The sequence below is a fragment of the Somniosus microcephalus genome, chromosome 12 (genome assembly GCF_052327205.1).
Source record: "Somniosus microcephalus isolate GS21.2 chromosome 12, FLI_Smic_1.0, whole genome shotgun sequence".
NCBI classification, from domain to species: Eukaryota; Metazoa; Chordata; class Chondrichthyes; order Squaliformes; family Somniosidae; genus Somniosus; species Somniosus microcephalus.
In genome coordinates, this window is record NC_140998.1 from 150,567,412 (window position 1) to 150,639,500 (window position 72,089).

At 47.2% G+C, this 72,089-nt stretch overlaps 1 protein-coding gene across 1 annotated transcript; it reads right to left on the bottom strand.

The window, feature by feature from the left end:
- Positions 1-33,564: 33,564 nt before the first annotated feature.
- On the bottom strand, positions 33,565-38,897 carry LOC147109598 (transmembrane protein 151B). The gene is made up of 2 exons (XM_086002328.1): positions 38,808-38,897; positions 33,565-35,316 (listed from the first exon to the last, which is right to left on the bottom strand). The coding sequence occupies exons 1-2, from the start codon at positions 38,895-38,897 to the stop codon at positions 33,904-33,906; spliced, it is 1,503 nt and encodes a 500-aa protein (XP_085858454.1). The 3' UTR covers positions 33,565-33,903.
- Positions 38,898-72,089: the final 33,192 nt, after the last annotated feature.

Below are 72,089 nucleotides of genomic sequence, written 5' to 3' on the forward strand. Positions count from 1 at the left end.
GATACACTGGAGTTTATATTGATACACTGGAGTTTATATTGACACACTGGAGTTTATGTTGATACACTGGAGATTATGTTGATACACTGGAAGTTATATTGATACACTGGAGTTTATATTGATACACTGGATTTTATGTTGGTACACTGGAGTTTATATTGACATACTGGAGTTTATACTGCTACACTGGAGTTTATATTGACACACTGGAGTTTATGTTGATAAACTGGAGTTTATGTTGATATACTGGAAGTTATATTGAGCCACTGGAGGTTATACTGATACACTGGAGTTTATATTGATACACTGGAGTTTATATTGACACACTGGAGTTTATGTTGATACACTGGAGATTATGTTGATACACTGGAGTTTATATTGATACACTGGAGGTTATACTGATACACTGGAGTTTATATTGATACACTGGAGTTTATATTGATACACTGGAGTTTATATTGACACACTGGAGTTTATGTTGATACACTGGAGATTATGTTGATACACTGGAAGTTATATTGATACACTGGAGTTTATATTGATACACTGGATTTTATGTTGGTACACTGGAGTTTATATTGACATACTGGAGTTTATACTGCTACACTGGAGTTTATATTGACACACTGGCATTTATGTTGATAAACTGGAGTTTATGTTGATATACTGGAAGTTCTATTGAGCCACTGGAGTTTATATTGATACACTGGAGTTTATGTTGATTTTCTGGAGATTTTGTTGATAAAATGGAGTTTACGTTGATAAACTGGAGTTTATATTGATAAACTGGAGTTTATGTTGATACACTGGAGTTTATGTTGATACACTGGAGTTTATATTGACACACTGGAGTTTATGGTGATACACTGGAGTTTATATTGATACACTGGAGTTTATGTTGATACACTGCAGTTTATATTGATACACTGGAGTTTATACTGATACACTGGGGTTTATGTTGATACACTGGAGCTTTAGTTGATACACTGGAATTTATATTGGTACACTGGAGTTTATGTTGATTTTCTGGAGATTTTGTTGATACACTGGAGTTTATATTGATACACTGGAGTTTATGTTGATTTTCTGGAGATTTTGTTGATAAAATGGAGTTTATGTTGATAAACTGGAGTTTATATTGATACACTGGAGTTTATGTTGATACACTGGAGTTTATGTTGATACACTGGAGTTTATATTGACACACTGGAGTTTATGTTGATATACTGGAGATTATGTTGATACACTGGAGTTTATGTTGATAAACTGGAGTTTATGTTGATAAACTGGAGTTTATATTGATACACTGGAGTTTATTTTGATACACTGGAGTTTATGTTGATACACTGCAGTTTATATTAATAGACTGGAGTTTATGTTGTTACACTGGAGATAGTGATACACTGGAGCTTATTATGATACACTAGATTTTATATTGATACACTGGAGTTTATATTGATACACTGGCGTTTATTGATATACTGGAGTTTATATTGATACGCTGGAAGTTAAATTCATACACTGGAGTTTATATTGATACACTACAGTTTATATTGATACACTACAGTTTACATTGATACACTGGATGTCATATTTAAGCACTGGCATTTATATTAATACACTGGAATTTATATTGATACAATGGAAGTCATATTGATACACTGGAGTTTATATTGATACACTGGAGGTTATACTGATACACTGGAGTTTATATTGACACACTGGAGTTTATGTTGATACACTGGAGATTATGTTGATACACTGGAGTTTATGTTGATACACTGGAAGCTATATTGATACTCTGGAGTTTATGTTGATATACTGGAGATTATGTTGATACACTGGAGTTTATGTTGATAAACTGGAGTTTATATTGATACACTGGAGTTTATATTGATACACTACAGTTTATATTGATACACTACAGTTTATATTGATACACTGGATGTCATATTTAAACACTGGCATTTATATTAATACACTGGAATTTATATTGATACAATGGAAGTCATATTGATACACTGGAGTTTATATTGATACACTGGAGGTTATACTGATACACTGGAGTTTATATTGACACACTGGAGTTTATGTTGATACACTGGAGATTATGTTGATACACTGGAGTTTATGTTGATACACTGGAAGCTATATTGATACTCTGGAGTTTATGTTGATATACTGGAGATTATGTTGCTACACTGGAGTTTATGTTGATATACTGGAGTTTATATTGATACACTGGAGTTTATGTTGATACACTGGAGATTATGTTGATACACTGGAGTTTATGTTGATACACTGGAAGTTATATTGATAGACTGGAGTTTATATTCATACACTGGAAGTTATATCGATACACTGGAGTTTATGTTGATAAACTGGAGTTTATATTGATACACTGGAGTTTATTTTGATACACTGGAGTTTATATTGATATACTGGAGTTTATGTTGTTACACTGGTGATTATATTGATACACTGGAGTTTATGTTGATAAACTGGAGAATATATTGATACACTGGTGTTTATGTTGATATACTGGAATTTTTATTGATACACTGGAGTTTATGTTGTTACACTGGATATAATATTTATACACTGGAGTTTATGTTGATACACTGGAATGTATATTGGTACACTGGAGTTTATATTGATACGCTGGAGTTTATGTTGATACACTGGAGATATTGATATACTGGAGCTTATTATGATACGCTAGATTTTATATTGATACACTGGAGTTTTTATTGATACACTGCAGTTTATTGATACACTGGGGTTTATATTGATACACTGGAGTTTATGTTGTTACACTGGAGATATTGATACACTGCAGCTTATTATGATACACTAGATTTTATATTGATACACTGGAGTTTTTATTGATACACTGGAATTTATTGATACACTGGAGTTTACATTGATACACTGGAGTTTATGTTGATACACTGGAGTTTATATTGATACACTGGAGTTTATATTGATACACTGGAGCTTATATTGATACACTGGAATTTATGTTGATATACTGGAGTTTATATTGATACACTGGAGTTTATGTTGATACACTGGAGTTTATGTTGATACACTGGCGTTTATGTTGATACACTGGAGTTTATGTTGATACACTGGAGTTTATGTTGATATACTGGCGTTTATATTGATAAACTGGCATTTATATTGATACACTGGAAGTCATATTGAAACGCTGGAGTTTATATTGATACACTGGAAGTTATATTGATACACTGGCATTTATAATGACACACTGGATTTTATGTTGATACACTGGAGATAATATTTATACACTGGAGTTTATGTCGATACACTGGAGTTTATATATTGATATACTGGAGTTTATGTTGCTACACTGGAGTTTATGTTGATACCCTGGAGTTTTTATTGATAAACTGCAGTTTATTGATACACTGGGGTTTATATTGATACACTGGAGTTTATGTTGTTACACTGGAGATATTGATACACTGCAGCTTATTATGATACACTAGATTTTATATTGATACACTGGAGTTTTTATTGATACACTGGAATTTATTGATACACTGGAGTTTACATTGATACACTGGAGTTTATGTTGATACACTGGAGATTATGTTGATACACTGGAGTTTATGTTGATACACTGGAGTTTATATTGATACACTGGAGCTTATATTGATAAACTGGAGTTTATTTTGATACACTGGAGTTTATATTAATACACTGGAGTTTATGTTGATACACTGGAGTTTATGTTGATATACTGGAGTTTATATGTTGATACACTGGAGTTTATGTTGATATACTGGCATTTATATTGATAAACTGGCATTTATATTGATACACTGGAAGTCATATTGATACGCTGGAGTTTATATTGATACACTGGAAGTTATATTGATACACTGGCATTTATATTGACACATTGGATTTTATGTTGATACACTGGAGATTATGTTGATACACTGGAGTTTATGTTGATATACTGGAACTTATATTGATACACTGGAGATTATGTTGATGCACTGGAGTTTATACTGATACACTGCAGTTTATATTGATACACTGGAGCTTATATTGATAAACTGAATTTTATCTTGATACACTGGAGTTTATATTGATACACTGGAAGTTACATTGATATGCTGGTAGTTATATTGATACAATGGAGTTTATGGTGATACACTGGAGTTCATGTTGATAAACTTGAGTTTATGTTGATACACTGGAGTTTATGTTGTTACACTGGAGATAATATTGATACACTGGAGTTTATGTTGATACACTGGAGTTTATATTGCACACTGGAGTTTATATTGACACACTGGAGTTTATATTGATACACTGGAGTTTATGTTGATACTCTGGAGTTTATGTTGATAAACTGGAGTTTATATTGACACACTGGAGTTTATGTTGATACACTGGAGATTATGTTGATACACTGGAGATATTGATACACTGGAGTTTATTTAGATACACTAGATTTTATATTGATACACTGGAGTTTATGTTGATACACTGGAGTTTATATTGATACACTGGAGTTTATGTTATTACACTGGAGATATTGATACACTGGAGTTTATTTTGATACACTAGATTTTATATTGATACACTGGAGTTTTTATTGATACACTGGAGTTTATTGATACACTGGAGTTTATATTGATACACTCGTGTTTATTGATACACTGGAGTTTATGTTAATACACTGAAATTTATATTGATACACTGGAGTTTATGTTGATACACTGGAGTTTATATTGATACACTGGAGTTTATATTGATACACTGGAGTTTATGTTGATACACTGGAGTTTATATTGATACACTGGAGTTTATGTTGATACACTGGAGTTTATATTGATACACTGGAGTTTATATTGATACACTGGAGTTTATATTGATACACTGGAGTTCATATTGATACACTGGAGTTCATGTTGATATACTGGAGTTTATGTTGATGATTTAGAGTTTATATTTGTTACATTATAGTTCATATTGATATGTTGGTGTTCATATTGATGCACTAGTTGTTTTCTCCTTCGTCAGGGAGCCTATGTTTTTGGTAGCACGTAGTACAGAGTCTGTTGAATGGTCTGAGGTTGATAGGCTCAATATTGAACATGTTTGTTTGGAAACTGTAACTGTGTTCCATTGCTGTAAATTGCGGAGAAGTGTTACTGCATAAACATGGGGGAGTTCTCAGTCATTCAACAGGACGAACACAACTTGCTTTAATGCCTCTATGATTTCACTCCTGGGTTTTTCTCGCAGCAGTATCCTGGAGATTAATCTTTACTTCCTGGAGACTCCAGGCCAGTCATGGAACCTTACTTGTGCCCCTCACTCCAAAAATTCTTCATCAAACACATTTCCTGTAGGCTGAAGCAATGAAGGGGTTAATCTTTCCTTTTGCACTTCGGATTCATCCCCGCCCTCTCCTTCCCCCGTCCCCTCCCCCCACCCCCGCCCCTCTCCATTCACAGTCGCCAGTGAGGTAACACGAAATAGCTGCCTTGAGTGGCTATGGAAGGTTAGCCCCAGCGGCCCTGCTGTGTTTGGACTGTACACGTCGATGCCGTCATTCAGTCTGGCCTGGACTGGTTCCATCCAGTCCCACAGACGTCAGGGTTGACACCTGCCACCCACGAGACTAAGATGACACAGTTAAAAACAAACGGGAGGGCCCTGTTTGTCCAGTTGCCCCTCTACAATTAAGATAGCATCACACATTCCAGGGAGACGGGGAAAGCATCTCCCTTGTTTGTTTAATAGATTTTTTAAAAATCTCTTGGGGGTGGGGGGTGGAGGGGGAGGGTTTACGCAGCGCACAAGTAAACAAAGTTGAAGCTCAGAAGAAAAGGAGCTGCAGTATCTGTGATCAAAGACACAAACAAATGGCTGCACACGCTCACTCCCTCACTAGGGTTGCCAACTCTGATTGGAAGTACACCTGGAGGTTGTGTCATGTGATCTCCCGCTTCCACCCACCCCACCTGGTCAAACAGCCCTTTACCCCCATTTCTAATATTTTTACAACTAATAAATGAAAGTGTTCAAAGAAAATGAAAAACATAAAGCACACAATTAATTTTAACAATGATTTCTCTCCTGGGTTTGCTCGCAGCACTGTCCAGGCGATTAATGTTCAATTCCTGGAGGCTCCAGGACTATCCTGGAGGGTTGGCAAGCCCTATCCCTGGAACGTACAGGTTTTAAAAGTCACTCTGAAAAGCCGAGCTGTGTGGGGCTGCAAGGTCTTTTGAAATAAAAGTCAATCTAACATCTCCCTTAGTGCTTCAGGGGCTGTACAATGTGCTCAGGAGCTGCCAATCCACATGAAACAGGATAGAGCCAGGCTCAGTCCCTGGCCTGGAGTAGCTGATCTCATCAGGTGACGTGCTCGAGGGTTTGACCTCTGCTCCCCACCTACCCCGGGCTGGGGTGGATGGACCAATCTGCTGGGGTTCCGTGACCTCACTGAGTGGACATCGGGCAAGGGCAGCAGCGGGGTTGGATGTGAAGCCCACCACAGCCAAATATCTCGCCTGCAATCAAGCATCGATTTTCTGCTATGGCCATAATTTTGACCCAAATGGCTCGCAGGGTGTGGGTGGGTTGGGGCGGGGGTTGGGGGGTGATGATGGTTTCAGAGTGACTCACATGGAGGGGTGCTGTTTGTGCCCAGGAATGATTTGCATAACTTCAGATGAAGGTGGGAACGCTGGGAACAGAAGATTGTGCCTTTTTTGAAATTTTAAGGAAAAAAAGAAATTCTTACATTTCTGTGGTGCCTTTCACAACCTCAGGGCATCCTAAAACACTTTACAGCCAATTAAGTGAACTGTATTCACTGCTGTAATTTAGGACACGCGGATGTTAATTTGTGCACAGCAAGATCCCACAAACAGCATAAGAATTAGGAGCAAGAGTAGGCCAGACGGCCGCTTGAGCATGCTTTGCCATTCGGTAAGGTGGTGGCTGATTTTCGACCTCAACTCCACTTTCCTGCTTGATCCCCATATCCTATGATTCCTCGGGAGTCCAAAAATCTACCGATCTCAGCCTTGAATATACTCAGCGACTGAGCATCCACAGCTTCTTGAGGCAGAGATTCACCACCCATCTCAGTCTTAAAAGGCTAACCCCAGCAGTGTGATAATGACCAGAAAATCTGTTTTAGTGATGTTGGTTGAGAGATAAATATTGGCCAGGACACCGGGGATAACTCCCCTGCTCTTCTTCAAAAATAGTGCCGTGGGATCTTTTATGTCCACCTGAGAGGGCAGACGGGGCCTCGGTTTAGCATCTCATCTGAAAGACGGCACCTCCGACAGTGCAGCCCTCCCTTAGCACTGCACTGGAGTGTCAGCCTGGATTATGTGCTCAAGTCCCTGGAGTGGGACTTGAACCCACAACCTTCTGACTCAGAGTTGAGAGAGAGAGTGCTATCCACTGAGCCACAGCTGAAAGGAATGGCACCAATTAAAGGGGAGGGGGCGTCAATATTTGGGGACACAAATTCTGAAAGCCACTGGAAAGGCCTAGAAAGCAACTCAACCCAAGGCTTGAGGCGGAGAGGGCGAAGGGGTGAATGGAAAGAAAACCCATGGTACAGGCAGGAGGCTGTGGCCAATGAAGCACACATCTAGCACCCTGCTGGGTGCCCGTGGAAGTGGGGATGGTGCTGTATGAGGTGGTTGAAAGGTTAAATTACGAGGACAGGTTGCAAAGACTAGTCTTGTATTCCCTCGAGTATATAAAAGAATAAGGGGTGATATAATTGTGATGTGTAAGATGACTAAAGGAGTTGATTGGGTAGATAGAGAGTAACTATTTCCTCTGGTGTGGGGAGTCCGGAACAAGGGGGCATCACCTTAAAATTAGAGCTAGGCCATCCAGTGCTGATGTCAGGAAGCACTTCTTCACATAAAGGGTAGTGAAAATCTGGACTCTCTCCCCCAAAAAACTGTTGAGTCTGGAGCTCAATTGAAAATGCCAATACTGAGATTGATAGATTTTTGGTGGGCAAGGATATTAAGGGATATGGAACAAAGGTGGGTAGATGGAGTTAAGATACAGATCAGCTATGATCTAACAGAATGGTGGAACAAGCTCGAAGGGCTGAATGGCCTCCTCCTGTTCCTATGTTCCTATAGTTGTGAGGAGGGTGATGCTCTGTGCCATTCTACAGCATTATCCCAATAGGTCAGAGCACTGCAGCACAGAGATGAAGCCATGTCTCAAGCCAGGGCTGACTCTCACTGTCAATAGATGTGCCAACTAAATGCTGCATGGTAGATGCAGGTGCCCTTCATCGGATGGCACAGTTCTGGCTCCCTCCTGTTCTCCATCCTGAGAATGTAGGAACAGGAACAGGCCTTCAGCCCATTGAGCCTGTTCTGCCATTCAATTAGATCATGGCTGATCTGTATCTTAACTCTATCTACCCGCCTTGGTTTCGTATATCACACTCCAGGTATCTAATATATTCTATATAAAAATCATCTGAGCCCCTCGATTAGATTCCAGTCTGTAACTCACTCCCGGGTATCCATTATTCCATATCATAATAAACCATCTTCACAGGGCATGCACTGTCGAAGTACGTATTGCTTTTAGTCTAGGCCTTTCTAGTGTTGAGAGTTTTACTACACTACATTCCTTAAATAGCTACTGTAAAATATGGCTCCCATCATAATGTTGATTTGCAGTTTGAAGCTGGCATGATTTATTGAAAAGCTTTACCTGCCAGTTCCTGACTCAAACCTGAGGTCTTGCAGCTATGAAAACATCTCACTTGTGAGTCATCGCTGACCTTTAAACTCCTTTGATGGAAAGTGCCATCATAGTCTTGCCCTTACTGTCAATGGTTTTTAAAATGCTGCTGATTTGCTCTTCCAACCTCAATAACCTGCACTTCAAAGGCCGTGTGCCAAGCTCTGAATATTCCGAGTTTAAATAATACGCAGCTTGTGAATAATGGATTATTATACATACTGTGAAACCACAAGTGAAAGAGATGATCCCAATCCTTTCCTTTTAATGAGTTTCCCTTTAAAATCAGTGATTATTTGAATAAGAACTGTATATTTTAATGTATAGATTTAGTTTGTGTTCTATCCTCCCTCATCTTCCTCTCTCACCCTATTTCTACCACTCCTCCCCCTCAATCTGACTGTCTTTTCCTTTCTTTTACTCTATCTCTCCCATTCTCGCTCTCTACCCCTTTATCTCTTCCTCTCCCTGCCTCTCCTTTCCCTCCCTCTCTCATGCTGTCTCTCACTTTCTTTCCTCCCCCTCAATCTGTCTCTCTCTCCCTCTCTTCCTCTCTCTCTCTGTCTCTCTCTCTCTCTCTCTGTCTCTCTCTCTGTCTCCCTCTCTTACTCTCTCTCTGTCTCTCTCTCTGTCTCTCTCTCCGTCTCTTACTATCTCTCTCTGTCTCTCTCTCGCTCTCTGTCTCTCTCTCCTTCTCTTACTAATTCCAATTCAAATGCTTTATTGGCATGAAAGTTTACAGAGAACCATATTGCCAAAGCTTACATAGCAAAAAGGTACAGTTTTCCAACATTCTGTAGGTGTCAATCGATTTGACATTTGTTGGGTACATACAATATTACTTTTAAACAATATTAATTTTAAACGGTCTTTGTACTTCATTTGGTACGTTCAATATTAATTTTAAACAGTCTTAATTTTAAACAGTCCTCAGGTTGTGACATGTTGTTACATATTTGGCCCCAAGGTATGGTCTGTCTCCTTCTCCCAGGATTAATCTCAATTTTGACAGGTCATCCAATTCCTTGAAATCTGGGGTTGTTTGGCTTAGCTTGTTGAATAATATGTTTCTTGATGTGTTGAATTTTTCGCATTTTAGGAGGAAATGCATTTCTGTTTCAACCTCGCCGGCCAGACATTGATCGCATATTCTATTCTCTCTAGGCTGCCAGGATTTCTTGTATCTCTCTCTCTGTCTCTCTCTCTTTCTCGCTGTCTCTCTCTTTCTGTCTCTCTCTCCCTCTCTTACTATCTCTCTCTCTGTCTCTCTCTCTCTCTCTCTCTCGCTCTCTGTCTCTCTTTCTCTCTGTCTCTCTCTGTCTCTCTCTCCCTCTCTTACTATCTCTCTCTCTGTCTCTCTCTCGCTCTGTCTCTTTCTCGCTCTCTGTCTCTCTCTCGCTCTCTGTCTCTCTCTCTTTCTCTCTCTCTCTCTCTCTCTCTCTTGCTCTCTGTCTCTCTCTCTCGCTCTCTGTCTCTCTCTCCCTCTCTTACTATCTCTCTCTCTGTCTCTCTCTCGCTCTCTGTCTCTCTCTCTTTCTCTCTCTCTCTCGCTCTCTGTCTCTCTCGCTCTCTGTCTCTCTCTCCCTCTCTTACTATCTCTCTCTCTCTCTCTCTCGCTCTCTGTCTTTCTCTCTCTCTCTCTCTCTCTCTCCCTCTCTTACTATCTCTCTCTCGCTCTCTGTCTCTCTCTCTCCCTCTCTTACTATCTCTCTCTCTGTCTCTCTTTCTCTCTCGGTCTCTCTCCCTCTCTTACTATCTCTCTCTCTGTCTCTCTCTCGCTCTCTGTCTCTCTTTCTCTCTCTCTCTCTCCCTCCCTCTCTTACTATCTCTCTCTCTGTCTCTCTCTCTCTCCCCCTCTCTCTCTTTCTCTCTCTCTCTCCCTCTCTTACTATCTCTCTCTCTGTCTCTCTCTCTCTCAATTCAATTCAATTCAAATGCTTTATTGGCATGAAAGTTTACAGGGAACCATATTGCCAAAGCTTACATAACAAAAAGTACAGTTTTCCAACATTCTGTAGGTGTCAAACAATTTTGACCTTCGTTGGGTACATACAATATTACTTTAAACAATATTAATTTAAACAGTCGTTGTACATCGTTGGGTACATTCAGTATTAATTTTAAACAGTCCTCAGGTTGTGACATGTTGTTACATATTTGGCACCAAGGTATGGTCTGTCTCCTTCTCCCAGGACTAATCTTAATTTTGACAGGTCATCCAATTCTTTGAAATCTGGGGTTGTTTGGCTGAGCTTGTCAAATAATATGTTTCTTGTTGTGTTGAATTTTTCGCATTTTAGGAGGAAATGCATCTCTGTCTCAACCTCGCCGGCCAGACATTGATCACATATTCTATTCTCTCTAGGCTGCCAGGATTTCTTGTATCTTCCTTTTTCAATTGCCAGTTGGTGGTCGCTTAGTCTGTACCTGGTGAGGGTCTGTCTCTGTTTTGTGTCTCTGATGGTCGAGAGATAGTCTGCCAGTTTATATTCTCTTTTTAGGGCCCGGTAACATTCTAATCTGCTTTGGCTTTTGGTTATTTTGTTCCAATGTTCCAGGTAGGTTTCTTTGCATTGTTTAATGATTTGGTTCACTCGGATTGGTGTTTGGACGGCAGTGTTGGTCTGGGACTGGTCAGGGTCCGGCTGAGTAGGAGTACTTAGTTTCAGTAGCAGCTGACTCAGGGGACTCTTTTCTGGGTTTAGCTCTTGGGTCTGGAAGGCTTTAAAATGAAGGGTGTCTGGGGAGCTAGATTTGAGGTGATTTAGGAAGTTTAGTGCTCATTTTTGGATGTTTATTATCAGTGGGTATCTGCCTAGTTTGGCTCTGCATGCATTTGTTGGTGTTTTCCTTTGGGTGCGAAGAATGCTTCGGCAAAATTCTGCATGTAGGGCTTCTATTGTGTGTTTTTCCCATTTAGTGTAGCTATGGTGATTGAGCGGGCCCCATACTTCACTACCGTACAGCGCAATGGGCAGGATTATGCTATCAAATATTTTGAGCCAGATTTTGATTGGGATTTGGATGTTGTAGAATTTTCTTTTTATTGCATATAGGGCTCTTCGGGCTTTTTCTTTTAGTGCATTCACTGCTATGCTGAAGCTCCCTGATGCTGTAATGGTTAGACCAAGGTAAGTGTAGCTCATAGTGTGTCCTATGATGGTATCACTGAGAGTAAACTGGTATTTGTTTTCCTGACACCTGGGCCTTTTTTGAAAAATCATGATGTTGGTTTTCTTTAGATTTACTGTTAGGGCCCAATTTTGGCAGTATTTGTTGAGTAGGTCTAGTTGTTGCTGTAATCCCTGTTCTGTGGGAGACAGCAGAACCAGGTTGTCCGCATAGAACAGGGATTTCACTTCTCCATCCAGGAGACAGAGACCCGGTGACTCGCTTTGCTCCAGCATGTCTGCTAATTCATTTATGTATATGTTGAACAGGGTCGGGCTCAAATTGCAGCCCTGCCGGACGCCTCTTCTCTGGGTGAAGAAACCGGTGCGTTTGTCTCCAATTTTGATACCGCATTTATTTTTCAGATACATCGATTTAATAAGGTCATAGACTTTGCCCCCTATTCCACACTGAAGAAGTTTATAATAGAGCCCTTCGTGCCAGATAGAGTCAAAGGCTTTCTTGAAGTCAATGAAACAAGCGAATATTTTCCCATTTTTTGTTTGGTGTATATGTTTTTCAATGAGAGTGTGAAGGGTATAGATATGGTCGGTGGTGCGGTGTTTTGGAAGAAAGCCTATTTGATTTTTTCTAAGGATATTATGTTTGTTAAGAAAATCCAGTAATCTACTATTTAGAATACTGCAGAATAACTTCCCTAGACAACTGTTGACACAGATGCCGCGGTAGTTATTTGGGTCTGATTTGTTTCCACTTTTATATATGGGAGAGATGAGTCCTTGGCACCAGATATCGGGAAAACAGCCTGAACGTAATATGATGTTGAATAACTTGAGTACAGCACCCTGCATCTCCATATTGCTGAACTTGAGCATTTCATTTTTGATGTTGTCTGGACCACAGGCTTTCTTTAGGTGGAGAGATTTTGTTTTTGTGGCCAGTTCTTTCCATGTGATTGGGGAGTCTAGAGGGTTTTGGTTGTCTTTAATTGTTGCTTCTAATGTGTGGAGTTTTTCTGTGACATGATGTTGACTTGGGTTTGTTTCGTTTATTGGGATGTCTTTGTAGAGGTTTTCAAAATGTGTTCTCCAGATGTCGCCATCTTGGATTGGTAATGCTTGCAATTGTGTTGTACTCAGGTTATTCCACATATCCCAGAATTGATTTGGATTAATGGAGTTTTCAATTTCTTTGAGTATTTTGTGGGTATAATTTTGTGTTTTGTTCCTAATGGTGTGTTTATATCTTTTGAGGGTCTCATTGTATCTAATACGTAGGTCTGGATTGTTTGGTTGGCGATGCTTTTGGTTTGATATTTTTCTCAGGTCTTTTCTGGCATTTTTGCATTCGTGGTCAAACCATTTCTCATTTTTATTTTGTCTTTTGTAACGTTTCCTCTTCTGTTTCACAAGGTCGGCTTTTACAGCTGCCTCATGGAAGATCATATTTATATCATCTATGGCCATGTTTACACCATCTCTGGTGATCTCATATAGATTTTCTTTAAATTTTGATATTTTACTTGTGAGATCAGGTGAATTTAGTGCTGTGATGAATTTATCTCCACTGTCTGGGGCCCATCTGTATGTCTGGTTTATTTTATGGAGCTTACTGGGTTCCTTTTTTGTGTCTGTAGTTTGGGCAGAAAGTTTAAGGTACACATTTATTTGGTTATGGTCTGAGAGGGGGGATTGCTGCCTGACAGTGAATGCGTTGATATCGCAGGGGTCCAGGTCAGTGATTGTATAATCCACCACACTAGACCCAAGAGTTGAGGAATATGTGAGTCTCCCTAAGGAGTCCCCTCTGAACCTACCGTTAACTATGTACAGGCCTAAGGCTCGGCAGAGTTGCACTACCTCCCTACCGCTTTTATTTATTTCACAATCAAGGTTGTTCCGATTTGCGATGGCTGGTGTGACATATAAAGGGGTCTGGCCAAACACATGGTTGTTGCCCTGTGGGTCTATGAAGTCAGGTTCACATCCGGTCCTTGCATTTAGGTCCCCACATAGTAGCACCTTCCCTTGGGCCTGGAAATGGCTGATTTCCATGTGGAGAGTATCAAATAACTCCTCTTCAAAATATGGCGATTCTATTGGAGGTATGTAGATCGCACATAAGTAGACATCTTTTTTTGCTATTCCTATATTTTTATCTAATTTTAGCCATACGTGTGATTTTCCCTGTTTTATCGGTGAGATGTGTTTGTCCAGTTCTCCTTTATACCACACCAAGATTCCCCCGGAGGTTCTGCCCTTGCGTGTCTTAGTGTTCTTTACTGAGGGCACAGTGATTTCATGGTACATTGGAGGACAGTGGGTGGGCACGTCCTTTTGGCACCATGTTTCTGTTAACACAATTATATCAATGTCTTTTATAGCTTTTAGGAATTCAGGGTCTGTACTCTTCATCCCAAAAGTTGAGGAGCGGAGACCCTGGATATTCCAGCAGCTTATGTGGAAAGAACGCATTTATATAGTTCAAAAAACGAAATAAAATGGACCTATTTTGTGGGATGAGTGTGAAAACACTAGTTTCTATAATGCTAAATGACGATTTAGTATAAATTTCATGAGGCATGCACATACTGCTATCTAATAATAGTAATAGTAATGATAAAATAACAATAATGATAATGATAAAATAACAATATTAATAATTTAGTGCATTCTCACTATCTCTCTCTCTCCCTCCCTCTCTCCCTCTCTCTGTCTCTCTCTCTCTCTTACTATCTCTCTCTCTGTCTCTCTCTCCCGTTCTCGCTCTATTCTTCTTTACTACTTTATCTCTTCCTTTTCCTCTCTTACTATGAGAGTAGTTTTAAATCCTCTCTGCCCAGCAGTAAGCGGATGTGGGGGTTAGTCATAATGGAGCCGGGGACTTACTCCTTTCCCACCCCGCTCTGACCCACTGCAATTTAAAATTGGTGCTGGGCTGCTCTTTAAATCTGCAGGTCAGGCTCCGATGGTGTCACTGGGGCCCGACTGCTATTTGAAGCTGAGAACTGAGTGAGGGAGCAGTGGAGCTTTCCCCTTCAGACCAAAGCTGGCACGATCCAGGATCAGGACCAGAAGAGGCCCAGGTAAGCGTCATTCAGAAGTTTTATACAGGTTTCCTTGTGGACCAGGAGTGCTCCCCTGGGCCCCACCAGGATATCTTGGGCTTCCCCCTTGCCCCCCACCCCGCCTCCCCTGACCGAGATTCCCCTTCCCAAACCCGCCGATGCCCCTACCTTGTGCCGGGGATCCCCGCCTGCAGCCTCTGAGCTGCCTGATATGAATGGCCGAGTCTCACTGACTGCCCCAGGCCGTGTTGGTCGGAAGATTGGCAGGTGCCGCGGGAGTGTCCCCTCTGCCTCTCCTGGACAGGCCGACCATTCGCTTGGCTGCACTCCCACCCAGGAAGGAAAATTGATTCCCATATGTCTCTCACTGTCTCTCTCTTTCTATCCCTCTCTGTGTCTCTCCGTCTTTCTCTCCAGCTCTCCTTCACTCCCTCTGTCTCTATCCCCTCCCTCTCCGTCTTTCTCACCTTTTCTTTCCCTCCCTTTGTCCCTCTCTTCTCTGTCTCACTTTTCCTTTCTGTGTGTCTCACTCCCTTTCTTCACTTTTTATCTTTCTCTCTGTCCCTCTCTTTCATTATGTGTCTCTGTCCCATCTTTCTCTACCTTTCTCTCTCTCTCACCCCCTTTCTCTACCTTTCTCTCTCTCTCTCTCACACCCCCTTTCTCTACCTTTCTCTCTCTCTCTCTCTCTCACCCCCTTTCTCTACCTTTCTATCTCTCACCCCTTTTCTCTACCTTTCTATCTCTCTCTCTCTCTCTCACCCTTTCTTTACCTTTCTCTCTCTCTCACCCCTTTTCTCTACCTTTCTGCCTCTCTCTCTCACCCCCTTTCTCCACCTTTCTATCTCTCTCTCTCTCACCCCCTTTCTCTACCTTTCTGCCTCTCTCTCTCACCCCCTTTCTCCACCTTTCTATCTCTCTCTCTCTCACCCCCTTTCTCTACCTTTCTATCTCTCTCTCTCTCACCCCCTTTCTCTACCTTTCTATCTCTCTCTCTCTCTCACCCCCTTTCTCTACCTTTCTATCTCTCTCTCTCTCTCACCCCCTTTCTCTACCTTTCTCTCTCTCTCTCACCCCCTTTCTCTACCTTTCTATCTCTCTCTCTCTCTCACCCCCTTTCTTTACCTTTCTATCTCTCTCTCTCACCCCCTTTCTCTACCTTTCTGCCTCTCTCTCTCACCCCCTTTCTCTACCTTTCTATCTCTCTCTCTCACACCCCCTTTCTCTACCTTTCTATCTCTCTCTCAATTCAATTCAATTCAATTGAAATCGCTTTATTGGCATGACAAGGTACATCTTATGTTGCCAAAGCATCGAAAAACATTCATGGTTGAACACAAAAATACAGATCTATCCATACAGTGTATAAACAGATATATCCCTGAGTGTATAAATATACATTCATATAATTTGTATATAATCTTTTCTTATATTTAGTGGTTGTCCCTCTGTTTATGGCAAGCTGTAACATAGTGTGCCCCTAGCAGGTATGGGAGTTTTTGGTCGTCATTCAAATTTCTGAATTCCGGGCATATTTTTGTGAATTTTTGGTAGAAATTCTCCCTTATGCCCTGATATTTTCTACAAGCTGTGAGGAAGTGCATCTCTGTCTCCACCACTCCCTGACTGCAGTGAGAGCATATCCTGTCCTCTCTTGGTAGCCGGGTCTGCCTGTGTCTGCCTTTTTCGATCGCCAGGCTATGTTCTCTCACCCCCTTTCTCCACCTTTCTATCTCTCTCTCTCTCACACCCCCTTTCTCTACCTTTCTATCTCTCTCTCTCTCACCCCCTTTTTCTACCTTTCTATCTCTCTCTCTCACCCCCTTTCTCTACCTTTCTATCTCTCTCTCTCTCACCCCCTTTCTCTACTTTTCTCTCTCTCTCTCTCTCACACCCCCTTTCTCTACCTTTCTATCTCTCTCTCACCCCCTTTCTCTACCTTTCTTTCTCTCTCTCACCCCCTTTCTCTACCTTTCTTTCTCTCTCTCTCTCACCCCCTTTCTCTACCTTTCTATCTCTCTCGCTCACCCCCTTTCTCTACCTTTCTCTCTCTCTCTCTCTCACCCCCTTTCTCTACCTTTCTATCTCTCTCTCTCACCCCCTTTCTCTACCTTTCTATCTCTCTCTCTCACACCCCCTTTCTCTCCCTTTCTATCTCTCTCACCCCCTTTCTCTACCTTTCTATCTCTCTCTCTCTCTCACCCCCTTTCTCTACCTTTCTATCTCTCTCTCTCTCTCACCCTCTTTTTCTACCTTTATCTCTCTCTCTCTCTCACCCCCTTTCTCTACCTTTCTATCTCTCTCTCTCTCTCTCACCCCCTTTCTCTACCTTTCTATCTCTCTCTCTCTCTCACCCCCTTTCTCTACCTTTCTATCTCTCTCTCTCTCTCACCCCCTTTCTCTACCTTTCTATCTCTCTCTCTCTCTCACCCCCTTTCTCTACCTTTCTATCTCTCTCTCTCACCCCCTTTCTCTACCTTTCTATCTCTCTCTCTCTCTCACCCCCTTTCTCTACCTTTCTATCTCTCTCTCTCTCACCCCCTTTCTCTACCTTTCTATCTCTCTCTCACCCCCTTTCTCTACCTTTCAATCTCTCTCTCTCTCTCACCCCCTTTCTCTACCTTTCTATCTCTCTCTCTCACCCCCTTTCTCTACCTTTCTATCTCTCTCTCTCTCTCACCCCCTTTCTCTACCTTTCTATCTCTCTCTCACCCCCTTTCTCTACCTTTCTATCTCTCTCTCTCTCACCCCCTTTCTCTACCTTTCTATCTCTCTCTCTCTCTCACCCCCTTTCTCTACCTTTCTCTCTCTCTCTCACCCCCTTTCTCTACCTTTCTATCTCTCTCTCTCACCCCCTTTCTCTACCTTTCTCTCTCTCTCTCACCCCCTTTCTCTACCTTTCTATCTCTCTCTCTCTCACCCCCTTTCTCTACCTTTCTCTCTCTCTCTCACCCCCTTTCTCTACCTTTCTATCTCTCTCTCACCCCTTTTCTCTACCTTTCTCCCTCTCTCTCTCACCCCCTTTCTCTACCTTTCTGCCTCTCTCTCACCCCCTTTCTCTACCTTTCTATCTCTCTCACCCCTTTTCTCTACCTTTCTATCTCCATCTATCTCTCCCTCACATTCTCTTCCCCCTCTCTCTCACTTTCTCTCTGTGTGCCATATTTCACTTGACGTTAAGTGGGTGACCTGTCCCCTCCCCTCCTGTCAGTGCTGTTCCAGACCAGCTATCGGGAGGTGAGTAAGAAGGGCCCAGGATACAAGCCTGTCCCCGCTTGCTGATTTAGAGTGAGACTCACTCCTTTTAACTTTAAAACTGCCACCTGTTTGGACGTATCTCATTCTGCAAAAGTAAACACGACCACATGTGGAAATTGGTTAACAGTCATTGGCTCAGATTTTGCTGTAGAAACAACGGTGAGGCTATCAGTGCTCAGCGTAATTAAAGAGCAAATCGGACAGCAACTCCCGGTGCCGCACATGTGCAGTTAAACGCAGAAATCAGGCAGTTGCTGTCCGCGTTGGCCTGCTCCTCCACAAGCTTCGCTACACCAGTACCTCGCCAAGAGACTCGGCATTGAAACACAAGGAACGGTGTGAAGTTGCGGTACTTACCCACTAGTTACCCACTAAACTAGCCAGGAAAAGTTAGAGCTTGTTCATTCCAGTAAGTAAATCTGCAATGGTGTGATAAGTTTTAATTACTGCCAAACAACCTCTGAAAATTCACTTTTACAAGTGTGGAGTCTCATTCCTTCAGATTTGAGTGACTGTTAGAAAAAAAATTTTAATTATAAAATGTAAATAACTTTTTTCTTTCTGCCTCTATTATCTCTCTCTCTATAATCGCACCTTTCTTTCCCCCTCCATTTTGCTTTCTGTACTGATTTCACATTGAATTAAATATTCTAACTTACACTTCCTGGTTCAGACTCTGCGTTGCTCATTAACGATTCTTCAATCTGATTGGTTAGGGATATGCACAGTTGCTTGCCCTGTTCACACAGGTCCCAGATTTCCTGTAGAGGACGCTGTGCCGAAATAGCTCTCTAATTACAGTAAGTAAAAGCCATCGAAAGACAGTGAGCAAGTGCAATAAACGGTGCCGCTCGTTTGCTGCTGACCAAACATCCGGCTCATTGTCATTAAAAAAAAAACTTTCATTTATATCGTGTCTTTTACGACCACCGGATGCCTCAAAGCGCTTTACAGCCAATGAAGTACTTTTGAAGTGTAGTCACTGTTGTAATGTGGGAAACGCGGCAGCCAATTTGCGTACAGCAAGCTCCCACAAACAGCAATGTGATAATGACCAGAAAATCATTTTTTGTTATGTTGATTGAGAGATAAATATTGGCCAGGATACCGGGGAGAACTCCCCTGCTCTTCTTCGAAATAGTGCCGTGGGATCTTTTACGTCCACCTGAGAGAGCAGACGAGACCTCGGTTTAATGTCTCATCCGAAAGACGGCACCTCTGACAGTGCAGCCCTCGCTCAGCACTGCACTGCACTGGAGTGCCGCCTAGATTTTTGCGCTCAAGCCCCATGTAGCCGCCAGCTTGAGTTATCTGTGACAGGTGCCACCTGCTGACGAGTGGGTTGTGCCCTGGCAGCACCCAGAATAGGCAACCCATTCTCGATAGAAGCTGCTGCCCCTGTCTAAGGGGGGGACACAAATCGCAACCGAGACCAATTCTGTTCTCAGCTGATGTCCACTTTCCAAGCAAGGTTGCTGGATTCCAGTTAGGATTAGGAGCCCTCGGGGCATGCTCCCCTCCCCAAGCCCCACATACACTGAGCTCACTGGGAGTGCCTAACTGCTGGCTCTGGCTGCTATCAACAAACCACAGACTCGAGAGTAGATACAAGACCATCTGGTCTCCGATAAAAGGTCGTGGTTCAAGTACTGAGGGGGTGCTGCCGCCTTTCGGATGGAACATTAAATCGAGGCCCTGTCTGCTCTCTCAGGTGGATGTAAAAGATCCCATGGCACTATTTTGAAAACGAGCAGTGGAGTTAATCCCGGTGTCCTGGCAAATATTTATCCCTCAACCAGCAACACTAAAACAGATTGTCTGGTCATTATCTCATGCTGTTTGTGGGAGCTTGTTGTGTGCAAATTGGCTGCCACGTTTCGTACATTACAATAGGGACTACACTCCAAAAATTACTTAATTGGCTGTAAAGTGGTTTGGGACGTGCTGAGGTCATGAAAGGCATTGTATAAACCCAAGTCTTTCTTTTATTGCTCAGTACCACATTTTGTGGTGCTGTTACCCTCAAAGGAGCTGAGGTCACTTTTCTATTGCCTCCATGTATCGATGAGATAGTCAATGCCCTATTCGCCCCAGCCAAATCCTTTCGATGATCCAGAGGCAGCGACCACCGTTCTTATCGGTTTCAATGAGTGCTTATATTTGTAATGTGGTCTCTTCTGCCACCTGGTGGCCAAGTCTCGTATCAACCGCAGTACAACAAAAACAACTTGTATTTATATAGCAGCCTTCAACATATTAAAAAAAGTCCCAAAGAAGTGCAATCAGAGCACAATGGGCGCCAAGCCAAAGAAGGAGATATTAGGGGTGACCAACAGCTTGGTCAAAAAGGTGGGTTTTATCGAGGATTTTAAATGAGGAGAGTTGGAGAGGCAGAGGGGGTTTAGGGAGGAAATTCCAGAACGCGGGGTCTAGATGGCAGAAGGCACGGATGCCAATGATGGGGTGAGGGAAGTGGGGAATGCACAAGAGCCACACTCAGTGAGTTCTCGGAGGGTCGTAGGGCTGGAGATGGGTGAGGCCATGAAAAAGAAAGACTAGCATTTATATCGCATCTTTCACAACCTCAGGATATGCCAAAGTGCTTTACATCCAATGATGTACTTTTGAAGTGGAGTCACTGTTGTAATGTAGGAAACACGGCAGCCAATTTGCGCACAGCAAGCTCCCACAAACAGCAATGAGATACTGACCAGATAATCTGTTATTTTAGTGATCTTGGTTGAGGGATAATTATATTGGGCAGGACACTGGGGGTAACTCCCCTGCTTTAGTTTGAATAGTGCCGTTGGATCTTTTTTGTCCACCTGAGAGGGCAGACGGGGCCTTGGTTTAATGTCCCGTCTGAAAAATGGCTGTATAAATGCGAGACTTTCCCTTTCTTTGTTAGAACCACCAGAAGGGGCTTCCATTCCACTGGTCTAGACTGGATTCAAGCCCAGGTTCTAGAGGTTGAAGGGGAGTGTGCTAACAACTGGGCCCCGCGGTCTCAGCGGCAGCTCCTGTCCTGTTGCCGATTCCCCCACAAACCTGTGCTCCAACTGCAGAGCTGGCAATCGTGTCCGTGCTGATGTGTCGCCCTCAAGCCTTTCGATGGGCCCCACCAGCTGGGGTACCGACCAGCAACGTTCCCAGGCATGACCAGCCAGTCCATACTGAGACACTTAATCGCAACAGGGGCCGCAGCACAAGCTTTACACTCAGTCTCAGAGCCACAGCTACAAAGACAGCCAGGGTTCCCGCTCCTCATCATTTTCAATGACCTTTGCCCCCATCCCGTGGAAAATTAACATATGCGGATATCAGCTGAGAACAGGATAGAGCTCAGTTGATAGGCCTCTTGCAGATAAACTGTTTCTAGATTAGATTCCAGCCTGTAACTCACTCCCGGGTATCCATTATTATTCTTTATATAAACCATCTGAACCCCTCAATTAGATTCCAGCCTGTAACTCACTCCCAGGTATCCATTATTCTATAATATAAACCATCTGAACCCCTCAATTAGATTCCAGCCTGTAACTCACTCCCAGGTATCCATTATTATTATATATATAAACCATCTAAACCCCTCGATTAGATTCCAGTCTGTAACTCACTCCCGTGTATCCATTATTCTATATATAAACCATCTGAACCCCTCAATTAGATTCCAGCCTGTAACTCACTCCCAGGTATCCATTATTATATATATAAACCATCTAAACCCCTCGATTAGATTGTCTGTGCTGCTGTGATACTAGCCAGGTGCAGGTGCAATAGCCTAAGCCTCCTGTTTCATGGTTTGTGCCTGGCCTCTGTAATCTCACTGTAACCACAAATGAGAGGGATTTCTGTGCTCAAACCCACCTGCTGCCATAGTCAGGCACATTTCTTATCCTCCATCTCTAAGTGCTGCTATTTATTGGATGTGAAAGATATCAGAAATGGATGCAGAGAGTCTCTCAGCCTGGCTGGAGGTTATTAAAACATCTCTTCAGTAACACTGATCCAGCTACTAATCAGCAAGGCATCTCTCAGCAGAATCAGGCTGCAAGGGGCTGCTCCACCAGTAGGGACCCTAGGAACAGGAGGAGGCCATTCAGCCTCTCGAGCCTCTTCAATCGGATCATGGCTGATTCCATTCCACCTCCGCTCCATTTTCTCACCTTTGCTCCATATCCCTTGACACCCTTACCGTACAAAAATCTATCAACACAAAATCAAAATACTGTGGATGCTGGAAATCTGAAATAAAAACAGAAAATGCTGGAAACACTCAGCAGGTCAGGCAGTATCCGTGGAGAGAGAAACAGTTAATGTTTCAGGTCTGTGACCCTTCGTCAGAACTGGGAAAAGTTGGAGATGTAACAGTTTCTAAGCAAGTGCAGCGTTAGGGAAAGGGGGGAGGGGAGGAAAGAACAAAAGGGAAGATCTGTGATCGGGTGGAAGACAGGAGAGATTAAATGACAAAAGGGATGATGGTGCGAGGCAAAAAGGGGTGGTAATGAGACAAGTAAAGAAACAAAAGCTGGGTCTAGAGGAGGAGTAAATGGCAATAGTAAATTAAGGGCAGAGGTTATGGTCTGAGATTGTTGAACTCGATGTTGAGTCCGGCAGGCTGTAAAGTGCCTAATCGAAACATGAGCTGCTGTTCCTCGAGCTTACGTTGAGCTTCATTGGAACAGTGTAAGAGGCTGAGGACAGTGCGGTCAGAGTGGGAGTGGAGCAGAGAATTAAAGTGACAGGTGATCGGGAGCTCGGTCACGCTTATGGACTGAATGGAGGTGTTCCACAAAGTGGTCACCCAATCTGCATTTGGTCTCCCCAATGTAGAGGAGACCGCATCGTGAGCAGTGAATACAGTATATTAAATTGCAAGAAGTACAAGTAAATCGCTGTTTCACCTGGAAGGGGTGTTTGGGGCCCTGGACAGTGGGATGGGAGGAGGCGAAAGGGCAGGTGTTGCATCTCCTGCGCTTGCACGGGAAGGTGCCGTGGGAAGGGGAAGGGCCGTTAGGGGTGATTGAGGAGTGGACCAGGGTGTTGCGGAGGGAACAGTTCCTTTGGAATGCTGAAAGGGGAGAGGAGGAGAAGATGCGTTTGGTGGTGGGATCACGCTGGAGGTGGCAGAAATGGCAGAGGATGATCCGTTGAATGTGTAGGCTGGTGGGGTGGGAGGTGAGGACAAGGGGAACCCTATCATGGTTCTGGAAGGGGTGAGAGCAGAAGTGCGGGAAATGGAACGGACACAGTCGAGAGCCATGTCAACCACGGTAGAGGGAAATCATCGGTTGAGGAAAAGGGAAGACATATCAGAAGCACTGGTATGGAAGGTGGCATCGTCAGAATTGGTGTGACGGAGATGGAGAATCTGGGAGAATGGAACAGAGTCCTTACAGGAAGCGGGATGGGAGGAAGTGTAGCCCAGGTAGCTGTGGGATTCAGTTGGCTTATACTAGAATCTATTGGTACACTATCTAGAGTAAAAATCTATCAATCTCAGTCTTGAAAGCTCCACTTGTCCCAGCGTCCACAGTATTTTGGAATCAGAATCATAGACACAGCAGAGAAGGAGGCCATTCAGTCCGGCGTGCCTGAGCTGGCTCTTTGAAAGAGCAGTTGTGCTTAGTCCCACATCCCCGCTTTGTGTCCGTAACCCTGGAAGTTCCTCATCCTCGAGGATCTGTCCAACTCCCTGTGAACATTATTGATGGAATCAGCTTCCACCACCTATTCAGGTCGAGCGTTCCAGGTCCCGATAACTCGCGAGTGAAAAAAATCCTCCTCTCCCCTCTGGATCCTTTGCCAGTGATTTTGAATCTCTGACCTCTGGTTATTGACCCACTCGGCAGAGGGAGTTTTTGGGGAGCGAGTTCCAGATTTTTCGTACCCTTTATGTGAAAAAGTGCCACCTGATGTCCCTCCCAAACGGTCTGGCTCTAATTTTAAGATTATGTCCCCTCGTTCTGGATTACCCCAGCAGAGGAAATAGTCTCTCTGTATCTACCCTAATGAATCCTTTTAACATTTTAAACACCTTTATCAGAGCTCCTGCTCTCTACCTGTTATTCTCCCTTCCCCTGTTAGCTTTGGACTCCCCTGCCAGTCCTGAAGCATTAACCTGCGTTTTCTCTTTCAGAAGTGCTTCCAGCAGTTCCTGAGTCCTTGTTTCCAATTTCTGCCCCTGTAATCCAGTTATCCGCGGGGCCTGTAGGGGTCGCCAACTCTGGCTGGCTGTTTTCCTGGGGGTTTCATCACATGACCTTCCCGCCCCGCCCCCTCGCTCTCCCCATTGGTCCGTCCGGCACGTCCATCCTCACGGCGTCCCGCCTTCCCACGGCCGACTGGGAAGCGAACAGACTCTTCGTTATCCAATTCTTGACTGTACCGTCAAACGGCCTTTTCTTTCCCAACCCCCACCTTTTTATAACTGATAAACAAAAAGTGTTGACAGAAAACAAACTGTTTTCTAACGGCCCCGATTATTTTTCTCCTGTTTGCCCGGGAGATTAATCTTCAATTCCTGGAGACTCCCGGACAATCCGAGAGTTGGCGACCCGTGACCCATGACCCACAGATGACACGAGGGTGACGACTCACACAGAAGAGGCGGCACAGTTTTTATCTTTCAAACTTTTTTATTCAAAAAGTATCAGAGTAAGAAAGTGACAGTCGTACGCCAAGGGTTAAGATGGGGGGGGGGGGCTGGTTTTAGCAGGAAGACGATGAACCCAACGAGCCATGGACAGACACTGAGAGACCGCGACTTCACACTGCTGGGCAAACACAAGACACAAAACATTCAGTATAACAACAGAAAATGCTGGACATTCAGTATTGTTCCGGGTGCCTCTGTCTCCTCAGTCCCACTTCTGACAGCCGTGACTTTTGAAGGAGCGCGTGTAGCTTTTTTTTTTGGTTGCATAGTTAGTCCCAGTACAGTACTCCACAGTGTTAACAGTCAAAGGTAGCAGGGCCTTGCAAATCAGGTGATATTCAGATACAGCAAAACAGCCAAAGTCAGTACTTGACCCACAGCAGAGGAGCTGGGGGGAGGGGGGACGTTTTCAGCTCACACCTCCAGCCTTCAGGGACTCAGAATGTTGCTGAAGAATCCCCGAAGTCTTCTGTTTATTCCTCGAGTCGCGAACATTCACCAAACTCTAGTTTTAACTTCTTTCGTCGCTCGCTAATCCCTCCTGGAAGCTCTAACTCCTTACGGTTCCACAGGGGCCGTACGTCTTCCGACATTTTTCACGGTGAGCCTGGACTTAGTGACTGGCAGCCGGCTATTCGACTGCAGGCGCCACCGTAGCCAAGCTCCAACCTGCCCTCATCTGACGTCCACACTTCCAGCAAGGGGTGGGCGGGTCACTGGATGGTGATCAGGAAGCCTGGTCCATTTATCACCTCCGAGGGCAGCGAGCCAATTGTACCACCACTGTCACCAACCCAGCTGTGATCAACGGGCCGAATAGCCTGCCTCCGTGTTGTAAATTCTGTGCAACTCCTGGCCCTGTATCAGTTTTATTTTACTCCTCGCTCTTCAAAATGCGATAGGCACTGCAATCCCCGCCCTCCCATTCCAAGTCAGTCGGTATTTACCCATTAACAGGCCATAAGCAGGTGCAGGCCTAGGCAGCTGTCTAATTTGAGGCTCATTAAAAACAAACCAGCTCAAGGAAGCCACCCGCTGTGTTGAGAGTAAAGCTCCCTTGTGGCTCAGTGGGTAGCACTTTTGTTTCTGGGTCAGCAGGTTGTGGGTCCCACTCCAGAGACTTGAGCACAAAATCCAGGCTGACACTCCAGTCGAGTACTGAGGGAGTTGCTGCACTGTCGTAGGATGAGACGTTAAACCGAGGCCCCGTCTGCTCTCTCAGGTGGATATAAAAGACCTCACGGCACTATTTTGAAGAGGAGCAGTGGAGTTCTCTCCGTCCCCTCCCGCTGGTGTCCTGGCCAATATTTATTCCTCAACCAACATCATTAAAAAGATTATCTGGTCATTATCAACTTGCGGTTGGAGGTTGTGAAAGGTGCTATATAAATGCAAGTCTTTCCTTCTCTCACAACTTCCCATGACGTGCGCACAGGTCAGGCACAGAGCAAAAGCTCCTTTCACGCTGCCCATACCACCCCCCTTATATTCAGTCCAGGGACGGACGTAGGCCACTGACCATCCCCAGCTCCTCTTGTGGCCTCACAGTGACAATGGCAAACTGGACGGGATGTGAGGGACAGTTTTATGCTGTGCTCCTATAGCCACAGCATCGTACAATATCTCGCGTGATGTTTCACCAACGGTGACATTTAAGTTAGGGTTGATCAATGTAATGGGGAAAGAAGATAGACCTTGCATTTCTGCAGCACCTTTCACAACCTCAGGATGTCCCAAAGTGCTTCACAGCCAATGAAGTACTTTTGAAGTGTAGTCACTGGTGTAATGTAGGAAATGCGGCAGACAATTTGCGCACAGCAATGTGATAATGAGCAGAAAACCAGTTTTAGTGATATTGGTTGAGGGATAAATATTGACCAGGACACCAGGGAGAACTCCTCGATCTTTCGCAAAATAGTGCCATGGGATCTTTTACACCTATCTGAGTGGGGCCTCGGTTTAATGTCTCATTCGAAAGATGGCATCTCCGACAGTGCAGCACTCCCTCAGTACTGCACTGAAGTGTCAGCTTGGATTTTGTGCTCAAGTCTCTGGAGTGGGGCTTGAACCCACGACCTATTGCCTGAGTGGTGAGAGTGTTATACAGAAGGGTTGGTATTCTAGGAGGATGCTATCGAATGGGCTGAAGGGCCTTCTACATCCAAATCTACCCTGAGAAGTACGCAGTTTGTGACTGCACCAAGTGCAGGAGGCCCGTAGTCAGTCACCCCATCAATTTAGGCTGCAGTCAAATTCACCTCCCCGAGCTGAAGGACAGAGTGCGATCCCACTGCGGCTTTCAGTCCCTCAAAGCCCTGCATGTATTTCAGCCAGATTTCTGACCTCCAAACTGTGGCCTATCCGGCACACTTGAATCTAGAATTTATCCCCCATGTAAGCAGGACCTGATAACCGCCCCACCTTAAGAGCGCGTGGGACACTTTCTCTTTCGCATTCAACCCCCTCGACTGCGAGGGTTCCGTATGTCTATCTGCCTTACAATCTATCGTCGGCTGCGTCGTCAGATGTTAGAGGCTTGCAGGTGGTGATACGGGAACGAGCTCACTGCTCAATCCCCGCCTACAGGCGTAGGTGGCAGGTAGGGTCGCCAACTCCAGTTGGACGTATTCCAGGTTTCGTCACATGACCTCCAACCACCCCGCCTCTCTCTCTTCCCCCCCCCCCAACTATCCTGGCATTGGTCACCCGACACGCCCATCCTCCCGGGGCACCGTCTTCTCTTACCAATTGGCAAGCCTTCGTTACTCAATTGGATCAGTCCTGAGTGTCAGTCAAACAATCTTTCTTCCCCTCTAGCTGTGGGTTGAAATTTTTTTAATGTCCCTATGATTTTGCTCCTGGGTTGCTCGCAGAGATTAATCTTTAGATCCTGGCAACTGCAGGACAATCCTGGAGAGTTGGTTAACCTTGTCACGGACCGTAGTATGGCCAGGAACTAACGGAGTGGTACTCCCATTGATGTGCCATAGCCGAGAGCCGCATACTGCCTGTAAAACTGACTGCAAAAGCTTTTATAGATATGTGAAGAGAAAAAGATTGGTGAAGTCAAGCGTAGGTCCCTTACAGCCAGAATCAGGGGAATTTATAATGGGGAACAAAGAAATGGCAGACCAATTAAATACATATTTTGGTTCTGTCTTCACAAAGGACACAAATAACCTCCCAGAAATGTCAGGGAACATAGGGTCTGATGAAAGGGAGGAACTGAAATAAATCAGTATTTGTAGGGAAATGGTGTAGGTGAAATTGATGGGATTGAAGGCCGATAAATCCCCAGGGCCTGATAATCTACATCCTAGGGTACTTAAGGAAGTGGCCCCAGAAATAGTAGATGCATTGCTGATCATCTTCCAACATTCGATGGAATTTGGAACAGTTCCCATGGATTGGAGGGTAGCTAATGTTACCCCACTATTCAAAAAAGGTGATAGAGAGAAAACGGGGAATTACAGACCGGTAAGTCTGACATCGGTAGTGGGGAAAATACTAGAGTCCATTATAAAAGATGTAACAGCAGAGCAGTTGGAAAACAGTGACAGGATCGGACAAAGTCAACATGGATTTACAAAAGGTAAATCGTGCTTGACTAATCTACTGGAATTTTTTGAGGATGTAACTGGTAAAATAGATAAGGGAGAACCAGTGGATGTGGTGTATTTGGACTTTCAAAAGGCTTTCGATAAGGTCCCACATAAGAGATTAGCGTGTAAAGTTAAAGCACATGGGATTGGGGCAAGGTATTGACTTGGATAGAGAACTGGTTGTCAGATAGAAAGCAAAGAGTTGGAATAAACGGGTCTTTTTCAGAGTGGCAGGCAGTGACTAGTATGGTACCGCAGGGATCGATCCTTGGACCCCAGCTATTCACAATATATATTAATGATCTAGACAAGGGAACTAGATGTAATATCTCCAAATTTGCAATGACACAAAGCTGGGTGGGCATGTGTGCTGTGAGGAGGATGCCGAGAAACTACAGGATGATTTGGACAGATTGGGTGATTGGGCAGAAGCATGGCAGATGCAATATAACGTTGATAAATGTGAGGTTATCCACTTTGGTGTCAAAAACAGGAAGGCAGATTATTATCTGAATGGCAATAGATTGGGAGAAGGGAAAGTGCAACGAGACCTGGGTGTCCTTGTGCACCAGTCGCTGAAGGTAAGCATGCAGGTGCAGCAGGCGGTTAAGAAGGCAAGTGGTATGTTGACCTTCGTAGCGAGAAGGTTTGCGTACAGGAACAAGGATGTCTTGCTGCAGTTGTACAGGGCCTTGGTGAGACCACATCTTGAGTATTGTGTGCAGTTTTGGTCGCCTTATCTGAGGAAGGATATTCTTGCCATGGAAGGAGTTCAGAGAAGATTCACCAGGCTGATACCTGGGATGGGAGGAATGACGTATGAGGAGAGATTGGGTTGATTGGGCTTGTACTCACTGGAGTTTAGAAGAATGAGAGGGGATCTCATTGAAACTTATAAAATTCTGGCAGGACTGGACAGACTAGATGCAGGGAGGATGTTCCCGATGGTCGGGGAATCCAGAACCAGGGGTCACAGTCTAAGGATAAGGGGTAGGCCTTTTAGGACAGAGATGAGGAGGAATTTCTTCACCCAGAGAGTGGTGAACCTGTGGAATTCTCTACCACAGAAGGCAGTAGAGGCCAATTCATTAAATATATTCAAGAAGGAGTTGGATATATTTCTTAAGGCTAAAGGGATCAAGGGATATGGGGAGAAAGCAGGGACCGGGTACTGAATTTGGATGATCAGCCATGATCGCATTGAATGGCGGAGCAGGCTTGAGGGGCCGAATGGCCTACTCCTGCTCCTATCTTTTATCTCATTTCAAACTTGCCGTTATGTGTTTCCTGCCTGGGCGGGTGTTTGGAGGCGGAAGATCGATTGATGCAACTGCCAGGAATATGTCCAACCAGAGTTGGCAACCCTGCCGCCCCCACCCTCGTGTCCTCCTCTCCTGTAGGCGATGATGACTCTTGCTGTGGAGCAGGTTCACAGCCAGCACTAGGCCACAGCTCCTGCGGTCATTTTGCCACATGCAGGCTCGAGACCGCGAGTGTCGTGAGGCTTGATGGTCGCGGGTGCCCGATCGCAGCCAAGGCTGATCCCGTGCTCGCCTCCCCCCCAACACCCACTCATGCACACTTCTCATGGGGTCGCCAGCCCTGGGCGGACAGATTCCTGGAGGTTTCATCGCATGACCTCCGGCCTCCAACCGCCCCACCCGCACTCTCCCGCCATTGGTACGCCCGGCACGCCCATCCTCATGGTGCCCCGCCTGCCTCAGCCAATTGCGAAGGGAACAGACTCATCGTTATCTGATTGGATGATTCTTGACTGTCAGTCAAACAGCCTTGTCCCCATGTCCGATAAACAAATGAGTGCAAAGAATTTTTTTTGAAAACACAATTTGTTCCAATTTTTCTCCTGGGTTTTCGCATAGCAGAATCCAGGAGATTAATCTATAATTCCTGGAGACTCCAGGGCAATCCTGGAGGATTGGCAACCCTAACTTCTCAGCAGTCAGGAGTGCGAACCCCAGCTGATTCTTTCTCCCACCTCCTGCAGTTACCCACTGAACCACCAGGGGAGCCAAAGCTCTGCGACATTGCTTGCCAGAAGAAACCTACTTGTTGAGGAGGTGTTCGGCCTCATTGGTCCAGTTAAATGGAAAGAATAGTCTACGAACTTGCTCAGTGTTGTAAGGTAGGCATCAGTCTGCTTCCTGGTACCCCTCTGTCACCTCTTGGTCCAGCCTTGGATTGTATGTTCTGGAACATAGAGGAGGCCATTCAGCCGCTCGAGCCAGTTCCACCATGGCTGATCCTGTATCTCAACTCCATCAAAGCCTTAGTTCCCTAACCTTTAATACCCTTATCTAACAGAAATCTATCGATCTCAGTTTTGACATTTTCAATTGATCCACAGCCTCAACAGCTTTTTGGGGAGAGAGTTCCAGATTTCCACCACCCTGTGTGTGAAGAATACACAGGGCAGATCAAAGAGTCTTACAGCACAGAAGGAGGTCAGTCAGCCCAGCGTGCCTGTGCCAGCACTTTAAACAATTAGTCCCACTGCCCTGCTCTAAACCTGTAGTCCTGCAAACCTTTCCTTTCCAATTCTTATGCAGATGTAGATCTTACTTAATTATTGAATAAATGTAAGAAATCACACAACACCAGGTTATAGTCCAACAGCTTTATTTGAAATCACAAGCTTTCGGAGCGCTGCTCCTTCTTCAGGTGAAGTGGAGAAATGCATAAAGACACAGCTTATATAGTCAGAGAATCATGTCAGATGTTTACAGGTAACCTTTCCAACTGCCATTTATCGCACCTCGGCAGAGAGATAATCACAGCAGTCAAAGGTGTGAATGGTGTCCAAACAGGTCAGTCAGGGAAACATTACATCAAAGAACAATGAGGTGGGGTCACAAGGGGTCAAATATTGCAGATGCTGGGGTCTGTATGAAAAACAAAAAAACAGACAAAAAACATTTTTTTTGGCTGGAAATCACAGCAGGTCCAGCCGCATCTGTGTAGAGAGAACAAGCCAATGTCGACTCGAGTCTGGATGACCCTGCATCAGGTGGGGTTACATGTAGCGTGACATGAACCCAAGATCTCGGTTAAGGCCGTCCTCATGGGTGCGGAACTTGGCTATCAGTTTCTGCTCGACGATTTTGCGTTGTCGTGTGTCTCGAAGGCCACCTTGGAGAATGCTTACCCGAAGATCGGAGGCTGAATGTCCTTGACTGCTGAAGTGTTCCCCGACAGGCAGGAGTGTTCCCTCCCAGTCGGGTAACACTTCAGCAGTCAAGGACATTCAGCCTCCGATCTTCGGGTAAGCATTCTCCAAGGTGGCCTTCGAGACACACGACAACGCAAAATCGTCGAGCAGAAACTGATAGCCAAGTTCCGCACCCATGAGGACGGCCTTAACCGAGATCTTGGGTTCATGTCACGCTACATGTAACCCCACCTGATGCAGGGTCATCCAGACTCGAGTCGACATTGGCTTGTTCTCTCTACATAGATGCGGCTGGACCTGCTGTGATTTCCAGCCAAAAAAAATGTTTTTTGTCTTTTTTTGTTTTTCATACAGACCCCAGCATCTGCAATATTTGACCCCTTGTGACCCCACCTCATTGTTCTTTGATGTAATGTTTCCCTGACTGACCTGTTTGGACACCATTCACACCTTTGACTGCTGTGATTATCTCTCTGCCGAGGTGCGATAAATGGCAGTTGGAAAGGTTACCTGTAAACATCTGACATGATTCTCTGACTATATAAGCTGTGTCTTTATGCATTTCTCCACTTCACCTGAAGAAGGAGCAGCGCTCCGAAAGCTTGTGATTTCAAATAAAGCTGTTGGACTATAACCTGGTGTTGTGTGATTTCTTACATTTGTCCACCCCAGTCCAACTCCGGCATCTCCACACCTTAATTATTGAAGATTTACAAATTGAACCCCATTAATGCGTTTGAGACTACAACAAACTCTGGAACCAGGGGACATGGACTCAGGAGTAGAAGAGGGCCAGGGCACAGGCAATGTAGATTTAACTATACACAGAGAGAGAGAGAGACAGTGTGGACAAATCTAAAAGGAGATCTGGATAGGATTTAGAGCCACTTGGTGTTTGAGATGGACTTCATAATCTTTTCCAGTCCCGTCCTTCCCGATGCTGAACTGCTGATTGGAGGCAGCCCGGGGGGACGGACATCTTGTGTGTGGTCTCCCCATATGACATCACGACATCCTTCTCTTGTGGCATTGTGACAGAGCAGTGTCCCCACATTCAGCTGGGGTGAAATGGCACCGTGTGCAATCAGCGTACTTGAATGAAGATGTTACAATGGAGGACAGAGGAATTTCATAGCAGTGTGACCCCCCCCATCCTGATGAACATAAGAAGGAAATCTACACAAAATGGCTGCTTCCAGTCTGTCTCTAACCAGCCGCTCTAAAGTGTGTGACAAGGGACAACTGAGAGATGCCAGTAGTTTCTCCCCGGATAGCGTTATAGTACAGACACTCCCTATTTAATATTTAGGGCTGTCAAGCTGTCCAGTAGGATATACATTCCCATTTAAAGGCTGAACACAGACCAATATCAGACTTTGTGTTTGATTTGAACGTGTGTCGTTAATTTGGCTCCTTCAGGTCATGCATACAGTCCATCCCTTTTGGCCAAAATTCCCTCTGAATGCAGACGTGTACAAATCGCAGGTTTGGGAATGAGTTTCCCTCACCTTCACTTTTTTTCACTCCCAGCCATCTATTGTTCAAAACAATTGAATTGGAAAATTAGTGTTCGAATCTTTTGTGAGTTAACTGGCAACAGCTTATAAAAGCCAACCCGAAGGTTCTCACAATCTCGCAGCTCTTCCTGGGGTTGAAGTCTGTGGCTGAACCCTGCAGATAGGAGTGTGCGCTAATAGTCATTGCCATCTCAGGAAGACCACGAACCCTGGTGTAGGCCAATCTTGCTCGTCCTCAATGGATCCACAGCAACAACTTGCATTTATATAGTGCATTTCAAGTAGGAAAACGTCCCAAGGTGCTTCACAGGAGCGTAGACAAACAAAATGACACCGAGCCACAGAAAGATATATTAGGACAGGTAACCAAAGGTTTGGTCAAAGAGGTAGGTTTTAAGGAGGGTCTTAAAGGAGGAGAGAGGCGGAGAGGTTTAGGGAGGGAATTCCAGAACTTAGGACCGAGACAGCTGAAGGCACGGCCAACAGAGGTGGAGCAAAGGAAGTGGAGGTAAACAAGAGGCCGGAATTGGAGGAGCGCAGAGATCTCGGAGGGCTGCAGGGTTTGGAGGAGGAAGCTACAGAAATAGGGAGGGCGCGAGGCCATGGAGGAACTTGAACAGGATGATGAGAATTTTACATTGGAGGCTTTAGGGGTCTGGGAGCCAATGTAGGACAGGACCAAGCGCAGGAGGTCACAAAGACGTTTCGAGGCAGGAGTTCCTTCGGATGTAATACCTGCGCCCCTCCCCCTCACGCCCCTGACAGGGCCGGTGGACGATCAGCACTGGGAAGAAGCGGGCGTCGTGGTAGTTGGGCGGGTTCTCGCTGACCGCCAGCTGGCTGGAGTAGGAGTGGCACTGCTCGTCGCGGCAGCGCTCGTTGAGGTTGCTACTGCGGCTGCGCCACAGGCCAGTCCTGCGGGAGCCGTGCACCCGGCAGAGCGAGAAGCGGCTGGTGTCGAGGGAGAAGCGTGACTGGCTGCGGCCCACGTTGCGGGAGAAGATGGAGGAGCTGCTGGACCTCCCGTCGCAGTCCGTGCGGACGATGCCACAAGCCGAGTAGCCGTTGCAGATGGACAAGGAGGCCAGGTCCATCAGCACGGCCTCCGAGTAGCTGGGTATGAGCTGCCGGTTGCTGCGGATGTGCCACTCCAGCTCGGTGCTGTCCACGGTGCCCACCCGGGCCACCGGGGAGCACAGGCCCGTCTCCTCGGTCGGGGTCATTGCCGTGTACTCCAGGCCGAAGAGCTTCTCCACGTGATAGTGGACGTAGGCAGTCCGGTACTCCACCAGGACCCTCAGAGGCCAAGAAAGCATGAGCAGGCCCGCCACCCAGAAGGCGTAGTGTGAAATGTACCAGGGGAGGCTGTCGGGGTTGACGTAGACCATCATGTAGTCCTTGAAGTCCACGTTCTTGAGCTGCATCCCCTCCCGAGCCTCCATGTAGTCGTCCAGACCCTCAATCTCACTGAAAAAGTGGGCCCGCTGGTTCAGGTAGGAGTTCTCCGACTCGGTATTGGCGAAGCTGAAGCACTTGGTGAAACGCAGCCTGGTGGCCGGGTGGCGCTCCAGGCCCCGCAGCTCCTTCGACACGTCCCGCACGCCGCAGCGGGCGTACTCGAACTCGGCCTCGGCCACGTGCGTGTTGACCCGCTCGTGGTAGACCTGGGTGGTGGTGTAGGCGTCGCCGTTGCGGTAGCGGGTCACCTGGCGCGTGCGCCGCACAAAGTGGTAGCTGATGGCCTTCCACCAGATGCAGGGCGTGGCCTGCTGCATGCAGCCGATGCGCTCGTAGACGCTGTCGATGTCCGCTTTGTACTGGAGCTCGCTGCGGGCGTGGCAGTGCCAGCACTCCACCAGATAGACCAGGTAGAGCATCATGAGGAAGGCCAAGGGGATGTAAATGTACCCATTGGAGCAGGGGCTGTCGTGGTAGATCATGGACTTCCCTTTCAGGGAGCTGTCGAAGCTCAGTTTGGTGACCCGGGTTAACTGGCACCAGGCTACCGCCCCCAGGCATCCATACATCAGGAGAGAGAGGATCAGACACTTCCAGTGCGACTCCCGGCAAACCGAGGTACTCAGGGACTGCTTCACTGGCCTCTGCTACTTGCGATCCATCCCAGGAAGCAAAAGGAAACAAGAAATGGACAGTTATTAATTTCACTGGTAAACACTTTATAAAATCATATATCAAGGCCATGTGGAGTGAGAAAATGACATTCAGCACCTCAAGCTCACTCTTTCCACAAACCATTTACAAAACACCATCTATCACTCCATCCCATCTAATCTCCTACCATGGCCCATGCACAATACAGTCTATCCAGGACTCGACCTCATCTAATCTTTTACCATTCTGGACTCTACCCTATTTCATCTCCTACCACATTCCATGTATAATCCACTCTATTCTGGACTCTACCTCATCTAATCTTCTTCTACAAACCATGTACAATTTGCTCCATCATGAATCTACTCAATTCAATCTCTTTTCACAGACCATATCCTGTCAACTCTATCATGGACTCCACCTTGTTTAATCTCTTTCTATCGGCCGTTACACAATCCACTCTCATGGACTCTATCCAATCCCCAGAGCCCTCTGAGGAAACGTTCTACAGCATTTGTCCCAACGATAACTTTAGAAGAACCCGATATATCCATCCAACCCCACACCCTCATTTATTTATCCTTAATCCAGTGCCTTCCTACAATGACAGTCCTATGACCCCAGGAACTCAGCAATCATCATGTCATACACTGTATTTGATTACAAAGGCAAAATACTGTGGAAATCTGAAATAAAAACAGAAAATGCTGGAAACACTCAGCAGGTCAGGCAGCATCACTGGAGAGAGAGAGAGAGAGAGAGAGTTTCAGGTCGATGATCTTTCGTCAGAGCAGATACTCTGTATTTGATTATATCTCTCTATATTAATTCATATAATCTAATAAGCCACACTCCCGTTCTACACCTGTGATTTGGCCCAGTGTCTGCCATGAGTTTGTTCTACATCTCCACTCTCCTGTAGGGCCACAGGTCCATTCAGTCTCAAGCCTTGCTTGAGATGTGTTAATTTTGTGCTTGTGTCACAGAATCACAGCTTTAGTTCTGTAGTCACAGTCCCAAATTAAATAACCCGTTGACCTCATCATTATCCATAACTTGCAGGTTATTAAAAATTTAAATGAAAACAAATTAATTTCAGTGAGCTTCTCTTTACAATTATCAATCACCAGCCTCCTTCCTCTTACATTCCCTCCCTCATGTACGGCACCGTGGAAAGACTGTGGGGGGAAATTTGTGTTCGCCAGCAAAGTTAACGGCTGCTGGAAATGGCCGCAACGCTAAGCGAGTGAAATTGGTCTGGGGGCGTGGAGATAGGTGGCGCAGCACTCAGCTTCCGTGCAACATCGTCCTGGTGGCATTGCTGGAGGATCCGGGACGAAGTTCCTGTCCAGGTCCGGTGTTCCAGCTTCCCACAGCCTCTGGGAGCGAAGCTGTGGAGCTCACAGGGAATTGTGGGCAATGAAGAGGTCTGAGAATTAAAGGGGCCATGCGCACTGAAGCAATACAAAAAAATTACAGTGAAACAATGCAGTTTTTGACTCTGCCTTTTAAGAAATATTCAATATTTAAAAGAAGTTCCAAATGTGAATATTCAGCTGTTACCTTCCTAACCTCAACAGATGGGAAAACTGCCGCAGCACTAACACAAATGGCTCAGCAATCCAGGGAAGGGGCAGCGAGGGTCTCGCACTCAGCACTCCAGCTTTGTGCAGGGGGGTCAACACTGCAATAGAGGTCCTCTACCCACAGGGGGCCAGGAGATCCTCCAGAAAGAATGATGTAGGACCAAATCACCAAGGCCGTCACTGCCAGCAGTGTTGCTCCCACCACCTGGCTCCAGTGCCCAAAAAAGCTTCATGACCTCAGACCAGTGGTCAAGGTCAGTGAATGCATTTCAAAAGCTGTCTCCTACCAAATGCACCACGAACATCACACACTGCTCAATGTACAACTCCCCCCCCACCCCGCCAATCACTCACCTACCAACAATCTGCACCAATGACAAGGTGCATCTCCCATTCCTAGTCTCACTTCACCCCCTTGGAGGAGCCGGTGCAGGCCATTCTTGGCAGGGGCATGGTTGAGCCCTTGGCCAGCGGCGGGGATGAAAGGATACAAGCTGCTGGTATCCTCATACGTTATCCTCCTTCAGGCATGCACCTCTTGCTTTCCCACCCTCCCGTCAGCACAACTCCACCCTTGTGCCTTCCTCATTTCACACACCCAAAATTGGCCTGCCCAGCCAGTGGGTCAACAAGAGGAGGCAGCCTGTCCAGCCAGTGGGTCAACAAAAGGAGGCAGCCTGCCCAGCCAGTGGGTCAAAAAGAGGCAGCCTGTCCAGCCAGTGGGTCAACAAGAGGAGGCAGCCTGCCCAGCCAGTGGGTCAACAAGAGGAGGCAGCCTGCCCAGCCAGTGGGTCAAAAAGAGGCAGCCTGTCCAGCCAGTGGGTCAACAAGAGGAGGCAGCCTGCCCAGCCAGTGGGTCAACAAGAGGAGGCAGCCTGCCCAGCCAGTGGGTCAACAAGAGGAGGCAGCCTGCCCAGCCAGTGGGTCAAAAAGAGGCAGCCTGTCCAGCCAGTGGGTCAACAAGAGGAGGCAGCCTGCCCAGCCAGTGGGTCAACAAGAGGAGGCAGCCTGCCCAGCCAGTGGATCAACAAGAGGAGGCAGCCTGCCCAGCCAGTGGGTCAACAAGAGGAGGCAGCCTGCCCAGCCAGTGGGTCAAAAAGAGGCAGCCTGTCCAGCCAGTGGATCAACAAGAGGAGGCAGCCTGCCCAGCCAGTGGGTCAATAAGAGGAGGCAGCCTGCCCAGCCAGTGGGTCAACAAGAGGAGGCAGCCTGCCCAGCCAGTGAATCAACAAGAGGAGGCAGCCTGCCCAGCCAGTGAATCAACAAGAGGAGGCAGCCTGCCCAGCCAGTGGGTCAAAAAGAGGCAGCCTGCCCAGCCAGTGGGTCAACAAGAGGAGGCAGCCTGCCCAGCCAGTGGGTCAACAAGAGGAGGCAGCCTGCCCAGCCAGTGAATCAACAAGAGGAGGCAGCCTGCCCAGCCAGTGAATCAACAAGAGGAGGCAGCCTGCCCAGCCAGTGGGTCAATAAGAGGAGGCAGCCTGCCCAGCCAGTGGGTCAACAAGAGGAGGCAGCCTGCCCAGCCAGTGAATTAACAAGAGGAGGCAGCCTGCCCAGCCAGTGGGTCAACAAGAGGAGGCAGCCTGCCCAGCCAGTGGGTCAACAAGAGGAGGCAGCCTGCCCAGCCAGTGGGTCAACAAGAGGAGGCAGCCTGCCCAGCCAGTGAATCAACAAGAGGAGGCAGCCTGCCCAGCCAGTGGGACTGCAGGCAGATGATTCCATGTGTCCCTTTAAGAGCTGCAGACATCAACACTGTCAGCCTGCTTGCACCCTGGCGTGCTTAGGACCCAGCGACTGAATTCAACGCTAGGGTCGAAGTTCGCATTGGTGATGTTAAGTCAGCATTGCACGCCAATTGACGTCACCATGCCACCATTTTTTTCCAGGGTGTTGCCAGTTACCGGCAGCGCAAAGGGGGAGAGCAATATGGCAGCCGCCGAGGGAACCACCACCAGCTGGCGAAAGAGCGGCGGCCGCCATTTTAGCGCCATTTCTTGGCGATACGGCGTGGTAGTGAGTACTTGAATTTCTAGCCCTGTATGTGGAGTCACACCCATTCTTCCTCATGTGATGAATTTGCTACCTTTGCACTGCTTTCAGTGCATAGCACAGATTGGGAGGTGAGGCCTTCTCCAATGCGGGAGGGGTAGGACATTCAGAAATCAAGACAACCCTAGGCCATTATGCCTTTGTGCACGCAAACATACAAAAGGAAGGGCTGAAAAAGACCATCAGGCCCAACGAGCTCACTCCATTCAGACATAGTATGATCATCATACCATGGAGCTAACTGTTGGCCATGGAATCCCCTGGGAGAGACAGAAAGCCAGAGGGTAAAAACCTATAGCTAATTCAAGAGCCTTGAAGTTCACTTTTGAAGGACTGCTGTGATTCCGTAGCCACTTCAGGTAGACTGTTCCAGAGGCCAACAACTCTGCGAAAAGAAATACCTCCTGACATTTAAGCTAACTCCTTGATTACCTATTTTATATGCTTTCCCTGCAGTCCAACCTTCCTGTGTCCTGGTGTTATTTCCTCATAGACTGTAAATAATAAGCTTGTCGAGGTAATCGAAGAACACCTCACACCCATTATGTTGGAAAGTCTCTGAGCCTTGTCTGCCCATGAACAGAGGGAGATAAAAACACAGAGATGCAGGCAGGTTTTGAATCAGAATTATGAGAGATAGTCCTTCTTGAGGTTGAGTTCTGGCGGAGGAGCTAGAAGTTAGGATGGAATCCAGTTCTGCTGGGTTTCCATGCCAAGAGTTGATCAGCAGTGATATGCAATGAGGTCGGGGGGGGGGGGTGGTGGCCACGAGCACCTCTGTCACCGTTGCCCCGCGCCCTCACATCTGGACCTCAGTTTGGGGATATGCCTGGGGGCATTCCTGGGAATCCTGCCAGGTACACCTCTATAACACCCAGTGGCACAGGCGCCTGTGGAAAGGAAGGCATAGGTCCCCTTTTTGGCCACAAGTGGGACCGAACAGAAATAAATTTCATGCCACTCGATCCCAGGGAGAGCACTTGTTCCAGCACTCTAAGCTGGTCATTTGCTGAGTTTGCCCTGTTGCCGGGCAGCCTTCCCCTGATGTCTACGCAGACTGGGCACTGCCCACTTCATCAAAATGACTCAATGGAACATGGTGGGCATGCCAGCAGTTTGCTGATGTGTGTTGTCAGCGGGCAAGGCTCCTCACTGGCAGCCCAAGCTGGGATAATTGGCCCTTGGATGTCCATTAGATTAAGACCCTGTCACTCTCATGTAGGTTTTCTTTACTGAGTGTTTCAGGGGTTGCGTCGTAATGTGATGAACAACAACAACTTGCATTTATATAGCACCTTTAACTTAGTAAAATGTCCCTAGGTGCTTCACAGGAGCCTCCTCAATCAAAATTTGACACCGAGCCACGAGATATTAGGACAGGTGACTAAAAGCTTGGTCAAAGAGGGCAGCACGGTGGCATAGTGGTTAGCACTGTTGCCTCACAGCGCCAGGGACCCGGGTTCAAATCCGGCCTCGGGTGACTGTCTGTGTGGAGTTTGCACATTCTCCCCGTGTTTGCGTGGGTTTCCTCCGGGTGCTCCAGTTTCCTCCCACAGTCCAAAGATGTGCGGGTTAGGTTGATTGGCCATGATAAAAATTGGCCCTTAGTGTTAGGGGGGATTAAATACGTGGGGTTACGGGGATAGGGCTTGGGTGGGATGGCTGTCGGTGTAGGGACCGGGTGCTAGGGTTTGGATGATCAGCCATGATCTCGTTGAATGGCGGAGCAGGCTCGAAGGGCCGAATGGCCTACTCCTGCTCCTATCTTCTATGTTTTTATGTTTCTATGTTTTAAGGAGCGTCTTAAAGGAGGAGAGAGAAGTAGAGAGATGGAGAGGTTTAGGGAGGGAATTCCAGAGGTTAGGGCCTTGGCAGCTGAAGGCACGGCCACCAATGGTGGAAGGATTAAAATCAGGGCTGCGCAAAATTGGAGGTTCACAGAGATCTCAAAAGCTTGTAGAGCTGGAGGATGCTGCAGGGGCGAGGCAATGGATGGATTTGAAAATAAGGATAAGAATTTTAAAATTGAGATGGTGCCGGACCGGGAGCCAATGTACGTCAGCGAGCACAGACACTGATGGGTGAATGGGATTTGGTGCGAGTTAGGACACGGCAGCAGAGTTTTGGATGAGCACAAGTTTATGTAGGGCGGAAGATGGGAGGCCGGCCAGGAGAGCGTTGGAATAGAGGTGACAAAGGCATGGATGAGGGTTTCAGCAGCAGATGAGTGGAGACGGGGCGGAGACGGGTGGTGTTATGGAGGTGGAAGTAGGTGGTCTTACTTAAGGCGCGGATATGTGGTCGGAAGCTCAGTTGCCAGGAGGAGGGAATGGAATAGGTGGCCACCTTTCAAGCGGGTTATTTGTATCTCTGAGGACCCAGCCAGTCCCAACGACATCACTTTACTGTTACCATCATTGGAGCGATGATGGAACAACAGGGATACCAGGTCTTGCTCCAAAAGATGGAACACAATTCTTCCATGACGTCTCTCGCACGGCCAAATCAAAAATGTTGGCCCAATTCCTGCGCCTGAATGGTGAGCAATGTTCCCTTTAAGCTGTGCGGCCGTGGAGCGCTCTGGAGGGCCCGCACAGTCGGCTCATCGGCTTTTAAATGGAAAAACCGCACAAGCGCGGGATTTTGAATGGACTGCGCTGCCTGTTAAAGGGACTACGCGGCCCCCCAAAAAAATTAGAGGGAACATTGATGGTGAGGCCCAAGCAGTCACCCCCCCCTCCCGATATTAGGCCTCAGCCCGTTTTTATAACAACAACTTGCACCTTTAACACAGTAAAATGTCCCAAGGCGCTTCACATCACTTTAGATTGAGCTGCCAAGAGGCAACAGGCAAGACACGATTGAAGATCCAGGCTGCTGCTGGTGTCGCTGTGGTCCTCAGGTAAGCGAGGGAAGTAGAGCGAACAGGAAGATGGAGTGAGAAAGTCGGGAGGGAGCTGCAGCGCCAGCAAATAGTGGTGGGAGGCCTGGTGGGGAGTGGTGGCAGGCAGCAACACACCTTGCTGGTTGCGGCCCCTTTAAGGGCCGCCTGTTGGGAAAACCAGGTTTGCATCGACCTGAGTGCACAGGGCAAACCAACTTCCAGTGGGCGGGGCCTCAAACAGGCATTAGGCCCCTTTACTTGCATATTGAAAGCAGCTAACGCCTCTTTTAGGCATGGGCACCACACAACTTTACCAATATGGCGGGCACCACATGACTTTACCAATATGGCGGGCAACACACTTCCAGCCCGTAATGAATGCACGCTTCCTGCCCGCCATGTTGGAGGCTTGGGAGGCCGTCTAGCGCCCGAAAAATGGGCTTTGCGCAGCCGAATTTCTAGGCCTTTATCTCTGTGTGACAATGCAGTTGTTGAAATCTTCCACTAGAGGCTGCCGACTAGGTCCTGGTCAGGTTTTCTGATTTCTTGTCTGAGAGCCACATGAGGCAGAGAACCTCTGAGCCAGCCAAGGTAAATCGTGCGGTTAAGAAGTGATTATATGCCTGGGAGGCCTGTCATGCTGCACCAGCTCCAATCGTGTTGAGTTAAGTTATGAACTGGGTTGAGCCTTCCACAGGTGAATGTGTGCTGTACAGAAGATGAATTATTTAGTTGAAGTATTTAATGTTTGAGTGCAGACATCGAGTTGATGGTTATTAATACCTTGCTTCTAAGAATGAGGTCACGTTTTGTTGCAGTTTATCAGATTGTGGTGGAGATTTATTTACTGATGATGTTTTCACACTGTGTTACAGGAACCTTTACATATCACTGATTTTCCAACACGTTCCTATTTAGTCCTCTTTAAAGTTTTGTTGAACCAGATTGTTTTGAGCATAAATACCTCTGTACATCTCTCCCTTCAATGGAAATAAAAATAAGGAGGGATGTAAAACAGGCTGTCGAATCACTATTAACTGTTGTACATTATCACACAAGGTCAGAATTAGAAACATGGAAACATAGGAACAGGAGGAGGCCATTCAGCCCCTCGAGCCTGTTCTGCCATTCAATTAGATCATGGCTGATCTGTGTCTCAACTCCATCAACACACCTTTGCTCCATATCCCTTGATACGCTTAACTAACAAAAATCTATTGAGCTCAGTCTTGAAAGCGTCAATTGTGCTCCAGCATCCACAGCCTTTCAGGAGAGAGAGCTCCACATTTCTACTACTCGGAGTGAAAAAGCGCTTCCTGATTGCGCTCCTAGCTCTAATTGTAAGATTGGGCCTTATCTGAATTTCCACGCCAGACAAAATAGTTTCTCCATAACTTCCCTATTAAAACCCTTAAACATTTTAAATACCTCCTATGGTTCTAAGTACAAGCTATCCTAGGCTGAGGAAAGAATGTCCCTGAGCATTCTACATGTTCAGTTTGAAGATTTGGACTGAGGCGAAAGTTCATCGTTAAAGGTTTTTTTTTACCAATTTACTTCACCTTTGCTCATTTAAGAGAAAACCAGCATGAAATTGTCAGCCTAGCAACGGGCCTCCTTTAAGACAGGCTCGAAGAAGTCAAAGGAAATCCAAGCTATCAGTTTGGCAGTCAACTAATAGCCTTAGATTTTAAAAGGGAACAGTATCATAGTCAATGTGCATCATTTGAGCATGTAATTATTTAGCATCGACAGTCTGGGGACAGTCCTATTGCCTATTGACCTAGATGAAGGGACCGAGTGTAATGTATCCAAGTTTGCTGACGATACAAAGCTAGGTGGGACAGTAAGCTGTGAGGAGAACACAAAGAGTCTGCAAAGGGATATAGATAGACTAAGTGAGTGGGCAGTAAGGTGGCAGATGGAGCATAATGTAGGGAAATGTGAGGTTATTCACTTTGGTAGGAAGAATAGAAAAACAGAATATGTTTTAAATGGTGAGAAACCTTCAAATGTTGGTGTTCAGAGAGATTTGGGTGTCCTTGTGCAAGAAACACAGAAAGTTAGCATGCAGGTACAGCAAGCAATTAGGAAGGCAAATGGCATGTTGGCCTTTATTGCAAGCGGGTTGGAGTATAAGAGTAAGGAAGTCTTGCTACAATTGTACAGGGCTTTGGTGAGACCACACCTGGAGTACAGTGCACAGTTTTGGTCTTATCTAAGGAAGGATATACTTGCCTTGGAGGCGGTGCAACAAAGGTTCACTAGATTAATTCTTGGTATGAGAGGGTTGTCCTATGATGAGAGATTGTGTAGAATAGGCCTATACTCTCTGGAGTTTAGAAGAATGAGAGGTGATCTCATTGAAACATACAAGATTCTGAAGGGGATTGACAGGGTAGATGCTGAGAGGTTGTTTCCCCTGGCTGGAGTGTCTAGACTAGGGGGCATAGTCTCAGGATAAGGGGTAGGCTATTTAGGACTGAGATGAGGAGAAATTTCTTCACTTAGAGGGTTGTGAATCTTTGGAATTCTCTGCCCCAGAGGGCTGTGAATGCTGAGTCTTTGAGTATATTCAAGGCTGAGATAGATAGAGTTTTGGACTCTAGGGCAATTAAGGGATATCGGGATCAGGCGGGAAGGTGGAGTTGAGGTCAATGATCAGCCATGATCTTATTGAATGGCGGAGCAGGCTCGAGGGGCCGCATGGCGGAGCAGGCTCGAGGGGCCGCATGGCGGAGCAGGCTCGAGGGGCCGCATGGCGGAGCAGGCTCGAGGGGCCGCATGGCGGAGCAGGCTCGAGGGGCCGTATGGCGGAGCAGGCTCGAGGGGCTGTATGGCGGAGCAGGCTCGAGGGGCCGTATAGTCGACTGCTGCTCCTATTTCTTATGTTCTCTTCAGTATCATGGATAAGGTGCTCAGCTCCTTGGGTTGCGTTCAATACAATACATTGAAGGATGCCAGGGTTTAGGATGGAGTTGGGAGTGAGTGACTGATTGCCGTCTAGTATTTAGTCTGAAAGGTGACTTCAGTTATTTCTAAAGCTGCAACAACAGCAGCTTGCATTTATATAGCACCAGGGACCCCTTCACCAGCTCAGTCTAACATCAGAGACCCCTTCACCAGCACAGTGTAATATCAGAGACCTCTTCACCAGCACAGTGTAATATCAGAGACCCCTTCACCAGCGCAGTGTAATATCAGAGACCTCTTCACCAGCACAGTGTCATATCAGAGACCCCTTCACCAGCACAGTGTAATATCAGAGACCCCTTCACCAGCACAGTGTAATATCAGAGACCCCTTCACCAGCAGAGTGTAATATCAGAGACCCCTTCACCAGCACAGTGTAATATCAGAGACCCCTTCACCAGCACAGTGTAATATCAGAGACCCCTTCACCAGCACAGTGTAATAAATAAAACATAAGTCGGAGCAGGAGCAGGCCATACGGCCCATTGGGCCTGCTCCGCCATTCAATAGGATCATGGCTGATCCGAACCTAGATTCACGTCCACTTCCCTGCCCGCTCCCCGTATCCCCTAATTCCCTTATAGAGTCATAGGGCTAGATTTTCAGTACAGACAGTTTTGGGGCGCTAACCTTAGCGCCCGCCCGAAGTTAGCGCCCGCCCCAAAGTAGCGCCCCGTTGCCGGAAATTCAGTGGCTTCGCCCTAAGAGAGTGGTGGAGCGCTAAAAGAGGCGTTGCACTCCTACCTTTAGGCGCTAAGCCGGCGGTCCAGAGGGATAGCGCCCAGGCGGGGCGCAGCACGGGTGCGGTCATTTTTGCACTGACAGCAGACCCCGTGGTGCCGACCAGCTCTTAAAGGGGGAAGGGACGAATTGGTCTGCTGCCACGCCCTGCACACTGCAGCCTTGCAAAGAGGCCTCAACACTACTGCTCAGCCCCAGGGAGTCATGGCAACGCCAGAGAAGGCCCGTCAGCGTGCCCTGCGCTTCTCAGAGGGTGATCTGGACATAATGGTCACAGCTCTGGAGGTGAGGCGCAAGATCTTGTTTCCAGAGAGTGGGAGGAATCCAACCCACCACGACTACACCAAAGCCTGGAAGCAGATCGCCCAGAGGGTGACGTTCACCGGCGAGGCCCCCAGGACCCACAAACAATGCCGTAAGAAATACAACGATCTGACCAGGATTGTGAGGGTGAGTAGCCTTTCCAGTCTCCTCCTCATTCTTGCATGTACACCTGACATGATGGGCAAAGGGACCTGAAAGTCCTATTGGCCAGCCCTCAGCCAGCAGCATTGGGACAGTCATGAGCATCAAATGGCCATTCGGCACTCTACACTTTGGCCAAGCTATTCCACCATGGGAGGCAGTGGACAGTACATCAGGGCTTCACTCTGTCCAAGCTATTCCACCATGGGAGGCAGTGCACACTACATCAGGGCTTCACTCTGTCCAAGCTATTCCACCATGGGAAGCAGTGCACATTACATCAGGGCTTCACTCTGTCCAAGCTATTCCACCATGGGAGGCAGTGCACACTACATCAGGGCTTCACTGCGCACTTACAGCCCGTCCTTTCTCTTGCAGGCTAAAGTAGCGTTTAATCGCCAGGCCCGTGCCAGGGGTGGCCGCGCCAAGCTGCAGAAGCTCACTCGGCTGGAGGAGCGCGTGTGTGTGCTCATGGGAGCCCGTGTGATTGTCCCCACAGCGTGCGGTGTATCCGACCCTCCACTGCCCGGCAATGGTAAGGACCTCGCCTTTTGGCCCTCTCGCGTCGCACTGGCCCATCCGAGCTACCTCCTTTGCCACTGTCCCAGCAATGCGCTGAATCCCACCAGTCCTAACTCCCTCGCTGACGCCGTCTCCTCACTCTGAAGCTACTCTTGTGCATTCCTGCTTTCAGCTGGTGACGACCAGGACCCTGAGGCTGCCAGTGACAGCACCTCCGACCAGGAGGAGGAGGAGGAGCAAGCCGGACCTTCGGGGGAACAGTCACGTCCCGCAGGAGAGGAGGAAATGCTTGACACCTCCTCACTGAACGAGTGCCTGGAGGAACTGTCGCAGGGCAATGCAGCTTCTGGGACCAGTGGCGTCCAGCCACCCAGCAGCCGTGCGCGTGGCCCGCGGCCTTCCCCCCAAAGGGGGGAAGGATCAGAGGGGAGTGCTGCTGCTCGGCACACTCGCCGTCACCAACGCGGCAAGGGTCCCCTAGTTCGGCCCCCTCCTCCCCAGCGGGAGAGTCGCGACTCCAGTCCGGACACCTTCACTTCGGAGGAGGTGCGGAAGCTGGATCAGATGGCCGACGACTCGGACCGGCGCCACACGGAGCTCATGAGCGTGGTGGGGCGCATGCCTGAGGCCATCGAGTCGCTGGCGACCAGTGTGCGCGAGTTCGGGGCAGCAACTGCCGCGACTGGCCGCATGCTAACTGATGCCGTCAAGACCCTGGCGGATGTGATGCGCGCGCACACCAGGACCACAGGGCCACTCACTGCTGCCACACGCGCTGTCTCAGGCAGGCATCGCCAGGGCAGGCGCCGCGCTGGACCATCCCAGCAAGCCGCCCGTCGGCTGATTGCTGCGGATCCTGCAGTGCGGGCCCGGCCGAGTGCCACCGCGCCACAGCACCAGCCAGCGCATCCCAGACGCCAGCTGGCCCACATTGCGCCATCCGTCGCCGCCATTCCCCCTCTGGGGCGTCGACGGCAAGCGGCTGCAGCTGATGGTGGCCAGGCTCAGGTGCGCCACTCAGCAGACGGCCCCTCGAGGCCCAAACGCCGTGTAGGCCGCCCCCCAGCGGCATCTGGCGGAAGGGCATCTGAGCCTCAGGCGCCTTCCCCCAGCCTCGCAGCAGCCACTGGGCAGAGCTTGCGAAGGAGCAGCAGGCAGGGCAGGGGAGGCAAAATGCTGGCCAAGGTCTCGCCCTCGCGGGCCACTCAGTAGAGGGTGTGGCCAGCTTTCCTTTAATATGGCGGTGGCCATCTTTATTTTGCCCATGGTTGTGCTTTTGGAGGGCTTATTTTTTGCGTTAGGCCGACGTTGAGGCCCGGTTTCAATAAAGGTGGAGTGGCTCCTCCCCAGTTTGTGCGAGTGAGTCGTTTGTTGGGCTTTTTGTGGGGCCCGTTTATTGTTTTTGGGGATCCATGTGGGAAGGGCTTTTCATTTTTGTGCAATAAAAAATTATCTTTATTCATGCAGTCTCCATGGTTGTTCTTCTTAGTGTTTGTTGGCTTCGCCGGCTGAGGGCTTGCGGAGCGGCTGCATTCATCTTCCCTCATGGCCCCTGGCCATTCCCTGACAGGGGGCTTAGAAGTACCGTGTAATAAGGTGGCGTCGTGCGGCCCTTGGCCCTGGTCGCTCCCTCCTGGGAACGTACTCCTGCTCCTCCTCCTCCTCCTCATGCTCCTCCTGCTCCTCCTCCTGAGGTGCTGGTCCAACGTCAGGTGGCAGTGCCTGAGTCCTGCGGATAGCCAGGTTGTGTAGCATGCAGCAAACCACCACAAATTGGGAGACCCGGTCCGGCGAATACTGGAGAGCTCCTCCGGAGCGATCAAGGCAGCGGAACCGCTGCTTGAGGACCCCAATAGTTAGCTCGATGATGTTGCGGGTGGTTTGATGGCTCTCGTTGTAGGCCTCTTCAGCAGCGGTCCTGGGCGCGCGAAGCGGGGTCATGAGCCAGGTGCACAAAGGATAGCCTTTGTCCCCGATGAGCCATCCTCTTGGGGAAGGCTGTGCCTGGAACATGTCATGCACAGTACTCTGCCGCAGGATAAAGGCATCGTGGCTGCTGCCTGGGAAGCTGGCATTGACTGCCATGATGCGCTGCTTGTGGTCACATACCAGCTGCACATTCAGAGAATGGTAGCCCTTCCTGTTGCGATACTGCTCGCCATGCTCCAGAGGGGCCCGCAAAGCCACATGCGTACAGTCAATGGCGCCCTGCACCAAGGGGAATTCCCCGAGTCTGGCAAATCCCAATGCGCGCTGATGCTGGCTCTCGAGGGCCATGGGGAAGGAGATGAATTGGCTTCTCCTTCTGAACAGTGCTTCGGTCACGTGGCGGATGCAGCGATGCGCGCCATACTGGGAGATGTTTGCTATGTCCCCAGCAGCGTATTGGAAGGAGCCGGTGGCATAGAAGTTCAATGCCACCGTCACCTTCACTTCCACCGACAGAGACGCCCTGCACCTGAGCTTTGGCCGCAGATCTCGGCGAAGCAGGTGGCAGATCTCTGCAATCACCTCCTTTCGGAATCGGAGCCTTCTAACACATCGCGCGGCACTCATGTTTAGGTAGGAGCGCTGCTGGCGGTATAGCCTGACTGGGTAAGGCCTACGTGGCCGACGCCTGTAGCCCCCTCTGCCTCTAGCCAGGGCTGCCCCTCTCACAATGCGTCTGCGAGCCCTACGGATATGGCGCTGCAGCTGCGCGTTGGCACCCCATGCAGCCCCCATCAAATCCTGGCAAACAGTCTAATTTCCAAATGGCCACTTGCAGCGCTATTGCCTGAGTCCAAAAATACCTGCCTCTTGCTGCTTGAAACCAGTTAGCTATCCTCCTTGTTGTGTCTCCAGAAATGCGTTGCACAAGACTGTTTTCTGAAAAAAGGATGGCCTTTATACTGGAGAGGACGTTCCCTTTAATTAGCGCCCCCCGGGGCCCGCGCTGGTTGTGTTGCGTTCCTTTTTCCAAACGCTCCGGCCGCCCGCCGCACAATGGGGCGGTCCGACTGAAGTTTGCAATCGGGGCGGCCAAAGGGCGTTGCACGAGGATGTGACGTCATTTTCTGCGCGCGCATCCGGGCGGGCGCTAAACTTTGCGCCGGCGCTAACGGGCAACTTAATTTGGGGCGGAGCGCAAACTGCGCTGCGCCCGGGCGCTACACGCATAGCGCCCGGAAATCACTTCTATTAAGGCGCTAACTGCTGGCGCAAGCTACTGAAAATCTAGGCCATAGAGTTTTACAGCGCACAAAGAGGCCCTTCGGCCCATCGTGTCTGCGCCGTCCATCAATCCCTGTCCAGTCTAACCCCATTTTCCAGCATTTGGTCCATAGCCTTGTATGCAATGGCATTTCAAGTGCCCATCCAAATGCTTCTTGAATGTTGTGAGGGTTCCTGCCTCTACCACCCTTTCAGGCAGTGAGTTCCAGCTTCCAACCACCCTCTGGGTGAAAAAGTTCCTCCTCAAATCCCCTCTAAATCTCCTGCCCCTTACCCTGAATCTATGCCCCCTTGTTATTAACCCCCCTACTAAGGGGAAAAGTTCCTCTTCATCTACCCTATCTATGCCCCTCATCATTTTGTACACCTCAATCAGGTCCCCCCTCAGCCTCCTTTGCTCCAAGGAAAACAACCCCAGCCTGTTTAGTCTTTCTTCATAGCTGAGGCGCTCCATCCCAGGTAACATCCTGGTGAATCTCCTCTGCACCCTCTCCAAAGCAATCACATCCCTCCTATAGTGAGGCGACCAGAACTGCACACAGTACTCCAGCTGTGGCCTCACCAGCGTTTTGTACAGCTCCATCATAACCTCCCTGCTCTTATATTCTATGCCTCTGCTAATAAAGGCAAGTATCCCATATGCCTTTTTAACCACCTTATCTACCTGTTCCGCTGCCTTCAGGGATCTATGTACATGTACACCAAGGTCCCTCTGACCCTCTGTACTTCCTAGGGTCCTACCACTCATTGTGTATTCCCTTGCCTTATTTGTCCGTCCAAAATGCATCACCTCGCACTTTTCAGGGTTAAATTCCATTTGCCACTTTTCCGCCCATCTGACCAATCCGTTAATATCATCCTGTAGCCTGAGGCTTTCCTCCTCGCAATTTACCACCCCACCAATTTTCGTGTCATCTGCGAACTTACTGATCATACCCTTTACATTCTCATCCAAATCATTAATGTAGATCACAAACAGCAAGGGACCCAGCACCGATCCCTGAGGTACCCCACTGGACACAGGCTTCCAGTCACAAAAGCAACCTTCGACCATCACCCTCTGCCCCCTGCCACTCAGCCAGTTTAGGATCCAACGCGCCAAGGCCCCCTGGATCCCATGGGCTCTTACCTTCTTGACCAGTCTCCTATGCGGGACTTTGTCAAAAGCTTTACTGAAGTCCATGTAAACCACATCCACAGCACTTCCCTCATCCACACACCTAGTCACCCCCTCGAAAAATTCAATCAGATTGGTCAGACATGATTTACCCTTGACAAAGCCATGCTGACTATCCCCGATTAATCCTTGCCTCTCCAAGTGGAGACTAATTTTGTCCCTCAGAATTTTTTCCAATAATTTCCCTACCACAGATGTTAGGCTCACTGGCCTGTAATTCCCTGGTTTATCCCTGCTACCCTTCTTGAATAATGGTACTACGTTAGCTGTTCTCCAGTCCTCTGGTACATCCCCTGTGGCCAGAGAGGTTCTGAAAATTTGTGTCAGAGCCCCTGCAATCTCCTCCTTTGCCTCACACAACAGCCTGGGATACATCTCGTCCGGGCCTGGGGATTTATCCACTTTTTGGCCTGCTAAAACTGCTAGTACCTCCTCCCTCTCGATGCTAATATGTTCAAGCATGTCACAGTCCCCTTGCCCGACTTCTATGTCTACATCGTCTTTCTCCATAGTGAACACAGAGGCAAAAAATTCATTTAAAACCCCACCTACTTCATCTGGCTCTACACACAGCTTGCCACTTTGGTCCCTAATGGGCCCTACCCTTTCCCTGGTTATCCTCTTGCCCTTAATATACTTATAAAACATCTTAGGATTTTCCTTTATTTTGCTCGCCAGTGTTATTTCATGGCCCCTCCTCGCCCTCCTAATTTCCTTTTTAAGTATGCCCCTGCACCTTTTATACTCCTCTAGGGCTTCCTCCGTCTTTTGTCTTTTGTAACTGCCAAAAGCCCCCCTTTTTTTCCTAATGCATTTTTGTATATCCCTTGTCAGCCAAGGTTCCCTTTGCTTGTTGGTCCCACCCTTGACCTTTACAGGAACATGTTGGCGTTGTACTCTCTCTATTTCCCTTCTGAAAGCCTCCCACTGTTTTGATGTGGATTTTCCTATAAGTAGCTGCTCCCAGTCCACTTTGGCCAGATCCTGCCTTATCTTATTAAAATCGGCCTTCCCCCAATTTAGAACCCTTATTTCCGGGCCGTCTTTGTCTTTTTCCATGACCACCTTAAATCTCACTGAATTATGGTCACTATCGCCAAAATGCTCTCCTACAGACACTTCCACCACCTGCCCGGCTACATTCCCTAGAATTAGTTCCAGTACCGCCCCCTCTCTTGTAGGACTTTCTGCATGTTGGCTCAAAAAGCTCTCCTGGATGCACTTTAAGAATTCTGCACCCTCTAAGCCTTTCACACTCTGACTATCCCAATTTATATTGGGGAAGTTGACATCCCCCACTATTATTACCCTATTATTTTCACACTTTTCTGAGATTTGCCTACATATCTGTTCCTCTATCTCCCCCTGACTGTTTGGGGGCCTAAAGTACACTCCCAGCAAAGTGCTTGACCCCTTTTTGTTTTTAAGTTCTACCCATATGGCCTCATTAGAGGAACCCGCTAATATATCATCCCTCCTTACAGCAGTAATTGACTCTTAATTAATATTGCAACACCCCCTCCCCTTTTACACCCCCCTCTGTCTCGCCTGAAGATTCTATACCCCGGAATATTCAGCTGCCAGTCCTGACCCTCCCTCAACCATGTCTCCGTGATAGCAACAATATCGTACTCCCATGTGTTCAACAGCAACTTCAGTTCATCCACCTTATTTGCAAGACTCCTTGCATTAAAATAAATGTCTTCCAGCCCTGCCATATTCCCTTTTGCCTTCACAACTTTGCTCTGCCTTCCCTGCTGACTTGTTTTTTCCTCCGTATTTGGCTGTACATCACCCCCTACTATAGCTCCACTCTGTATCCCATCCCCCTGCCGAGTTAGTTTAAACCCCCCCCCCAGCAGTGCTAGCAAACCTCCCCGCAAGGATATTGGTCCCCCTCTGGTTCAGGTGTAAACCGTCCGACTTGTACAAGTCCCACCTGTCCCAGAAGCAGACCCAGTGATCCAGGAAACTAAAGCCCTCCCTCCTGCACCATCCCTTTAGCCACGCATTCATCTGTTCTATCCTCCCATTCCGATACTCACTAGCACGTGGCACCGGGAGTAATCCAGAGATTACAACCCTTGAGGTCCTGCTCTTTAATCCTTCACCTAGCTCCCTAAATTCTTGCTGCAGGACCTCATCCCTCTTTTTACCTATGTCGTTGGTACCAATGTGGACCACGACCACTGGCTGTTCACCCTCCCCCTCCAGAATGCCCTGCAGCCGCTCAGTGACATCCTTGACCCTGGCACCAGGGAGGCAACAAACCATCCTGGATTCACGTCTACGGCCACAGAAACGCCTATCTGTTCCCCTTACTATAGAATCCCCTACCACTATTGCTCTCCCACTCTTTTTCCCCCCTTCCTGGGCAGCAGGAGCACCCCCAGTGCCAGGAAGTTGGCTGCTGCTGCCTTCCCCTGGTGAGTCATCCCCCTCAACAGTATCCAAAGCGGTATACTTGTTTGAAAGGGGGATGTCCGCAGGGGTTCCCTGCACTACCTGCCTGCCTTTGTTGCTCCGCCTGATGGTCACCCCGTGTTGCCCTACCCTGAGGCGTGAACAACTCGCTAAACGTGCTATCCACGAGCCTCTCAGCATCGCGCATGCTCCAAAATTCATCCACCCGCAGCTCGAGCGCCGCAATGCGGTCTACAAGTAGCTGCAGCTGGATGCATTTCCCGCACACATGGTCATCAGGGACACTGGCAGCATCCCTGACTTCCCACATGGAGCAAGAGGAGCAGAACACGGGTCTGAACTCTCCTGCCATGACTTACTCCTTTAATTAATTTAAAAATTTATTCAATACCCCAGTTACAGGTATACTCTAGGGCGCTTTATTTACCAACTATCCCCACTACACCACAGAAATTTAACACCACAGAATTCAAGCTTGTATTGAAAAAAGAGAAATACTCACCAACCAATCACCTACCTGCTCCCTGGTGACGTCACACACTGATTACTTTTTACCTCTCTCCCCGCTGCTGAGTTGGTATGCCTCGCTGCTTGCGCCGGCTTTTCTCCCGAGCTCCTCCTCGCCTTGCTGCCGCCCCTGAACTGGTCGGGCCTCGCTGCTTGCGCCGGCTTTTCTCCCGAGCTCCTCCTCGCCTCGCTGCCGCCCCCGAACTGGTCGGGCCTCGGTGCTTGCGCCGGCTTTTCTCCCGAGCTCCTCCTCGCCTCGCTGCCGCCTCCGAACTGGTCGGGCCTCGCTGCTTGCGCCGGCTTTTCTCCCGAGCTCCTCCTTGCCTCGCTGCCGCCCCCGAACTGGTCGGGCCTCGCTGCTTGCGCCGGCTTTTCTCCCGAGCTCCTCCTCGCCTCGCTGCCGCCTCCGAACTGGTCGGGCCTCGCTGCTTGCGCCGGCTTTTCTCCCGAGCTCCTCCTCGCCTCGCTGCCGCCCCCGAACTGGTCGGGCCTCGCTGCTTGCGCCGGCTTTTCTCCCGAGCTCCTCCTCGCTGCCGCCCCCGAACAGCTAGGAAACCGTCTATCTCTGTTTTGAATTTATTTAATGTCGCAGCTTCCACAGCTCTGAGGTAGTAAATTCCATAGATTTACTGCCCTCTGAGTGAAGAAGTTTCTCCTCATCTCAGTTTTGAAAGGGCAGCCCCTTATTCTAAGATTATGCCCCCTAGTTCTCGTCTCACCCATCAGTGGAAACATCCTCACCGCATCCACCCGATCAAGCCCCCTCACAATCTTACATGTTTCGATAAGATCGCCTCTCATTCTTCTGAATTCCAATGAGTAGAGGCCCAACCTACTCAACCTTTCCTCATAAGTCAACCCCCTCATCTCCGGAATCAACCGAGTGAACCTTCTTTGAACTGCCTCGAGAGCAAGTATATCTTTTCTTAAATATGGAAACCAAAACTGTACGCAGTATTCCAGGTGTGGCCTCACCAGTACCCTGTATAACTGAAGCAAGACTTCCCTGCTTTTATACTCCATCCCCCTTGCAAGAAAAGCCAAGATTCCATTGGTCTTCCTGATCACCTGCTATACCTGCATACTAACCTTCTGTGTTTCATGCACCAGGTCCTCAGATCCCTTTGTACTGTAGCACTTTGCAGTTTCTCTCCATTTAGATAATAACTTGCTCTTTGATTTTTTTCTGCCTAAGTGCATAACCTTACACTTTCTAACATTATATTCCATCTGCCAAATTTCTGCCCACTCACTTGGTTTTTTATGTCCTCCTCACTCACTGCTTTCCCTCCCATCTTTATATCGTCGGCAAACTTGGATACGTTGCACTCGGTCCCTTCCTCCAAATCGTTAATATAGATTGTAAAGAGTTGGGGTCCCAGCACTGACCCCTGCAGAACACCACTAGTTACTGATTGCCAACCCGAGAATGAACCATTTATCCCAAATCTCTGTTTCCTGTTAGATAGCCAATCTTCCACCCATGCCAGTATATTACCCCCAATCCCATGATTTTTTAATCTTGTGCAATAATCTTTTGTGTGGCACCTTGTCAAATGCCTTTTGGAAGTCCAAATACACCACATCCACTGGTTCCCCTTTATCCACCCTGTTTGTTACGTCCTCAAAGAATTCGAGCAAATTTGTCAAACATGACTTCCCCTTCATAAAACCATGCTGACTCTGTCCGATTCAATTATGCTTATCCAAATGTCCTGTTACTGCTTCCTTAATAATGGACTCCAACATTTTACCAACCACAGATGTTAGGCTCACTGCTCCATAGTTTCCAGCCTTTTGTCTCCCTCCCTTTTTAAATAAGGGCGTTACATCAGCAGTTTTCCAATCTGCTGGGACCTTTCCTGAATCAAGGGAGTTTTGGAAAATTACCACCAATGCATCTGCAATCCTTACTGCAACTTCTCTCAAGACCCTAGGATGTAAGCCATCAGGTCCAGGGGATTTATCCGCCTTTAGTCCCATTGTCTTACCGAGTACCACGTCCTTAATATTTTAATCGTGTTTAGCTCCTCCCCCCCATAGCTCCCTGTTTGTCCAGTGTTGGGATATTTTTAGTGTCCTCTACTGTAAAGACTGATACAAAATATTTGTTCAGCGTTTTTGCCATCTCCATGTTCCCCACCACGAATTTCCCGGTCTCGTCCTCTAAGGGACCAACATTCACTTCAGCCACCTTTTTTCTTTTTATATAACTGTAGAAACTCTTGCTATCTGTTTTTATATTTTTTGCTAGTTTACTTTCATAATCTATCTTCCCTTTCTTAATTAATCTTTTAGTTATTCTTTGCTGGCTTTTAAATGCTTCCCAATCTTCTATTCTCCCACTAGATTTGGCTACTTTATATGTCCTTGTTTTCAGTCAGATACTATCCTTTATTACTTTACTTAGCCACGGATGGCTGTCTTTTCTTTTACGCCCCTTTTTCCTCAGTGGAATATATTTTTCTTGAAAGTTGTGAAATATCTCCTTGAATGTACACCACTGCTCATGTACTGTCTTACACCTTAATCTATTTTCCCAGTCCATTTTAGTCAACTCTGCTCTCATACCTTCATAGTCCCCTTTATTTAAGCTTAGTACGCTGGTTTGAGATCCAACGCTCTCACCCTCCAACTGAATTTGGACTTCAACCATGTTATGGTCACTCATTCCAAGGGGATCCTTTACTAGGACATTTTTTATTAATCCTGCCACGTTACACAGGACCAGATCTAAGATTGTCTGCCCCCTGGTTGGTTCAGTAACATACTGCTCAAGGAACCCGTCCCTAATGCACTCTATGAAGTCTTCCTCAAGGCTGCCTGCCCAATTTGATTTGTCCAGTCAATATGAAAGTTAAAATCCCCCATGATTATAGCTGTTCCCTTATTACAAGCCCCAACTATTTCTTGATTTATACTCCGACCAATAGAGTTGCAACTGTTAGGAGGCCTATAGACTATGCCCACTAGTGACTTTGTCCCCTTATTATTCCTTATCTCCACCCAAACTGTTTCACTATCCTGATCCTTTGACGCAATATCATTTCTCACTATTGCAGTGATTCCATCCTTTATTAACATAGCCACCCCACCTCCCTTTCCTTCCTGTCTGTCCTTCCTAATTGTCAAATACCCCTGGATATTTAGTTCCCAGTCATGGTCACCTTGCAGCCATGTTTCTGTAATGGCCACCAGATCATACCCATGTGTAGTTATTTGTACCGTCAACTCGTCTATTTTGTTACGAATGCTGCGTGCATTCAGGTAAAGAACTTTTAAATATGTTTTGTGACAATTTATTCCTGCTTTTACCCCCTTTACTATCATAGACCCCCTCACCAGCACAGTGTAATATCAGAGACCCCTTCACCAGCACAGTGCAATATCAGAGACCCCCTCACCAGCACAGTGTAATATCAGAGACCCCTTCACCAGCACAGTGCAATATCAGAGACCTCTTCACCAGCGCAGTGTAATATCCGAGACCCCTTCACCAGCACAGTGTAATATCAGAGACCCCTTCACCAGCACAGTGTAATATCAGAGACCCCTTCACCAGCACAGTGTAATATCAGAGACCCCTTCACCAGCACAGTGTAATATCAGAGACCCCTTCACCAGCACAGTGCAATATCAGAGACCCCTTCACCAGTGCAGTGTAATATCAGAGACCCCCTCACCAGCACAGTGTAATATCAGAGGCCCCTTCACCAGCACAGTGCAATATCAGAGACCCCTTCACCAGCACAGTGTAATATCAGAGACCCCTTTACCAGCTCAGTGTAATATCAGAGACCCCTTCACCAGCACAGTGCAATATCAGAGACCCTTTCACCAGCACAGTGTAATATCAGAGACCCCTTCACCAGCACAGTGTAATTTCAGAGACCCCTTCACCAGCACTGTGTAATATCAGAGACCCCTTCACCAGCTCAGTGTAATATCAGAGACCTCTTTACCAGCTCAGTGTAATATCAGAGACCCCTTCACCAGCTCAGTGTAATATCAGAGACCCCTTCACCAGCACAGTGTAATATCAGAGACCCCTTCACCAGCACAGTGTAATATCAGAGACCCCTTCACCAGCGCAGTGTAATATCAGAGACCCCTTCACCAGCACAGTGTAATATCAGAGACCCCTTCACCAGCACAGTGTAATATCAGAGACCCCTTCACCAGCGCAGTGTAATATCAGAGACCCCTTCACCAGCACAGTGTAATATCAGAGACCCCTTCACCAGCACAGTGTAATATCAGAGACCCCTTCAACAGCACAGTGTAATATCAGAGACCCCTTCACCAGCGCAGTGTAATATCAGAGACCCCTTCACCAGCACAGTGTAATATCAGAGACCCCTTCACCAGCGCAGTGTAATATCAGAGACCCCTTCACCAGCACAGTGTAATTTCAGAGACCCCTTCACCAGCACAGTGTAATATCCGAGACCCCTTCACCAGCACAGTGTAATATCAGAGACCCCTTCACCAGCACAGTGTAATATCAGAGACCCCTTCACCAGCACAGTGTAATATCAGAGACCCCTTCACCAGCACAGTGTAATATCAGAGACCCCTTCACTAGCACAGTGTAATATCAGAGACCCCTTCACCAGCACAGTGTAATATCAGAGACCCCTTCACCAGCACCATGTAATATCAGAGACCCCTTCACCAGCACAGTGTAATATCAGAGACCCCTTCACTAGCACAGTGTAATATCAGAGACCCCTTCACCAGCTCAGTGTAATATCAGAGACCCCTTCACCAGCACAGTGTAATATCAGAGACCCCTTCACCAGCTCAGTGTAATATCAGAGACCCTTTCACCAGCACAGTGTAATATCAGAGACCCCTTCACCAGCACTGTGTAATATCAGAGACCCCTTCACCAGCACAGTGTAATATCAGAGACCCTTTCACCAGCACAGTGCAATATCAGAGACCCCTTCACCAGCACTGTGTAATATCAGAGACCCCTTCACCAGCACAGTGTAATATCAGAGACCCTTTCACCAGCACAGTGTAATATCAGAGACCCCTTCACCAGCACAGTGTAATATCAGAGACCCATTCACCAGCACAGTGTCATATCAAAGACCCCTTCACCAGCGCAGTGTAATATCAGAGACCCCTTCACTAGCACAGTGTAATATCAGAGACCCCTTCACTAGCACAGTGTAATATCAGAGACCCCTTCACCAGCACAGTGTAATATCAGAGACCCATTCACCAGCACAGTGTAATATCAGAGACCCCTTCACCAGCACAGTGTCATATCAGAGACCCCTTCACCAGCGCAGTGTAATATCAGAGACCCCTTCACCAACGCAGTGTAATATCAGAGGCCCCTCCACCAGCACAGTGTAATATCAGAGACCCCTTCACCAGCACAGTGTAATATCCGAGACCCCTTCACCAGCACAGTGTAATATCAGAGACCCCTTCACCAGCACAGTGTAATATCAGAGACCCCTTCACCAGCACAATGTAATATCAGAGACCCTTTCACCAGCACAGTGTAATATCAGAGACCCCTTCACCAGCACCGTGTAATATCAGAGACCCCTTCACCAGCACAATGTAATATCAGAGACCCCCTCACCAGCACAGTGTAATATCAGAGACCCCTTCACCAGCACCGTGTAATATCAGAGACCCCTTCACCAGCACAGTGTAATATCAGAGACCCCTTCTCCAGCACAGTGTAATATCAGAGACCCCTTCACCAGCACAGTGTAATATCAGAGACCCCTTCACCAGCACAGTGTAATATCAGAGACCCCTTCACCAGCACAGTTTAATATCAGAGACCCCTTCACCAGCACAGTGTAATATCAGAGACCCATTCACCAGCACAGTGTAATATCAGAGACCCCTTCACCAGCACAGTGTAATATCAGAGACCCCTTCACCAGCACAGGGACTCGAGATTAGTACATTTCGGTGCTATTGGGACTCCGGATTAGTATATGTCGGTGTTAAGGGGCTCGAGATTAGTATATGTCGGTGATAGTTAGCCTCGGGTTTAGTATATGATGGTGATAGTGGGATTCGGGGTTAATATATGTTGCTGATAGAGGGACCCCGGATCAGTATATGTCGTTGATATTGGAACACGGTATTAGTATATGTCGGTGATACTGGTACTTGGATTTAGTATGCATTGATGATATGAGACTCGGGATTAGTATATGTCAGTGACAGTGGGACTCGGGATTAGTAAATGTCGGTGATATTTGGACTTGGGATTAATTTATATCAGTGATTGTGGGATTCAGGAATAGTATATGTCAGGATAGTGGGATTCGGGATTAGTATATGTCGCTGATAGTGGGACTCAGGATGAGTATATGTCTGTGACAATGGGTCTCGGGATTAATATAAGTCGGAGACAGTGCGACTCAGGATTATTATATGTTGGTGAGAGTGGGACTCTGGATCTGTATATTTCAGTGATAGTGGGACTCGGGATGAGTATATGTCGGTGATAGTGGGACTCGGTATTAGTATATGTCCGTGATAGTGGGACTCTGGAATAGTATATGTCGGTGACAGACTGACTCGGGATTAGTATATGTTGGTGATAGTGGGACTCGGGATTAGTATATGTCGGTGACAGACGGACTCGGGTTTAGTATATGTCGGTAATAGTGGGACTCGGGAATTGTATATGTCGGTGATAGTGGGACTCGGGATTAGTGTATGTCAGTGATATTGGGACTCGGGATTAGTATAAGTCATATGTCGGTGACATTGGGACTCGGGATTAGTATAGGTCAGTGACATTGGGACTCGGGATTAGTATAAGTCATATGTCGGTGACAGTGGGACTCAGGATTAGTGTATGTCTATGACAGTGGGATTTGGGATTAGTATATGTCAGTGATAGTGGGAGTCGGGATAAGTATATGTCATTGATAGGGGGACTCGCGATTAGTAAATGTCGGTGATAGTGGGATTCGGGATTTGTATCTGTGACAATGGGACTCGGGATTAGTATTTGTCGGTGAGAGTGGGACTCGGGATTTGTATACGTCAGTGATGGGGGGACTCGGGATTGGTATATGTCGGTGATAGTGGCACTCGGGATTAGTATATGTTGGTGTTAAGGGACTCGAGATTAGTATATGACGGTGAAAGTGGGACTCAGGATTAGTATATGTCGGTGACTGTGGGGCTCGGGATTAGTATATGTCGGTGATAGTGGGACTCGGGATAGAATATGTCGGTGACTGTGGGACTCGGGAATTGTATATGTCGATGACAGTGGGACTCGGGATTACTATATGTCAGTGATAGTGGGACTCGGGATTAGAATATGTCGGTGATAGTGGGACTCGGGATTAGTATATGTCGGTGACAGTGGGACTCAGGATTAATATATGTCTATGACAGTGGGACTCGGGATTAGTATATGTCAGTGATAGTGGGACTCGGGAATTGTATATGTCGATGACAGTGGGACTCGGGATTACTATATGTCAGTGATAGTGGGATTCGGAATTAGTATATGTCGGTGATAGTAGGATTCGGGATTAGTATATGTCAGTGTTATTGGGACTCGGGATCTATATCTGTCATTGATAGTGGGTCTCGGGATTAGTATATGTCGGTGAGAATGGGACTCGGGATTAGTATATGTCGGTGATAGTGGGACTCAGGATTAGTATATGTCGGTGATAGCGGGATTCGGGGTTAGTATATGTCAGTGACAGTGGGAATCAGGATTAGTATATGTCAGTGATAGTGGGATTCGGGATTAGTATATGTCGGTGTTAAGGGACTCGAGAGTAGTATATATTGGTGAGAGTGCGACTCGGGATTAGTATATGTCGGTGACATTGGGACTCGGGATTAGTATATGTCGGTGATATTGGAACTCGGGATTAGTATATGTCAGTGTTAAGGGACTCAAGATTAGTATATGACGGTGAAAGTGGGACTCGGGGTTAGTATATGTCGGTGACAGTGGGAGTCGGGATTAGAATATGTCGGTGATAGTGGGTCTCGGATTATTACATGTCGGTGACAGTGGGACTCGGGATTAGTATATGTCTATTGTTAGAAATCTCATCATCAAGAAACTACTTATGAAATAACGCTGGACGGCCAGCTGGTGGCGCTGTCCAAGGAGTATAAATACTCAGGCGTGGGCCCAGCTCTCCAGGGACATTTTGTAAGACAAGGAACTAGTGAAGTACAACTGGACCTCCATGTTCTGAAACAAGTTGATTAAAGCCTTGCTTTATGCTCAAACCAAGTGCGTAGTGAGTTTTATTACGTCAATTTAATCAACTTGATATCGACTCCACGCTTTGGCGGATTTCGGGAACAGCCAACTATGACTTGAACCGTAGAAGGGAACTCAGACAAGTAATCGATCCATCATGGAGAAACTACTCAGCCCCGCCTGTCTTGACCTGGACCCGAATTCACTTCCAACTGCTAAGGTATGGAAACACTGGTATCGTACTTTCAGCAACTTCCTCAGGGTGTGTGGTGAGAATGTTCCTGATAAATTAGAGATACTTGCCAATTATGTATCCCCTCATGTGTTTGATTATATCGAAGACTGTGTAGACTATGATGCCACTATCCAAATACAACAGCAGCTATATGTCAAGTCCCCAAATGAAATTTTTGCTTGGCATCTGCTGGCCACAACTCGACAACAACCCGGGGAATCACTTGATGAATTCCTTCAGAAACTTCGCAGGCTCAGCAAGGATTGTAATCTTAAAGCTGTTACAGCTGAGCAGTACCAGGAGGAGTTAATTCGTGATTCCTTTATTAATGGGATTGCGTCTCCCTTCATACGTCAGCGTCTGTTGGAGAATAAAACCCTCAAGTTACAGGCTGCCTATGACCAGGCATGTTCTCTGGACTTAGCAAAGATGAATGCAGATACCTATCTTTCACCACATGCACGGGCTGCTACTATCACTTTTAGTGACTCCTTCTATAGGCCTCGGGCGGAAGCCCTCACAGATGACGACTCCAACCTGGCTGATGGCAACCCTACCCTAGAAACCTACACTGATGATGACCCCACCCTAGCGGCATCTTGGCAATCCGGAGGAAGTGTTTCTTCTGTGGAGGTGCGTTCCATTATAGAAAATGTTGTCCTGCTCATTACGCAACCTGCAATCATTGCAGCAAGAAAGGTCACTTTTCTAAGGTATGCCAGTCAAGAGCCACTGTTAGTAAGAAAGGCCACTTTTCTAAGGTATACCAGTCGAGAGCTCCTGTTAGTTTTGCAGCTATCAAAAAAACTGCTCCTCCCCCAAGAGCCACTACTAAGGTTACAGCTGCAATCTATAAAACTGCTCCTCCCCCAAGAACCACTACTAAGGTTACAGCTGTAAAGGGTAAAACTGCCCCTCCTCCTATCATAGCTGTTTTTCCCCCAAAGTCTGTCCCATGCAGCCACGAAGGTTTCGGTAAATGGACACATTCTGAGTGCACTAATCGACTCATGCAGCTCTGACAGCTTCATTAGTGAGCAGGCTATCAGTAAGTTAAACCCTTCGGACAGGGAAATTGGAATGGCTCTGATGACACTGACCACCAATTCTTCTGGCTTTTGTCTTGTCGACCTTATCCTCAATGGCCGCACTTATTTCTCCACCCGGCTCGGGGTGCTCAAGAACCTATGCAGTGATGTGCTCCTGGGACAGGATTTCCAGAAACAACACAAAAAACTCACTTTCGAGTTTGGAGGGTCAAAGCCAGAGCTTACTATTTCCAAAGTACTGTTTTGTGCGCTTTCGGCGGCTTTGCTCGACGAGCCCTCCTTGTTTGCCAATCTTTCCTCCCGATGTAAGCCCATAGTCACTAAATCACAACGTTTCAGCCAAGATGATCAAGCCTTTATCGAGGCAGAAATCTTTCGCCTTCTAGCTGACGGTATCATTGAGCCATGTTCATCTTCCTGGCGGGCTCAAGTCGTCATTGTTAAAAATCCTCTGAAGCAACACAAGAAATGACTTTGCATCGATTCCTCACAAACTATTAACAAGTATACCGACCTGGATGTCTACCCACGACCATGCATCGATGACATGGTCAATAACCTTGCCAACTACAAGGTATTTTCAACTTTTGATTTAAAGAGCGCATATCATCAAGCACCGTTAAAGGACTCTGACACAAAGTATACAGCCTTTGAGGCCAATGGTCGGCTTTACCAGTTTTGTCGCCTTCCATTTAGGGTCACCAATGGGGTGGCCATCTTTCAACGGGCAATGGACAGCCGAGTCAAACAGGAGAACTTAACGGACACTTTTCCACATCTGGATAATATCACCATTGCTGGTCATGACCAAAAGGAGCATGATGCCAACCTCCAGAAATTTTTTGACGTTCTCCGTCGTCGCAACTTAACCTTAAATGAGTCCAAATCTGTAAAATCAGTACCATCAGTCAACATCCTTGGCTACTGGGTGGGCAACGGTGTCATCAAATCGGATCCGGAGTGACTTCGTCAGCTTCAGGAGCTCCCTCCCCCTCCGAATCTCGGCTCTCTTCGTCAGGCACTCGGCATGTTCGCCTATTATGCGAAATGGATACCCCACTTCTCCGACAAGATCCAGCCCCTGCTTCACGCAAAGACATTTCCATTGGAGGCAACGGCTATTTCAGCTTTCAACCTCCTCAAGCGACAACTGGAAAAAGCCACGCTTTGTTCCATTGATGAAAATCTTCCTTTCGTGGTCGAGTGCGATGCATCGGAGGTGGCGATCTCTGCTACCTTGAATCAAGGTGGTCGACCCGTTGCATTTCTGTCCAGAACTTTGCAGGGTAGCGAGCTCCATTATCCTCCTGTCGACAAGGAGGCTACGGCTATCATCAAAGCTGTACATAAATGGAGTCATTTTCTCACTTGTCGCCATTTCACACTTATAACCGATCAGCGCTCCGTGGCCTTTATGCTGGATAACCAGAAACGCACAAAGATCAAGAATAACAAAATACAACTCTGGAGGATGGAATTGGCTGCCTTTGGATACACCATACATTATCGACCCGGCAAAGAGAATGTGGCCCCGGATACCCTCACGCAGGCATTCTGCTCTTCTATGTCAACTTCCACTCTGGCGGATCTTCATACTGACTTATGCCATCCTGGCGTTACCCTTATGTTGCACTTTGTGCGATCTAAAAATCTCCCATTTTCTACGGAAGATGTGAAAAGAACGTGCTCCTCCTGTAAAATTTGTGCGGAGTTAAAACCACAATTCTTCCATCCATCGGCTGGCTCGCTCATACACGCTATACAGCGACTCAGCATTGACTTTAAAGGGCCATTGCCTTCCTCAACGCGGAACACCTACTTACTGACTATGGTGGACGAATATTCACGCTTTCCCTTTGCTTTCCCCTGTCCCAATATGCTTACTTCCACAGTGATCAAATGCCTTGATCAAGTCTTTTCCCTTTGCGGTACGGCCAATTTCATCCACTCTGATCGGGGTCCCTCCTTTATGTCACGCGAACTCAAAAGTTATCTCTCCCAACGGGGAATCGCCACAAGTAAAACAACACCGTACCATCCCATTGGTAACGGACAGGTTGAGAGATACAACGGTATCATGTGGAACGCTGTTCGTCTTGCGCTGAGGTCACGCAATCTACCAGACCAGCAGTGGGAAACTATGCTCCCTGACGCGTTGCATTCCATCAGGTCTCTCCTTTCCACTTCTACCAATGTCACACCTCACGAGCGAATCTTCAGCTTCCAGTGTCGCTCCACCCATGGGACCTCTCTACCGTCATGGTTGGCAGTGCCTGGCCCCGTGCTGCTCCGAAGATTCGTCCGGTCCTCGAAAACCGATCCTCTAGTCGACGAGGTAGAACTTAGACGTCAACCCCACGTACGCACACGTGCGGTACCCGGATGGCTGGGAGTCCATCGTTTCACTCAGGGACCTGGCTCCCTGTCCGGCCGGTTCCGCGGACCCAACTGATGGATGGACACACGGGGATGATGCTGACACTCTGCGCTCCCCCGAGGATGACGCCCTACCTGGGACATCGAGGGATCTGCCGGCTGCCCCACTGGATCCGCTCGGGGAGCCGAGCGCTCCCCGCAGGATGGCCATCCCGGGCCAGGACGCCGGTCAATCCCCAGCTAACCAACGGGACAAAGCCAGTTCTGCGCCTGTGGGGACCCGCACCCGGAGTCACGATCTCCCCAGCCTCCTTTGGGTCGATCAGAGCAACACGGGCCCTGCCGATCCACCGGTATGGATCAAGCGGCCCAGGGACCAAGACACGGTCCAGGGAGACGTGCCCTCTGGCCATAAACAAAAATCTAAAAGACTGCGGCTATTCGTGGTCCGCCTAATCTGTTAAGAGGAAGCCGTCGGTGTTACAAATCTTTTAGTCAGGAAGAATGTTATAAATCTCATCATCAAGAAACTACTTATGAAATAATGCTGGACGGCCAGCCGGTGGCGCCGTCCAAGGAGTATAAATACTCGGGCGTGGGCCCAGCTTACCAGGGAATTTAGTTTGACAAGGAACTAGTGAAGTACAACTAGACCTCCATGTTCTGAAACAAGTTGATTAAAGCCTTGCTTTATACTCAAACCAAGTGCGTAGTGAGTTTTATTACGTCATCTATGACAGTGGGACTTGGGATTAGTATCTGTCGGTGAGGTGATACTGGGACTCGGGATTAGTATATGTCAGTGATGGTGGGACTCTTGATCAGTATATGTCGTTGATAGTGGGACTCTGGATTAGTATATGTCGGTGATAGTGGGACTCGGGATTAGTACGTCATTGATAGGGTGACTTGGGGTTAATATATGTCGGTGATAGCGGGGTTCGGGATTAGTATATGTCTATTGCAGTGGTACTTGCGATTAGTGTATGTCAGTGATAGTGGGAGTCGGGATTAGTACATGTCATTGATAGTGGGACTCGGGATTAGTATATGTCTGTGATAGTTGGACTCGCAATTAGTATGTGTCGGTGTTTTTGGGAATCTGGATTAGTATATGTTGGCGATAGTGGGACTCGGGCTAAGTATATGTCAGAGACATGGGGACTCGAGATTAGTATATATCGGTGACAGAGGGACTTGGAATAAGTATATGTCGGTGTTAAGGGACTCAAGAGTGGTATAGGTCAGTGACAGTGGGACTCGGGATTAGTATATGTCGGTGATAGTGGGATTTGGGATTAGTAAATGTCAGTGATCATGGGACTCTGGATTAGTGTATGTCAGTGATACTGGGACTCGGGATTATTATATGTCGGTGTTATTGGAACTCGGGATTAGTATATGTCGGTGTTAAGGGACTCGAGATTAGTATATGATGGTGAAAGTGGGACTCGGGATTAGTATATGTCGGTGACAGTGGGACTCGGGATTAGAATATGTCGGTGATAGTGGGACTCGGGATTAGTATAGGTCATTGATTGGGTGACTTGGGGTTAATATATGTCGGTGATAGTGGGAGTCGGGAATAGTATATGTCGGTGAAAGTGGGTCTCTGGATTAGTATATGTCTGTGATAGTGGGACTCGCAATTAGTATATGTCGGTGTTTTTGGGACTCGGGATTGGTATATGTCAGTAATAGTGGGACTCGGGATTAGTATATGTCGGTGACAGAGGGACTTGGGATAAGTATATGTCGCTGATTGTGGGACTCAGGATTAGTATATGTTGGTGATACTGGGAATCGGGATTAGTATACGTTGGTTATAGGGGGACTTGGGATTAGTATATGTCTGTGATAGTGGGATTCAGGATTAGTATATGTCTGTGATAGTGGGATTTGGAATTAGTATATGTCTGTGATAGTGGGATTTGGAATTAGTATATGTCTGTGATAGTGGGATTTGGAATTAGTATATGTCTGTGATAGTGGGATTCGGGATTAGTATTTGTCTGTGATGTTGGGTACAGGATTAGTATATGTCGGCAGCATTGGGACTCGGGATTACTATATGTCAGTGTTAGTGGGACTCGGGATTTGTATCTGTCGTTGATAGTGGGACTCGGGATTAGTATATGTCGGTGAGAGTGGGACTCGGGATTAGTATATGTCGGTGACAGTGGGACTCGGGATTAGTATATGTCTATTACAGTGGTACTTGGGATTAGTATATGTCGGTGACAGTGGGACTCGGGATTAGTATATGTCATTGATAGGGGGACTCAGGATTAATATATGTCGGTGATAGTGGGAGTCGGGAATAGTATGTGTCTGTGAAAGTGGGACTCTAGATTAGTATATGTCGTTGATAGTGGGACTCAGGATTAGTATATGCCTGTGATAGTGGGACTTGGGATTAGTATACGTCGGTGATAGGGGGACTTGGGATTAGTATATCGCTGAGATAGAGAGATTCGGAATTAGCACGTCAGTGATAGTGGGACTCGGGATTAGTATATGTCAGCGGCATTGGGACTCGGGATTAGTATATGTCAGTGTTAGTGGGACTTGAGATTTGTATCTGTCGGTGATAGTGGGACTCGGGATTAGTATATGTCGGTGAGAGTGGGACTCGGGATTAGTATATGTCGATGATAGTGGGATTCGGGATTAGTAATAGTTGGACTCTGGATTAGGATATGTCGGTGATAGTGGGACTCGGGATTAGTATATGTCGGTGACAGTGGGACTCGGGATTAGTATATGTCTATTACAGTGGTACTTGGGATTAGTATATGTCAGTGATAGTGGGAGTTGGGATTAGTATATGTCATTGATAGGGGGACTCGGGATTAATATATGTCGGTGATAGTGGGAGTCGGGAATAGTATGTGTCAGTGAAAGTGGGACACTGGATTAGTATATGTCATTGATAGTGGGACTCAGGATTAGTATATGCCTGTGATAGTGGATGATAGTGGGACTTGGGATTAGTATACGTCGGTGATAGTGGGACTTGGGATTAGTATACGTCGGTGATAGGGGGACTTGGGATTAGTATACGTCGATGATAGTGGGATTCGGGATTAGTAATAGGGGGACTCGGGATGAGTATATGTCGGTGATAGTGGGACTCGGGAATTGTATATGTCAGTGGCAGTGGGACTCGGGATTACTATATGTCGGTGATAGTGGGACTCGGGATTAGTATATGTTGATGATAGTAGGACTTAGGATTAGTATATGTATGTGACAGTGGGACTTGGGAGCAGTATATGTCAGTGATAGTGGGAGTCGGGATTAGCATATGTCATTGATGGGGGAATCGGGATTAGTATATGTCTATGACAGTGGACTCGGGATTAGTATATGTCAGTGATAGTGAGAGTCAGGATTAGTATATGTCATTGATAGGGGGCCTTGGGATTAATATATGTCTGTGATAATGGGACTCGGGATTAGTATATGTCGGTGTTAAGGGGCTCGAGAGTAGTGTATGTCGGTGACAGTGGACCTCGGGATTAGTATATGTCTATGACAGTGGGACTTGGGATTAGTGTATTTCAGTGATAGTAGGAATAGGGATAAGTACATGTCAGTGAGAGTGGTAATCGGGATTAATATAAGTCGGTGACAGTGCAACTTGGCATTAGTATATGTCAGTGAGAGTGGGACTCGGGGTTAGTATATGTCAGTGATATTGGGACTCGAATTAGTAAATGTCTGTGATAGTGGGACTCGTGATCAGTATATGTCGGTGATAATGGGATTTGGGATTAGTGTATGTCGGTTTCAGTGGGACTCGAGATTAGTGTATGTCAGTGATAATGGGACTTGGGATTAGTATATTTCGATGACAGTGGGACTCGGGATTAGTAAATGTCGATGATTCTGGGACTCGTGATTAGTATGTGTCGGTGACAGATGGACTCGGTATTAGTATATATCAGTGACAGTGGGACTCGGGAATTGTATATGTCGGTGACAGTGGGACTCGTGATTAATATATGTCGGTAATAGTGGGACTCGGGAATTGTATATGTCGGTGATAGTGGGACTCGGGAATTGTATATGTCGGTGATAGTGGTCCTCGGGATTCGTATATATCGGAGATAGTGGGACTTGGGATTAATATATGTCAGTGTCAGTGGAACTCAGGATTAGTATATGTCGGTGGTTGTGGGACTCGGGATTACTATAAGTCTGTGACAGTGGGATTTGGGATTAGTATAGTTTGGTGACACTGGGACTCGGGATCAGTAAATGTCGGTGGTAGTGGGACTCGGGATCAGTATATGGCCATGATAGTGGGCCTCGGGATTAGCATAAGTCGGTGATAGTGGGACTCGGGAATTGTATATGTCGGTGATGGTGGGACTCATGATCTGTATATGTTCGTGATAGTGGGACTCAGGATTGGTATAGGATGGTGATAGTGGGATTCGGGATTAGTATATGTCGGTGATGGGGGACTCGGGATTAGTATATGTCGTTTATAGTGGGATTCGGGATTAGTATATGCCAGTGATAGTGGGACTCTGGAATAGTATATGTCGGTGATAGTGGGACTCAGGTTTAGCATATGTCTGTGACAGTGGGACTCGGGATTAGTATATGTCAGATAGAGTGGGAATCGGGATTAATATAGTCGATGCTTATTATATGTTGGTGATAGGGGGGCTTGCGATTAGTATACGTCGGTGTTATTGGGACTCGAGATTAGTATATGACGGTGAAAGTGGGACTCAGGATTAGTCTATGTCGGTGATAGTGGGACTTGGAATTAGTATAAGACAGTGACCGTGGGATTCGGGATCAGTATATGTTAGTGATATTGGGTATCGGGATTAGTATATGTCGGTGTTAAGGGACTCGAGCTTAGTAGATCTCGGTGATAGTGGGACTCAGGATTAGTATATGTCGGTATTAAGGGACTCGAGATTAGTATATGACGGTGAAAGTGGGACTCAGGATTAGTCTATGTCGGTGGTAGTGGGACTCGGGTTTAGGATATGTCGGTGAGAGTGGGACTCAGGATTAGTATATGTCGGATATAGTGGGACTCGGGTTTAGGATATGTCGGTGAGAGTGGGACTCGGGAATTGTACATGTCAGTGATAGTGGGACTCGTGATTAGTATATGTCGGTGACAGTGGGACTCGTGATTAGTATATGTCGGTGAGAGTGGGACTCGGGAATTGTATATGTCGGTGATAGTGGGACTCGGGAATTATATATGTCGGTGACAGTGGGACTCGGGATTAGTATATATTGGAGATAGTGGGACTTGGGATTAGTATATGTCGATGATAGTGGGATTCGGGATTAGTAATAGGGGGACTCGGGATGAGAATATGTCGGTGACAGTGATAGTGGGACTCGGGATTAGTATATGTCGGTGATGGGGGACTTGGGATTAGTATATACCACTGTTAGTGGTACACGGGATTTGTATCTGTCAGTGATAGTAGGACTCATGATTAGTATATGTCGGTGACAGTGGGACTCGGGATTTGAATATATGTCAGTGATAGTGGGAGTCGGGATTAGTATATGTCATTGATGGGGGAATCGGGATTAGTATATGTTGGTGATAGTGGGAGTCGGGAATAATATATTTCAGTGAAAGTGGGACTCAGGATTAGTATATGTCAATGACAGTGGACTCGGGATTAGTATATGTCAGTGATAGTGTGAGTCGGGATTAGTTTATGTCATTGATAGGGGGCCTTGGGATGAATATATGTCGGTGACAGTGTGATTTGGGATTAGGATATGTCGGTGAGAGTGGGACTCGGGATTAGTATATGTCTGTGAAAGTGGGACTCGGGATTTGTGGTGTATGTGCCTTTAAGAGCCCCAGGTGTGCTGTAATGCCGGTAATTGCCACTCGGGCTATATAAGCCTATACATTGTGTATATCCGTTAGAACCCCCCCCAGACTTTGCTTAGTAAATACCTATGAACCAACTCCTGTCTTCAGTGTCTTTACCAACACACGGACACTACAGTGGCGACGAAGTGGAAACGGACTTACCTGCAATTCGGCAGCACCTCAAGGACATCGATTCCTCGGGCGTCCAGAAGACTCAAGGAAGTGAGAGAAGCTGTGGTTTCACCAACTGGCCAAGCTGGTGGCAGGTACTGCGCTAATCCTTCCTGGGCGTCAGGCTGGGGCTCTAGCGGCTGGCTCTACAGCTGAGACAGGCAGCGAAATCGGAGGCAAGCAATAACGGACTGGGAGGAAGCACTCAGGAGACGGCCGGCGCGGCAAGCAGGTCAGCGTTCAGACCTCCAGCGGGTACAAGTCTCCAACAGTAAATTAAAAAAAAGAG

Excerpts from the sequence above, each read along its gene's own strand:
- LOC147109598 (XM_086002328.1), bottom strand. The coding sequence starts at position 38,897 with ATGGCGCTAAAATGGCGGCCGCCGCTCTTTCGCCAGCTGGTGGTGGTT. Across the intron at positions 35,317-38,807 it reads TCTCCCCCTTTGCGCTGCCG|CAGAGGCCAGTGAAGCAGTC; the intron begins GTAACTGGCAAC and ends GATCGCAAGTAG.